Genomic DNA, 72089 nt, shown 5'->3' with positions numbered 1-72089 from the left:
AGAGAACTCAAAGAAGATGTCCCGCTGCTGGAAAACTACGGAGAAGAGAATGGAGCTTGTCCTGCTGCTGGAAGAAGACGATGAAGCTGTCGCCTACCGAAAGAAAATGACGAAGCTGCTGGAGCCGGAAGAAGACGACAAAGCTGTCGAAGCCAGGAAGAAGACGACGAAGCTGCCGTGACGGGTGACGTTGGAGAGTTTTGAGAACTGAGACTGAGAAGGGATATCGGGAATTTGGGTTGGGATTTTAGGTTGAGTGAATTTAGGGATTTATTTTAGATTATTATTTTTTTATTATATATATATATATAACTGGTTCAAAAAACTGGTTTCAATTAACTGTTTTTAATTTTTTTTCCCGAATTGGTAACCAAACCAAAAATCCGATTTTTTGAATTTTTTAAACCGTAACCGAACAATTTTTTCGGTTCGGTTTTTGTATTTTTTTTAACACCCCTAGATGAGATGGTGAGGCAATCTCATGAGAACACAAGATGTATAAAGTGGAAAGTCAGTCACATCCTGTTTCACTTCTAAATGAACCTAAAATTCAAATTGTAAGGCTTAGTTCCATAACTAACTTGATGGTCGCAGACAATACATACTTGATTTGGACCAAAATGTAATTTATATTGATTATCCTTATTATTAGATGAACTCCTTAAACATTAAAACACAAAAAGTTAAAGGATGGTTTGGATTTAAATATGAAAGCTATGACAACGTTTGTTTCCCTATTCTCTTTCTATCATATTCCTATTCTACTCAAAATACATATTCGTTTCCTTTCCATTTCTCATCCCACCCATTTTTCGCTCAAATCCTCTATAAAAAGTCTTTGAATATTACTAACGAGATAGATTTTATTATCTCCAACCTTCAATAATGTGCACCAAATAGAAATAAATATCTTTGAAAGCTGTGTATATATATCTGTACTGAATTGCAGGAGCCTATCTGCCATTCCCTTCAAATTAAAAAGTAGATTCATGGAACGAAAGGTCTGAAATCAATGTCGTTTCTTTCTTCTTTGACGCAGCAAATCTTATGGCCTTTATTTCACAAGTCAAACAAATCTTTTTCTAATTATGAGGGTGTGAAGTCAGTTTCAGTGAGACCTTTCCATAATATTCTCTTTAGTTACAAAACACACACACACACACACACACACAAAGTTAGCTAAATCTCATTAATTTCTTATTATATATATTTTTAAATTAGTTTTTCTTTCTATATTTTAGAAAAATTTAATGCATATTTTCCTGTACTCAGAAATTGCAGTGAGACACGTATGGAAAACCCTAATTCTTGAACAAATAAATTACTATTTATTTCTTAAAGAAAACCCTAATTGACTAATTGTTGAACAAATCAGAGTCTTATTGAATGAAAAATACAGAAAATTCAATTCACTCGTACATCAATTGTCAATCTTGGCTTTCTATTTGTGATTCAATGGTAGTCTGACTGTCACCTAAGAGCCCAAGAGCCACCTGAAAAAGATCAAATAAATGTAAAAAAATCAAAATAAGAATTATAAGTTGGTGACAAAGAAAGAAGAGTAGCTAGCAAAGAATTTATGAAAAAGAATTATAAGTGATTTTGATTTTTAACTCTCGAAATTTGGACCATTTTTGTGAGTATTTGGTGTAATATTTGACACCTTATGAACTTTGACTATCGGTTGCTAATTGTTTTTAACTTACGAATAAAGACGTTAGAGAGAGAGAGGGAGAGAGAGAGAGAATGAAAATTGAAGCTTTAAGTAATGTCAATGTGGACAATTAGATAGCTGCGACGTATTAAGATTTGGTAGTTTTCACAGTAAAGGTAGAAGGAGAGAGACGATAAATTATTTTCTCAGATTCTCTTACGTTTATTTATATATAGGGCATAAACTATATATACATACAGCCTTATTCCTAAACCAATAAGAATATATTTATGGATATAAATATTTGTTGAGCTAGGATGAGAAATAACTCTTTTGAATATATATATATATATATATATATATATATGAACAATGCTAGTTTTATAAAGATACATACAAATGGGGTATACAAAGTCAATCCACACTCTTGATTTTCATGATTTCTCTGTCTTTCTCTTTCTCTTTTTCCGTTTTTTCTTTGTTTTTTTCTTCTTGATGATGTCACTTTGTAGTCCTCTTTGTATGGGTCTTTGTAAGGATAGCATTTTTCTATATATATATATATTTATATATAGGGTCTCACAGGTTGAATAGTATTGACGGCGTCAGAATGCGATGATTTTAGACAGAGCACACCGAAATGAATAAACGAACAAAATTCATGCCATGAGGGTCGTTATTTTTTAGCCTTCTGGGGTCGTTTTGAGGGGTTTTGGACATTTTTATAATTTTTAGGGTTGTTTATATGAGTTTCTGGATGTTTTGGTATTGTTTTCGATAGCTGTTTAATTTTCATTTTCTTTGTTTTCTCATATTAAGATTTTAAGGGAGAACTATTAAAAGATTGTTTCATACCTAAGAACAACAGTTTTTTATTATTATATGATAATAAAGTATTGAGAAACCTATAGATTTTCAAATAATCCAGTATTTGAATCTTGATACAATTCGATGGTGGTTTTTTATATCACTTGCTGTCTTCAATTTCAGTTATCTCTTAATTGGTTTGACATCAGTATATATGACTCAAAGTATTAAAAGATGCACCAGTTTAGTAGTTTATAATCCAAAAATATATAAATAGAATCTCACAATAAGTAGAAACCTAATTCTCAAGTTAACACTATGATGTTCGAATTAGTGATACATCAGAGGAAAATAAATTTTCCCCGACGCATTTTTATCTGAAGAAATCAAAACTCATCACAAGATATTATGTTATGCGACTCAAATTCAGCGTCGCGGAGCATATTAGAGTTCCCGACGCATTATCATATATTTATGATCATATATATAGAGAAATCTCTCAGTAAAATCTTTTAGGAATCAGTGAAGAGTTTAAGTATATTAGAATAAAATAACTCTTCTCAATCGTCACAAGTATGAAGCTGTGATAGAACTCTAATATGAAGCTAGGTCAATGTATAATAAAATTAATATGCAATAGCATCAAAATTTCCATCTTCGACTTTAATTATTAGCCTTTCATTAGACGATGATGGAAGTGCAGTTAGTGAGCAAAAAAATGACACGACCATTTCCGTTTGAAGAATATTTTCTTTGTTGACATGTAATAATTAAGTAAAATATTTTTACGATTCAAATCATCAGGTTGGTCTGTATAATATCCGGCATTTTCGCTATTGTTAAGAGTCATAAGGCTATAACAAATTGTTGCTGCGATTTTCCACACCAACGAGAAGTATGCAAGCCTTTTGAGGGAGTTTGCGCAAATGATTTGTAGAGACCAAGAAATATGATACTGAACCAATGTGCAATAATAGTAATGCGTANTTTTAGGGTTGTTTATATGAGTTTCTAGATGTTTTGGTATTGTTTTACAATAGTTGTTTAATTTTCATTTTCTTTGTTTTCTCGGATTAAGATTTTAAGGGAGAACTATTTAAAGATTGTTTCATACCTAAGAACAACAGTTTTTTTATTATTATATGTTAATGAAGTATTGAGAAACCTAAAGGTTTTCAAATAATCCAGTATTTGAATCTTGATACAATTCGATGATAGTTTTTCATATCACTTGCTGTCTTCAATTTCAGTTATCTCTTGATTGTTTTGACATCAGTATATATGACTCAAAGTATTAAAAGATGCACCAGTTTAGTAGTTTATAATCCAAAAATATATAAATAGAATCTCACAATAAGTAGAAACCTAATTCTCAAGTTAACACTATGATGTTCGAATTAGTGATACATCAGAGGAAAATAAATTTTCCCCGACGCATTTTTATCTGAAGAAATCAAAACTCATCACAAGATATTATGTTATGCGACTCAAATTCAGCGTCGCGGAGCATATTAGAGTTCCCGACGCATTATCATATATTTATGATCATATATATAGAGAAATCTCTCAGTAAAATCTTTTAGGAATCAGTGAAGAGTTTAAGTATATTAGAATAAAATAACTCTTCTCAATCGTCACAAGTATGAAGCTGTGATAGAACTCTAATATGAAGCTAGGTCAATGTATAATAAAATTAATATGCAATAGCATCAAAATTTCCATCTTCGACTTTAATTATTAGCCTTTCATTAGACGATGATGGAAGTGCAGTTAGTGAGCAAAAAAATGACACGACCATTTCCGTTTGAAGAATATTTTCTTTGTTGACATGTAATAATTAAGTAAAATATTTTTACGATTCAAATCATCAGGTTGGTCTTTATAATATCCGGCATTTTCGCTATTGTTAAGAGTCATAAGGCTATAACAAATTGTTGCTGCGATTTTCCACGCCAACAAGAAGTACGCAAGCCTTTTGAGGGAGTTTGCGCAAATGATTTGCTGAGACCAAGAAATATGATACTGAACCAATGTGCAATAATAGTAATGCGTAAGAATAAATAACAAGAATAGACAAAAACAGTTTTTAAAGTGGTTTGGATGCAAAATGTAATCTTACGTTCATTGTTATCTTGTTAACATATTTACAAAAGATATTTACTCTCAAGAGAGATAATCACTTTTTTTTCTATTGAAAATATCAAATTCTCAAGGCCCTTCATTTGGGGTGAGAGACCCCTATTTATATTGTTGGATGGGTGCTTTTATATATTTATGAAGTAACTCTCTTATTACATGACATGTAGCCTAACAAATCGGCCTTTTTGGAGACTTAATAGTGAAGTAGTACTTTCGTAAGATGCCACGCCACTTAGATGACATCTCAGTCTTAAATCTTACTGTTGAAACAGCTCTTAACAACCTTACAAGTGAAGTAACTCCTTTTGACACGTTACCTGGACAGATGAATAATCACAAGATACATGGAGAGAGTATATGCTCCAGCTTTTATAGTCACAGAATAGGTGTCAAGAATTCATAACTTATGATTTTACAATATAACACAAATAAAATCTGACTTTGAATGCTATATATATATATATATATATATTAAATGTAAATTTCAACTTAAAGAATGTAGGACGTATAATCAACTTAAAAGTTAGGATTAATTCAATGGGCTCTCAAAAATATATTAACATATTTAAAGTAGTTACTCACCGATTGTATGATTTTATTTTTCTAAATGAGATGACACATCTCTTGGAATGAAAAAGAAAAACATTAGAGGGAAAGCCGAAGAAAAATAGACAGAAAGAGTTTCTGATATTGGAATTTCAAGGTGTGAGATCATGTTTGAATATTTACATTGAAGTTAAACAAGTTAATCCTGTAAATAATTCTTAAATTCACCTAAAGACGTTCGAAATGAATAAGCGAGAGATTGACGGCATAAATTAATTTGCCAAAGGTTTTCAAGGTTTCTTCAAAATACATCATCAGATTAAATTAAAATGGTCTGAAAATATCAGATGATTGCACCGACCCTCCCTTCCCTCTCTCACCAACACCAAGCCCTTAACCGCAGTTTTCTGTTTCTCATTTCCAAACTACATACTTCCTAATTAAGAGCCTGATATTAAGTCATTTTATACTTTCTTTCCCTTATCTAAGAACTCCGTTCTTCTCTTTTTTTTCTTTTTTCTTTTTTTTAAAAAAAGAAAAACGTTTATCAAGATTCAAAACATGATTTAATCAGACCATTTGCTTGAATGTGAAATTTTAATATAAAATTCCTTTTATTTCCTACTGTCGTCGACTTTAATATTGAGAGTTTCTGCAATTATTTAGAGAGTCAAATGACAAGCAATATAAGTGTATTCATGGAAGCATTATAACTCGTGTTTCGTCATCAACTGATTGGATTTGTGAAGAGCCAACTACTTCCTCCAGAATGAAGTATACATATTGACAAAACATTCTCTTTGACTCATAAATTAACACGTATAGTGCTTATAATGATTTTGTAGACCCATTTTGAGGACAATTCTGACTACCCAACGGGGACTGTTTTGTTCTTCTAATTGATTATTATTCTTATGATATTTGGTAAAATTTATAAAGAAGAAAACCCAAGTATAAGATAATACAAAAAATAATTCTTAAATACACCTAAACGTTCAAAATGAATAAACGAGAGATTGACGGCACAAATTAATTTGCCAAAAGTTTTTAAGGTTTCTTTAAAATATTCAATCAGATTAAATTAAACATTCACGTAGTACGGACATCTATTCGAAAGTAAAGCCTTCTTTAATTTTAAGATATATCAATGTATAATTACAAAGTACTTAATTTTAATCATGGATACTGTCACCCCATTTCTAATTTGAGTGGGACAGAATTGTAATATGTATCAATCCGTGAGTCTCAAGCAGATTCTTGTGTAATTCATCTAAATCCTGCGTTTTTCTAGTTGGTACGAAAAACTGCATCGACATAATCTAATGCTGCACAAACAAATTTCCAAATTTACAACTTAGTTTAGTAGCTGGGGACTAGATGGGGCCGATTTATTACTAAAAATTATTACAATCTTACAGTGATGCGTACATGGGCACCTGCAAATACCACTAACTGGCAAAAGAGTAAGTGAAAAAAAATAAAAAAAAGGAGATTATAATTTATAAGAGATAGATATTTCATCTTCATTTTTACCTTTCAAGTGAAATTCTTCACTTTGGCTGATACAACATTTCAAAGAATAGAATTAGGGTGTTGAGTTCCATGCAAACCCTCGTCAAAAGAACAGTCCCTTGCTTTATACCTCACTTTCGTCGTCTGTTCGACCTTGAATTAATTTTACTATATGAAATATATTAAAACTATATCTACATTATTCTTTTATGGGAAATTAAAATTACAAGCATTGGTCATATTGAAAGGGTTGAATGCAGTAAAAGAAACCTTTTCATCTGCTTGCCTGTAATCATCAGAATTCAGAAATGGAAAAAATCCAACAAAGTACTAGAGTTTTGGTGAAATTTTACAAGGTGTACATTGGCTCATACATGCAGTTAATTAGGTGCAACAACCAGATTGATATATTTTGTTTAGAATTTTAGGAAAAAATTCACAAACAAATGCACGGATAAATGTAAGCCACAAAATTAAGTTTCCGAACCTAGGCTGCTAGAGACCCCATGAAGCTGAAAGATCCAAGAGAGAGAGACCTCCAAAAAACACAATGATTTGAACAACTCGTGAACCAAAAAGTGTCGTGACATCACCGACTCATATGTTAATTAAATGGGAAATTTCAGCCTTCGTTGATTCTTTTATATTACAGAGTGAGATTCAGATCAGACTACATGGGATGTACGTATTTATTTTAAAGATCATTTATAATATATTTAGTTCAAGCCTCAAGGCATAACACTTAAACCCATTAGTATTTTTTAACTAGGAAATTTTCTTGAAGTGGAAGAAATATTATTAACTTAAACAAGCATTCTAATTGTAGTATAGAGTACAGACCTAATTAATCTAGGTAGTTTAACCCCAACGGTTAACTTTCTTAAGTCTTTTGACCTAATTTTTAGGCAATTGTTGTTCCCCCGGCTTTATTATAATCCTATAACATTCCAATCAACGAGTACTTTACTATTTTTCACCTTAAGTTTAAAATATGTGGGTAAAATCTAATGTAGATTTTTTCAAATATGTAACTCCTAAAAGGCCCCACTTTCATTATCTGTCAAAAGTTGTATAGTAGTTAATAAGTAGTCAAAAGACATGTTGTTGCAGTACAGGAGAGAGAGAGAGAGAGAGAGAGAGAGAGATTGGTAAATAAAGCATATATTATCAAAATGGGCTCTTAAATTCCTTCTAGGAAAACTAATTATAAGATGTTCTTCATTTCAATCACACCCTTATGGACTCGCTTATGAAAAAATCAGAGACTAATTAGAAAAGAATATGGATGTATTTGTTGATCATGAACATGTCAGCTTTTGGAAAGCTTTATGATTAAATTATGAATCACACGAGGCGCCAAGCTAGCTATTTGATGCGAACAAATTGGAATCTTCAAACTATATAGGTCAAAATATTCACCACATCTAACTCAACAAATGAAAGTTTTCAATCATGTAATTTCTAAATAATTAAAATCTTAATTCATGCATGGATTCAATGAAGGCTAGCTTACTCTAAACTGATCCTTATAGCAAAGAACTGAAACTAATATGAATCTTGACTGACTTCATGCATGGATTCAACGAAGGCTAGCTTATATATAAACAGAAGTTAATTAGATCCTGAAGGTGTACAAGTGCAATAAAAGTTTTAGTCTATAGTCTCATCAAACGTATGTTCTCTTTTTTCATTTTCTCCCAAATATTTGAGTGCACCAGAAAGTCATACGCAGAAAGCACAAGTTTTTTCTTCCCACCTAACTAAACTTAAACTACAACACATACATGGAACCATGGAAGCACTTTTTCGAAGAGAAGAAGAAGAAGGATCATGATGGGGTAATTAGTAGATGAGATCGATAAATTTGAAGATGATTCCTTATATGTAAAGAAATTGAATCATCAAAAAAAAAGATGTATGTTAAGAAGATTATTAAGTTTAGTTAGATCATATTACATATATAAAATTATCAATAATAATTTTATTAACTAGGGTTTGTTCGAAGAAGTCTTATTAATGTTCAAGGTCGAACAGACAACGAAGCAAAGGTTAACCTGCAAAAGACTACTCACTTGACAAGTATAGCATGGAAGCCACTCACCCGAGCGAGCAAGAAGAAAAATATTCCCATCCGATTTTCAATATTCTTTCGGCTATGTATATAGGATCTCTCGTACATAATTCAATCATATATGGTTGAAGTCTTACGACACAAACCCACCTGAAAAAAAATCAAAGTAAAGTCAAACCAGCTTCCAAATCAATCTGAATCGGATCAAAATGATGCAAAAAGCAAAAGATGGAGGAAGAAGAAGAAGAAGCACAAGCACGTACCAGTTTTTTTTTTTTTTTTTCTAATTCTTCCCTTTGGCCATGAAGAAGTAGTGTGTCTTGTGGTTAAGTGGAATCCCCGTTTTATAGAGATAAGATAATAAAAAGATCTTAAGATTGATTTGAGTTGAATGTGTCGTATTGTGTGAATCTGTTACGTGCCATTTGGCTCGTGGGAAGGTTTGACTCACGGGTGAAACAATTCATACGTTGTTAACGAATTGTGGTGCATGTGCTTTCTTCTTCCTTAACAACCTTCTCCTTGGTAAAAAATAAAAAAATAAAATCAATTTGAAGTGTCTAAAGAGAGAAAGTAGATGGAGACTATAATTAATTAAATTAAATTAAGTTGGGAATTGCGTTGAAGAAGAGTTAGATGTGCTCGTGTGATTCTGAAATGTTGATGGAAAAGAAATTTTGTATGGAGCATTTGTGTCCAAGTCTCACATGATCCCACACTCTGCATCTACTTTCTCCCCCATTTCCAAGTCTTTGTTTACATCATTATTATCAGTAATTTTTTTATTTTGTTCTTTGTTTTTCATGTTTTTGGCAACATCGATCCACAAGCAGAAGACTTACCAACAACAATCCTTTTCGAAGCTACATTACATGCATTTAATATTCCCCACTCTACTCTGTATAGTTACTGTCACCAGTGGATGTAAAGCTAAAGCACAATAAATTTTACAGGTGAAAAGATCCAGAGAATTTGGGAAAGTAATTTGTAATTCTAAGTCAAATAGAATTGATGTGTGTGTTGAAAATCGAAGGGTTAGTATGAGAGTTGGTTTGATAAAGCTGATTTCAGTATAACTTAACTAATGTTGAAATTAACATCAATGAGTTTTTTTGAAAATATTGTTATTTGTTCGGCGCCATTAAAAATATAAAAAGAATTTTGAAGTTTTAAATTACGAAAAAAACAAAATTAAAGATGAACAATAATGATGATTTTTAGTCATCCTTAATTCACTAATTGTAATTAATAATGACGTCATTAAAGAATGAGAGATTGTCCAAAAGTAATTTGTAATCCTAATTAAATGTGTTAAAAATAAAAGTATTAGTCAACCAGTTTGTGTGGTTTTGTTTTTGGTAACTGAGGGTGTCCGGATCAGCTTATGCGTATCTCAGTTAATACCTTAGGTCTATGAAGTTAACGACCAAGTAAACCATCCAATGTTCACCTTCATTACTTGGGTCATCTTTATTAGCAACCGAGAGGAATCAAACTCAATATGAGCTTCAATGGTCGCACCTATTATTAATTGTGGGGACTCAAACTCGAGAAACCATGTTAGATTTTCCTCCTGCTCTTTTACCTTCAAGGGAACTCGAACTTAGGAGACTATGTTAAATTCTCCTCTTGCTCTTTACCCATTAAGGAAACTTGAACTTAAAAGACCATGTTAGATCTTTATTTGCTCTTTTACCATCAAACCACCCAATAGTGGTCAATCTTGATTAATTATTATAATTATCTTTCTAATTAGAATAATTTAATTTAGCGTCTCCATTATATATATGCTTTTTATACATGCACGCATAAAATTGTTCTTATTATTATCATTATTGTGTTTTTTTTTTAAAGATAATTATTTAAATTGTCAATTATTATTATTATTATTATTATTATTATTATTGTCCTCGTCGTGGTTGTTGTTGTTGTTTTGCTCTTTTACTATTTCTTTTAGGTGTTTTAATGATTATATATGGGTCGTGCTTGTCAAACTTAAATGATCTATAATTATTTTGTCTGTTGAAAGGATATTAATTAGGCAATCAATTATTTTGCTTTAAAATATTTTATTTATATTATATAGTTTAATTATTTTTCTACCTACTACTTAACTAATTTCCTATTTCTATTTGAAAGTTGTTGATTCTATTTTGAATAAACCATATTCCCACCCAAGCTTTCCCGAAATGATAAGTTCTTACACCTGGTTTCATAAATTCTAGATTCCTAACCATAAAATAATATTATTAGTGATTTTTAGATTATAGAGGATATTATTACCATACTGCCCTTAAAAAATAAATTAATAAATTACTTTTTAATCCCCAAATTCTAATAACCATCTTACTTTTAAATTTATTTCAATAACACCATCTTCTTCAACCTTCAAATCATCCTCGTCTCCAACCAGAGGCGAACCCAGGAATAAAACTTAGGGGGGTCAAAGGATAAAGTAACAATTAACATAAATAAAAATAAAAATAAACACAAATATTTGTATTAATAAAATTCTCATTAACTAATACATTTATAATTGCTCTCGACGAGATTTCATCTTTTGAAAATATTGTATAATGATTTTATTATCAATACTATCAAATACATTCTTCTCTATATACACAACTAGACTATCATTCAACCATTAATCACTCATTCTATTTCGCAAACGATTCTTCAAAACATTTATTGCTGAAAATGCTCTCTCTACACTAGCAGCGGCAATCAGTAAAATCAATGCTAATTTTATCAACATATAAACTAATGGAAACACTATATCCTTCTTAGTCTCAACCACCACTCTTGCAAGATCTCTAATCCCATTCAATTCCATAAATTTGATATTAGAGTGTACATCCAAAATATAAATATCAAATTGAGAATCAAACGCCATGAGTTCTAAGTTAGAAAAATCTTCTAGATAAAGTTAAGCAAGGCGCATCAATTTTTCTTATCAAAAGCAACAAAATTTTCATTTGGACATAAGCATGCCAGACGAATAAGCAATTCAATATTTACCTCATTGAAACGATTATTCAACTCTTGAAACTACATATCTAGAACACTAAAATACTTCAATACGATAATGATGCACGTTTGTAATACCTTTAGTCTTCTGTTGTGATCGCCTTTGAATAAAAAATTTGTCATCCATGTTTAGAATATCAACATCATTTTTGACACAAAAAGAACAAACTTTGCTAAGTAAATTCTCTCATCCACTATCTCGCATCAATTGTAAAGCTTGCTTACACGCTTCAACCTCATAGCATTTATGTGCATGTTTGGTTTAATATTTTTATCCCTATTCTGGATCCTATTCTCCAAATAGCGTTTGGTACAATATTCTAAAAATATTACCCTATTTTTTTTAATTACATTTTAACCCCATAAGGTTATTAATTTCACTAAATACCCCCTGAAAAAAAGTTTAAAAATTAACAAAAATACCCCCATCAACCCAACTTGTCAGATTCCGACAACCACCGTCGGTGATAGCTGGAATCTGTACAACGGCCTAACTTCCGACCAGAAATGGCCGGAAGTTCACCGCTGTGGCCTTTTCCGGCCAGATCCACCACGGATCTGGCCGGAAAAGGCCAGATCTGGCCGTCAGCGACGGCCAAAGAAATGGCCGTCGTTGACCGAAAACGACGGCCACATCTTTGGCCGTCGCTGACGGCCAAAGATGGCCCTCGTTTGGCCTTTTCCGGCCGTCGAAGGCCATAACAGACCGTAGATATGGCCTTTTCCGGCCAGATCCACCATGGATCTGGCCGAAAAAGGCCATAACGACGTGTTACGGCACAGATCCGACAAGTCTGTGCCATAACGAAATTTTCCGGCCAGATTCCGCCGGTGGTGGCCGGAATCTGACACTGCAGGTGGTGGGGGTGTTTTTGTCATTTTATATGTTAGGGTCTTTAGTTAAATTAGTAAACCTAAGGGCTTTTTTACAAATTTTTAAAATTTACCTCGTAATACTCCCATATCCAATAACCCAATACTATCCCTAAAATTCTATCCAAAATACTAAACCAAACGCACCCTATAATATCTTGATCTTTTTTTTGTAGTGCTTGAGAAAGTTCATTTGTAAAGCTAAGTAAATCTTTCATCATAAATAGATTAAACACAAAATTCAATGATTGAATTAATTTTAATATATTATTAGAGAAAAATAGGGATCGGAGAGATGGAGCAAGAGACATTGGAGAAGAGAAAAAGTTGGGATTGGGGTATTAGAGAAAGTCAAATTTTTTAATTAATTTAATTTACCGTAATTTTGTAATTTAGTTTTTTATGAGACAAAATTGAAAAAAATAAAACCTAAGTGGGGCCACGTGACCCCATGTGGGTCCGCCCTTGTTTTCAACCTATTTATCAAAACCTTTTATGATTAAATTTAGGGGAAACAATTACAGCTACCCAAGGTTTGACGAAACGACAACGTGGTACCCAAAAGGATTCAAAAAGACAAACAGGTACCTTCTGTTAGTGAAAAGACTAGAATGCCCTTTGAGAAATATTAGTCTATTTTTTTAATTACTTTTAGACCCCTTAAGTTTATTAATTCCATCAAATACCCCCAAAAAAAGTTTAAAAATTAACAAAAACACCCCTACCCACCCATATTTGCCAGATTCTGGCGGCCACCGCCGGTGGTAGCCGGAATCTATCACAACGGTCTACGCCACCACCAGAAATGGCCATCACTGATGGCCAAAGATGGAGTGTTGCGACCTTCGACAGTCAGATCTGGCATTTTCACGTCAGATCTACAGTAGATCTGGCCGAAAAAGGCCAGATCGGTGAATTACTAGTCATTTACGATGGTGACCGCTGGAATCTGGCAAGTATGGGTGGGTGGGGGTGTTTTTGTTCATTTTTAAACTATTTTTGTGGGGGTATTTGATGGAATTAATAAACTCCAGGAGTCTAAAATAATTAAAAAAATAGACTAATATTTCTCAAAGGGCATTATAGTCTTTTCACTAACGAAAGGTACATGTTTGTCATTTTGAAACCTTTTGGGTACCAATCGTCGTTTCGCCAAATCTTGGGTAGGTGTAAGTCGCTCGGCCTTAAGTTTAATTAGATCCGAAAGCATCACAATCTTGATGGTTGTTAATTGCAATTAATTAATTTAGTTATGATGTTTCAGTTCTTAATTTTCACATGATTAATTAATCCCTTGATTTATGGAGATTAATTAGTTAATTAGTGTAGGGTTATTCTAGCAAAGTCTACAAAGTTCTAAATTAATGGTAATTAAAATTTTGTTCCTTAATTTTAAAATAATAAGTAAACTTTTATATCAAAAAATTTAAAGTCCATTTCTTTTTAAACAGATAATAATAATAATAAATTGAGAATTTGATATATTAATTTGTCCATAATTTTTATATAATTTTATTAATTATTCTTCTGGTTAGATACGCCATTGACTTAATCACTTTCCAAAACCAGAATATCAAGAGATAATGATATGAGTAAGTATTTAATTATTTGGTCCGAAAATAAGGGATACAACAATTAAAAACGTGTCTCATTGAAATAAATTGGAATTATTATCGAAAATTTATTTACATTGCATTAATTTTTTTCAATAAATTAAAATTAATTAGCAACCAACTACTGGTAAAAGTCGGTTCTCTATTGAGTAGATTGTTGGTTAATGGTTATTCGCCGAGGTACAACAAACTAAATAATTACACCAAGAGTTAATGCCTTTATATTGTATGTAACTCTTGCCCACGTTTGCATTATCATAAGAAAAATACTACACATACATCATTCTCATACAATATTTCTCATACAACATTATGTGGTAAGATATGATTGGATGAAAGTTTAATTTTAACTTTAAATTAGCCAATCATATCTTGCCATATAATATTGTATGAGAAATGTTGTATGAAAATGATGTATGTGTAATATTACTCTTATCGTAAAATGATGATCTCGTTAGATTATATCGGTAAATAGGTTTAATAACATAACCTAAAAGCAATATTAGTTTTACAAAGACACATGTAAATGGAGCATACAAAGACAATCTCTACCATTGATTTTCATGATTTCTCTTTCTCTCTTCCTCTCTCTGTTTTTCTTTGTTTTTTTCTTCTGGATGATGTCACTTTGTAACCCTCTTTGTATAGGTCTTTGTAAGGATAACATTTTTCATAACTTAATACTTAGAACATACTCACATACTCATGAGTGGGGGCTAGTGACCCCAATCAGAATTTTTTTTTTCATTAATTTGGTTGGATATTTTATTTTGATGTATATTTGTATTCATGTTTCTAGATTTGACTCTACTGATTTACTTTTTAATTTATTTTATATTATATTGTTTTGAACTTTCCCTCGCTAATACTGAAAGACAAAAGTTTAATATAATTTTTTCTGGAATTGTCTTTTACTATTTATCGATATTATCGAACAATTGTACATTATTTTTATCAAAAAAGATTTTGTTAATCCTTTAAAGTCCTCCAGTTTAAAATATCATACATATGCTCTTGGAAGATTGGTCATATAAGATTTACACAAGATACATGTAACACTTACATTTGACTAATGGAAAAGAGACATTTATCTACTACAAATTATTTGATGTAGATGTTATTATTTTTTATTTTTTTTAAAGCGCGAACCAAAAACAAATTATTTTCATTGGTTAATTAAATTTAAGTAAATTTCTATATCATTTATGATAAAAAAAAATTTAGATTATGATTTGATAAACTTTGATTTTGTTTCACGATGGTCGGTCCACTAATTTACCATTCATATGAAAAACAATGTGATGACAAAAAGGTCCAAATAAAGTGGTATTTTCTGTCTTTTCTTTATGACTTCCTGTTGGGCTTTTCTTAATTCTTAATCCACTTTATTTGGACCGATCTCTAATAATTCTCTTTATGAATAATATTATCATATACAAAGTTTAGATCCTAAATTTATGTTTTAAATTGGTATTTTATTCACTTATTACTAAACCAAATATCAAATAATTGAGATATTAATTTTGTAATTATAGTATATTTTTTTTAATCTAATTCTAAAAAAATAAAAAGAGGGATGTGGACATGTGTTAAAAAAGAAACTTAAAATAATAAGTTAGCATTAATTTATTACTATTTTTAAAAAAGTCAAATAAACTTATAAATAAAAGAAAAAAATTCCCTCTATTGTAGGCAATAATACTAACCTACCATTTTAAATTTAATTTCTTAACCTATTACCCAATGAGATGTAAACAATCATAAGAAACTAGATTGTCAAAATTAAAAAAATAATAATAATATATATACACCCAAAAAAAAGAAAGTAGAAACTTAAAATACGGGTCTTACTTCTCGTTAATAAGAATTTACTTATAGTAGTAGTGATATGTGTTCTAAAACCCGACTCGGCTTGGCCGATTTAACTAGGAGGATTAAGAGTCGAAGCCTTATCTGGGCCACATTACCAATTTCTACTGTTCAAGCAAACCCTAGATTTATGGACGGTGATCGGCGAGCAGACGGTAGCAAGGCTATTGGGGGTTTTGGAGAGGAGTGCCAATGAGTTGAAAGGTGGCAACAGAAGTGATTTCCTATAAGTGAAACGACCGAAAAATGCAAAAGTCACACGGCCACGACAACAAGCTATTGCCAGCGATTGGCAGAGTGAATAGGGGAGAGGGTTTTGGTTAGGAGGCTAAGGAGAGTGTTTTGGTAGTGATAGGGGTGGTTGTCGATGCCAAAAAATAGGCCTATTTGGCCAAGGTTGGCAGTCGCGCGACGGAGGTGTTTTTGGGGGAAAATTATTAGATTTCAGCCATAGGTTGAGGAGATTTTTCAGGGAATGACTCTAAAGACAAGTGGGATTTAATTTTACGTTGCCACTGCCAACCAGTCAACCTCTGATTGGCATTTGGTTAGATCACATATGTGTGTTTACTAGATTTTAAACTTGTCTAGTGGTAAACTCTCTCTCTCTCTCTCTCTCTCTCTCTCTCTCTCTCTCTCTCTATATATATATATATATATATATAATTCACCACTAAAAATTGTAAATATTAAAAAAAAAAAAATTGAAGAAATATTAAGCATGTCATCTGTAGTTGGAGAAGGAACAGTTGATGTTATGGTGTTCACCAACCACATCAACTACCATACTCATTCCTCTAACCATAAGACTGTTTGTTTGTTCCCATTGTAGAAATAACCCCCACAAACTTCAGTAAACTCAATTATTTAATCAATAATCAAATCAAATTAACTAGAATCAAGGATTTAGGTTTCCCTAATCTTAATTTATTAATTAAAAAACCTATGATTATTAATTCAAAGAGTAAGACTAATCGTATACATTTTATTTATAAGTTGACATGTTTGTACTATATCCCTTTGTATCCGGGATATTTCCTTTATTTAGAAGTATATAAAGACGGCCCAATTTAATATAATTTACAATTTTATGGTGAATTAATTATATGCTAAGTTTTTATATTCTTTCGTCATGCATGTTGGAAAAAAATAATATAAAATTGATACCTTTTCTGCCATCCCTTTTCGACCTGTTAATTCCTATAGAACTATCACTTTAATAGGAAATGATCCAATTTCTTTTATTATAAAATAGAAAACCTTTTGCTGTCGGTGAAAACATCTCAAAGAAAGAAAAAAGTAATTAAATACGTTTTCAAAATAGAGTATCCCATTTGAAAGGTCTTCTATTTTTAAATAGGGTGATAAAAAACTCGATATTATATATTAAAACTTGAGATATATACATATGTTATTTATTAGTTAATTCATTGATATTGTTGGCTAGGCTGGATTTTACTTTTACAAGTTCAAAGAAAATTAATTAATTATTAACTATGTAGAAAATTAATACGCAGGTTTACTTTGAATATGTTCATTAAAATCGTCCTTAATTTTGCAACCATATGAACCGTGCACCTACCAAATAAACACATGTAATTACCTACCTACTTAACTATTAATAAATAATAATTCGGAGTGTGTTTGTTTATGATTAATATAATATATTTTTTATGGCCAATGAATAATAATTAATAAGCTGTCATAATCGCCAATTCATGCATATAAGCATATTCAAGCAAAAGAATTTCAACTAATTTTAGGGTTTAGTGTCTCCGTAAACTTGTATTCGAATAATAAATAATTGGATGAAATCTTTTAACTTAAATTTATGAATTAATTGATTTTTTTTATTATAAAATATGTTGGATGTAAGTTGGTACGGTTGAAAATTTGCATATGGACAAACGATGGGATCCGCAAATTATATGTTATATTTTATCAATAATTTTTAGAACTTCTCCGTAGTCGTAATATTAGAATCAACTAAATTTATTATTATTAAGAGGTTATAATTTAATAGAAGTTGAGCTACAAAAATTATTATTTTGATTAAAAAAATATTTTTTTTATTTATTATTTTACATTTCATATTTTAGTAGTAGTAGAATTTCAATTCATTATTTTAATAACATTAAGATAGTATGAAAATGGATATCAAAGAGTCATTATAAAATTGTGTGATCAAATTCAATAACTTCATTATACTAATCAAATGAATATTAATGTCTTTCTCATTTATCCAAATAAGTAACAAGTCGTGTATGTTTTAATTACTTAAGAAAAAATCATTACTAGAATTAGATAAGAAGATGAAGGAGATAATCATGAGGATAATAGTACGAAAATATCAAAAATTTCATTTCAATAAGCTCTAAACATGTTTGAGGCTTAGAAATATTTTGGCTTCAACAAGAAGGTGTCCATGCTGGTGACTTATTACGTACTCGTAAGATAAAAGATGTGATAACGACTCTAAAGCATAAATTATTGTCCCAAACAATTTTAGATAAATAATTTATTTCATCTTAAACCTTTAATATAACATAGCACATATTTTTTGTAATATACATATAATTATTACTATATAGAGACAAGTTTCTTATGAAGAAACCTAAAAAAATTATAATTTATTACAATGTAAAATTTATTATTATTTATAACTGGTCAAAGTTGGGACTAAATTTTTTTATAATTATATAAAAATTGTTCTTATATAAAGTATTATTATTGAGAGGTTCTATTGTATTATATATTTAATTATTTGGATTCCTTTGAAATTTCAATACAAATTAAAATAAAATTTGTCGGATCTTGGCAGACATTGACACAAAGTAAAATTAAGTAATTTAATATGATAATGATAAAATCAAATTAAAGACTTATCTCTTTAAATTAGTTAGCAGGATAAGATCCACAAGAATGTCAAGCCAAAACTGCATAAAATAATACAAATTGGCAGACAATTTCCCAATTCCCAATCAACAATAAATTATTATTATTGTTTTTTTTCAAAATTGGGGTTTTGGTCTTGGCCAACCCTAGGAAGAATAATGTTATATTCACAATCTTTTTTTATAAATTTTCTCTCACAACATCAACGTGACAGTTCGTAATTGATTAATCGTAATTTATCAGATAAAGCTCATTATGAACTATGACGTCAAAGTTATAAGATAAAATTTATAATAAGAGATTGTGAGTGTAATATTTTATAAGGAAGCATCATAGTCCTTGATCTAAACTGTTGTCATCAAAACAAGTTGATCTAGTACTGTGTTTGTGTCTGAATTTAAGTGGCTATTTTTGTCTATTATATACCATAACATTGGAGCGAGGGGGGGCAAGTTACATCAAATGATGTCGAGATGAACGAAGCTCAGTTAGGTGAAATTCAATTGAAATTGGAACTAGATACATTCAATTATCAATCGTATATGTGTCCAAAATTAGCCTTATTTTCTGGGAAGAAGGAAGGCTGCTTCAATCATTTGGGTTGCTTTCAGAATTATAAATTCTTCATATAATTTTTCTATATAATCCGAGTTTTTGGGCTATTGCATTGGTCAACGTCTTTTAAAAATACCCATTACTTAGATTTTGGTTTTGCTATTATTGTATGTCCAAGATGTAATGGAAATTCTTATCCAAAAAATTCAAGTACTAAATAATATATACAAATTATTTAATATATAATATGTTAGTGTTCAAAACACATTTCTACATTACTAGATTTATAACCTCTCTGTTTTCAAAGAAAGAAATAAAATTTACTTACAACGTATGTACGTATAACTAATCAATTAGAATATATAATCGCATCCTGTTATTATTAGTTGATTGTATCATACATGAAAGATTATTTCGTTTCGACATGACATGAATTTTGGAAGAAATTATCCATAAGAGCACACATGTCAGGGTAAATTAAAGTAGGATGGGCCGGATTTGGGCTCACGGGGACATCCAATCCAACAAGTAATTTAATGGGCTAGATTATTGGATTGCTTTTAGGCCCAAATTGTAGGCCCAATTTCTATTTTTCTTGATGGAAACTGTTGCCAACTTGCCATTCAATAAAATTGAGTTGAAATACCTTAACATAAATTGACGGTCAAAATTTTTTTGCTAGAAAACGAATTTTGTTCAAAATGAACCATCATTACCTCAATTATCACAAGTCTCCCACTAAAAAAAGCATAGAGCTCAAAGTATAAGCTCATAAAAATCGGGTCAAAAAAGGGATGAAGAAACAGGTTTTATCCCATTTATCTTTTTTTTATAGATTATCCACTTATGCTATAAAGGTTGACTCATTGTATCAAAAAGTATTAAATGATAATTATATATCATATCATCTATATATTTATGAAATAAATTCTGGTTCGGTAATAAAGATTACGTAAATTATCTAAAAGAATACTTTTGCATATTATAAAAATAATACTAGTTGAGACTTTAAATCGATAGAAATGATTAGGCAGTACTCCTCAGAATTCTGATCCAAAGTATGCTCTTATCCACCAATTAAAGAAATGACTATGGAAAACGAAATTATCTTTTATCTTTTTTTAAGTCTCTTTTTTCTCATAACGTAGTAGAGACAAAAAATTCAATGGTGAGATTAATTAAATAGGAGTAATTTCATGTACTTTATCACTTATAAAAGTTTGCACTACAGGAGCACATTCGAATTACTCTTAAAAAAAAAAAAAAAAAAAAAAAATTTTGAATTCTACGCTGTGTTTTAAAACTCAGGTTGGTCCTATCGGTTTAACCGATCGAACAGTCAACTGGTGGCCAAGCAAGGTCGGTTAGGGTCGAAAACTGGAATTGTAATTAACCCGTTTTGACCCATGTTTGGACTGGTTTTACTGTAGCGAACCACCAATCCAACCAGTTTTTTGTCGAAACCAGATTAACTTAAATTCCCAAATTTCCATGGCTAGAGTTTCAGTCGGTGGGGAGGTGTCATCGACCAAGAAAACACAACAAAATACAACCAAAACAAGCACAAGGCAACCTAGAAGTCAAAACCAATAAAAAATCAATCGAAAATCTGACCAATCCCACACCAAAACAATTGGAATTGTAGCGGCTGGATGTGGCTCTCAACTGGTGTTCGATGGGCACACAGGAATCGAGGTTATGGGTGTTTTGAAAGGTGGATCACGGTGAGTTGGGAGGTGGTGTCGGATTGAGTTTTGGTCGCTAGAATTGCCAGAATTTGGCCAAGAAACGGCGAAACTCTAGCTTGTCATTGTTGACAATCAGTGGGTGGAATGATTTGGAAATTTTGGGGGTTTTGTAGGGGAGTAGCTAGTGAGTCTAAGGGTGGTGGTGGTTGGGGTTGTCGCTCAAAAAGGTCGAAAACTGACAAAGGACAATCGTTTGATGTAGTTGTCGTGGCCAGCAATTAGCAGGTGATGAGATAGGATAAAGGGTATGGTTTTGAAGGGAGACGGTGGGGGTTCCAATGTGGTGACGAGAGTATTTTGGGTGAGAAAACAACCAAAAAAAAGGGAAAAAGGTCGGTGCCCCAATCTGGCCAAACGAAGAGGAGATGAAGAGAAAGAGGGGAATAAAAAGAAAAGAGGAAGGAAAAAGAGAAAAAAAAAAAGTATAGATGCTGCAAGGGTGTGTTTACTTTATTTCAAACCTATAGGGACTGATGTGTAATTTGCAGGGGTGTGTTTGCTAGATTTCAAATTGGCAAGGACTGATGAAATATTTCAAGGATGTGTTTGATTAGAATCTAATTGTCATTAATAGTCCGTTTAATCCTATATTAATTTGAATAGTTGAAAATCAATCAAGGGAGCCATAAATTATACAAGAACAAATTAATTACTTAAATTGACATTTAAAATGGTTGTAAAATAAATTTATCAATTAATTTGAAGAAGGAAGCGGAACTATATGTTATATTCAAAGAATTCATTCATTGTATTATAAAGATGAAGAGACACAATAAATTGTATCATATAACAAGAATGTAAAAGAAAAACACATTTGTCTAGAAATTACTACTTTAATAATTAATTATTTCACATTATTAATTGATCAAATTCAAATGTGATTATAATAATATAATTGTGGAAACATTCAGTGAAACCCATACATAAATGAGTAATAATAGAGAAATTGTCTATATTAAATATAATAAGCTAAATATGCATATATAAATTACTTAATATATATGTAAATGACTATATATATATATATATGATAATAACATATTTTTTATTCAAATAACTTGTAAATATTAATAACATAAATACATAATATATATGCATTAAGTCATTTAAATTAATTAATAATAAATTATGGTAATGACGTAACGAATAGAACTATAGTTATTTATTTAGAATTTATCTTAAATTCTATTTAATAATTTGATAAGAGATTTAAAAAAATTATATCTTAAATAGAAATAATTTATTATTTATCAAATAGATATAATGTATCATTTCCTAAGAGACATATTTTTTTATAAGACCTAAAATAATTATGGATATAAAGTCTCTTAACAATATTAATATAGTACAAGTATGATACTATAATAGTATTAGTATATGTATCACTTGATATATATATATATTTTTTTTTTTTTTTTATTTGGGCATTCCCTGAAATCCCCGTGGGTTGGATTTGAGGATTCCTCGAAATCCCCAATTCGAGAACGGGTCGAATTCGACTAATCCCCTTGGGCTTCCCAATTGAGCCCTCGGAGACAAGGGTCCCCGACCCCGACCCAACCCATGCCCATCCAGAGAAAACACAACAACACACGACCAAAACAAGCACAAGGCAACCAGGAAGCCAAAACCAATAAAATCAATTGAAAATCTAATCAATCCTACACTAAAACAATTCAAATCGCGGCTCTCGGCTGACGTTCAGTGACCAAACAGGAATCGAGGTTAAGGAGACTTTGAAGGATGGATCACGATGAGTCGAGAGGTGGTGTCAGATTGAGTTTTGGTCGCCAGAATCACCGAAATTTGGCCAAGAAACGGCGAAAACCTAGCTTGTGATTGCTGATGATTGGTGGGTGGAATGGCTTGGGAATTTTGGGGGCTTTTGTAGGGGAGTAGTTGGCAAGTCTAAGGGTGGTGGTGGTTGCGGTTGTTGTCACTTAAAACGGTTGAAAATCAGCTAAGGGTAGTCCCTCAATGCGGTTGTTGTGGCCGACGATCGAAAATTGATGAGAGGGGATAAAAGGTATGGTTTTGAAGTGGGAAGGGTGGGTGTTCTAATGGTGGTGACGGGGGGTGATTTTGGATGAGAAAACAGCTAAAAAAAGGGGAAAAAGCTAGCATCGTAATCTGGTGAAATGAAGAGGAGACAAAGAGAAAGAGGGGGAGAAAAAGAAAAGAGGAAGGAAAAAGAGAAAAAAAAAAAAAGTATAGACGCTGCAGGGGTGTGTTTACTTTATTTCAAACCTACAGGGACTGGTGTAATTTGCAGGGGTGTGTTTGCTGGATTTCAAACTGGTAGGGACTGATGTGTAATTTTCCAGATGTGTTTGATGCACATTAAAACATTGATTCTACATAACATTTTACATTGATACAACATGATTTTGCCGAAATATCATAGATATATCTTATGACACCAAATGGAGTCACAAGATTGTTAACAATTTATCAAAATTGTTGGCGTCGATGATCAGAAAAATATTACAACTCAAACTATCTCGTCGGTGCAAGCTATAAATGTCAGGTTCACGTTTGCATAACCAATAAAATCTTTATATAAGTATACAGACAACATAATACATTCGGCTTATGAACAAAGAAATTAGCACGGAAGAAGAAGAAGAATGCTATCTCCTAATAATGGTTCAGAAATTTCATGGGCATGGACAGCCTGTACACAAATAAATAAATCAATGGTAACAACTCAACTCAACTCAATCTCAGAAGTGAGTTAATTTGTTTTTTTCTAAATGTTATCAAGGGCAAGTGAAATCATCATCAGAACTGTTATGATAATTAGAGCAAGGAGAAGGTGCTATGGGAGGCACTGGTCCCTTCGGTAGCCTCTCTGAAATCATGCTGCCAAACCGTGTTATCTTCTTCACTTGCTTCATCCTGCTGCTGCACCCTCTACCTGAAAACAGAAACAAAAACACAAGAAAAACAACCGCAACAACTCTCAAACCCTTGACGCGTTTCCGTAAACAGTATGACATGTTTTAACACTTTCTATTATATCTCCTTCTGCCACAAAGATATTTATAACAAAGATTGAGTGCAGAGAACTTGAGGGTGGTGGTGGTGGGGTTATCATTGATGTTATTGAATAACTTGAAGAAGTGAAGTGGAAGTCCTTGTATTGAAAAATTAATGGAAGAGCAGCCAATCTGGAAAAAAACAAGTGGAAATTAATAATTCGTCCCTTATGCAGCCTTTTAAGCATGCCGACCTTTTTATTAATAAATTTCATTTTTTTCCTTTCACATTGTCGTGTTTTCTGCTCAACTCTGGGAGTAGGCTCTCGAGAAGGTTCAACAATCTCTAAAATGCCGTAATCGTGTATCCAACAATCACCTCGGGTCAGTTTATAAATCGGTTCAATCCCTTGACTAAGTAGACACATTTTTTTTTTTTTTTTTATGAGGGGGTGTTTGTGTCAGTTTATACATACTTTAACTAATTCTTCGGAACTTTAAAACTATTGATTAGGTACGTAAGAGCTCCACATTTTAAATGAAAGAAGTTTAAAAGCAAACTTATACGGGTTAAGTGGCCCAAAATAAACAGTAACAAATGACAATCTAGGTTAATTTATAAATTGAAGTGATCCCTCAACTAAGTAGACACATTTTGAATGAAAGAAATCCAAAAATAAACTCGTGGTAGCTAGATTGTACAAAACGGACAATATCTAAGGCTGTTAGAAGTGTTCCCTTATTTAGAAAAATTTGGTATATCTATCACTTTCCAAAGTAAATGGGTTCAAATGATAGTTCTCAAACCTTTTGGGTTAAAAAGTTTTTACACTACGTGGGCGCGACGAAACGTTACCTTTGCGAGAAGACGACGTCGTTGTACAACGTACGAAGTCCGGACGACATGTCACACATTTAAATTTCCAAAAACGACATATCGTGGTTACAAATAACTGTCGCCTTGAAAAGTCCAGTTTAATTTGTTTAATTTGTTTAAGATAAAGCCCGCAGACTGCAGAGTTCACTCCAGTCTTCTTCTCCGGCAAACTCGCCACAACTCTCCTATCAGGTTAAATCTTATTCATTTATTTATCTATTTTTTCTTTTTATTAATGAGTTTTATTCGAATTTTTCGTTCTTTTTATTTTTTATTTTTATTTGGTTATTGTTTCATGGCGCGCAGCTCACAGTTGAAGCTCTCTTGTTTTTAAAGCTACTGAATTCAAAAGCAATTAATGCCTAGGGTTTTATTTTTTCCTCCATTAATTTTGCCTCGCTTTTGTATAAGTTCAAGGTTTGTCTCTCATTTTCTTTTTCAAAACGGAAAAAAACATTAAGAATTGCTTGATATTGAACCTAATGTAAGTAAATTTATCTATTTATTGTAGGCCAATTGTTAGAATGTCTGCAATTGAAAGCAAAACTCTTAGTATATCTGTTGAATCCATGGCAATAAAGCCTCCTTCACATCCAACTTATGATTTGAATGGTGTCATTAAACTCGCCCTTGCTGAAGATGCTGGTGATCGAGGTTTGTTTTGATTATCTTTGTGTAAGCTTTCAGTGGGACAGGCGCCGATCATAGAGTGATTACAAGCCACTCGCACTGATGTGGCACGCCGTGTGTGCTTATCCTAGTGTAGAGTTTTTGTGTTTGGTGACATTTGTGGTTCAATTGCAGGGGATGTAACTTGTTTGGCAACTATTCCATTTGATATGGAAGTGGAAGCGCATTTCTTGGTGAAGGAGGATGGTATAGTTGCTGGAATTGCACTTGCGGAGATGGTATTTCATGAAGTTGATCCTTCTTTGAAGGTATAGAAGTACATGCTTTGGTGTTTGGTTTCCATGCTTGATAATCAGTATTAATGTATATTTTTTTATCAGGTGGAGTGGTCCCAAAAAGATGGTGATTACGTTCGTAAAGGATTGCAGTTTGGGAAAGTTTACGGTGAGTTAAGAAAAAGAAATTTGTTTTGAAGATAATCATTGATATGCTATGTTTTAACTATTTGTTTTGTTTGTATGCAGGACGGGCGCACAGCATTGTTGTTGCTGAAAGAGTGGTGCTAAATTTTATGCAGCGGATGAGTGGGATAGCGACTCTGACTAAGGTCTTTTTTACTCTTGAACTTTTTTTTTTTTTAAATTGAAATCAAGCAATTAGTCTCAGAAACTTATGTGTGGCTATCATAATGATTCTTATTTACAGTATTGTTTGTTGTTGTGGTTGGGACATGTAAGTGGACAAGTTGATGGGTTTGAGGATGAGAGTGGTGTGTGAGTGTGTATTCTCACTATGTGAAAAACGAAAATATATTTAAATAAAGAGGGGCTCAATTCTCTCTATATCCTTTGTAGTAGTTTGCAAGTTTTAGTCGCAGCTTTTTGTAGTATTTGCAAGTTTTAGTCACTGCTTTACCTTTCGATGTCTTATACTTGGCTATTGTTGTCGCTAAGAGAATAAGCCCTATGCACCTGTTTAAAAGATTAGAACATTAGATAAAGTACAATCAAGAACTAATAATGGAAGATAATAGCATGACTTTCATCGAAAAAATGCGAATAGATTTCAGGGTTGCAGTGAATTGAATGAAGTCATGGACCTAGCAATTGTTGGCTGCTATTATATCTTTGTTAGACGTGCAGGACATGAAAAATATTTTTTATGCTTTCTGCAGGCAATGGCCGATGCTGCACGCCCTGCATATATTTTAGAGACACGAAAAACTGCTCCAGGTCTACGTTTGGTGGATAAATGGGCGGTGAAGACCTTTCCTTGATCTCTGACTAGGTGTAAAATCTTTTTGAGTTTGATATAATATTTGGTTATTGTGGTGGAAATTCTCTTTTTATAGGTACTAATTGGTGGAGGACGGAATCACAGAATGGGTTTATTTGATATGGTGATGATAAAAGATAATCATATATCAGCAGCTGGAGGGATAAAGAATGCCATCAGATCTGTTGATGAGTTTCTAGAGAAAAGGAATCTCCAAATGGAGGTTGAGGTAATTTCATTATCTACCTTGCATCTTGATTTTGCTTGTCTTTTGAATTTGAATTTTGTTATAAAATTTATAAACTAATTTCCCCTTTTAATCCTCAAAGTTTTCTAGAATACTTTGGTGGAGTGTGTGTGTAGATTTGTATGATTATGTGAATTATATTTTCTTTCCACAAATTGTTTTAGGTTGAGACCAGGACGTTTGAGGAGGTAAAGGAGGTATTACATTATGCATCAGAAACAAAGACTTCTCTCACCAGGATAATGTTGGACAATATGGTTGTCCCACTACCAAATGGAGATGTTGATGTATCGATGCTGAAAGAAGCCGTGGAATTGATTAATGGCAGATTTGAGACTGAGGTACCTCTTAGTTGCAGTTGTGCATTTATTTTCTTGTGTTTTATTTGTTGCAGTGTTGTTGTTAGTTATCCATATAGATAAACAATCACTACTGATGTCTACTTTGTTCGTAGACTATCCTCCTGCTAGACAGCCTGCTAATGTTTAATTTATTACACCACCTTGTAAGAAAGGTGCTTTGTCTGTTTGGTGTTGTGATCTTTGAATAGGAGAAAAATTTAATCTAAATCATGGAAGATCTCAATCAAAATTTAAGCTTCTTTAGTATGGGCTTTTTACCCTATGTACATGCCGAGAGATTTCTGGTTATAATATTTATAGGGGTTCTTGGTTATCAGCATGAATCATGTTTGCAGTAATGATTGTTTTTCAAGGCTTCATTATCTAAAAATTCCTATACAAGCCGTCTTGTTCTTTTGGGGCATCAAGTTTCGTCCCACCAGATATCATGAATGTATAATTGGCTTTTGACATTGGACAACTGCTTGTTGCTTTTGATACTATTTTGCATGCTTTATGAGGTGAAACTGATTTATCTGTTTTATGGTCAAAGGCATCGGGAAATGTTGCTATTGAAACGGTTCATAAAATTGGACAAACTGGGGTGACCTACATCTCCAGGTAAAATTTTCAACTCTTGTAGAGGCTTTGATTGATGCTATTCTGCATGCACAATGTAAATTTTTGTCCTAAACGGGGAATTTAAGGCCTGCAAAAGTTATTGAGTTAATATTACTCATAACAAAAAGTAGCTAGTTACTACCCATTGAGCATGGTGTTCTGCTCCTTCAGTTAGAAATATTGATCATTACTTTCTGGAACATTGATATGCAACTTGAGTGTGCACAATCAAGCAGGAATGATATCTGCTTGTGGGTAGTATTGCTGTTTTGTTTTAGCCAAAGAGAGCACTATGTCGCACTTCATGCACAAAGGTTATATATCCTAAATTAATGGGTTACTTATAAAACACTCACGGAGAAATTGGGGATCACTGACTTTGTTATTTTCTGCTTGTTATCGTAATCTATTAAAGTTTGAGAAGATTGGTGGTCTCCTTCCTCATACAACTTCTTGTATGGAATCTCATGCATTTGTCTTTTAAGCAAGTTATTATATAATTCCTTTCTATGGTTTTCATTTTACTATGTCCTGAACTTTGCAGTGGTGCGCTAACACATTCTGTTAAAGCGCTTGATATCTCCCTCAAAATCGACACAGAATTAGCACTTCAAGTCGGAAGGCGTACAAAACGAGCATAAAACTCTTTTTACATCTTATATACTCCTTTTTACAGGAAAATTCTACAGTCAACACCTTCATTCTCCTTTCGTCCACAATAAGGAAAGAAGAGCAAGAACCTAGTCTTTTTCGCCCCAGGGAAAACTGACACTTTTGTTGACATTTTTGTACCATTCAACCTCTTTCGCATCGAATACATCCGCAAATATGTAAGTATTCAACCCAATAATTCAAATATATATTGTGGTGGCATTTTACTTTAACGTTTCCCAAAAGCTGAAGCAAATTGTGTTTGAAAAGGTTTACATTGTAGCAGGCTTACAAGTTACACTTTTCTCGTACTTTGTTATTACTGCTCATCGAAGACACTTTCTGATGGCGATTTATAGCTAAAACTTAGAATTAGCTTTTAACTGAGGTTATTTATAGTTTAAAATCTTGACTTTGAACAAAATGTGAGGTTGAAAAAAAGGCAGAATAATGATAATAAAGTCTGCTGTGGAATTGCTTGGTATCAAAGTTAGGCAACATTTTCAGAAAACAATGAAAGCACTTTTATTCAGCATTTTGAAACCTTAAGGCAACTTCAAGAATTCTTCTTTTATTCTGCCCCCCAATCCCATGTTACAGTTGGCGTATGAAGGTCACCAAACTATGCAAAAAGCTTTACTGGTCAAACACAAAAAGGTTAAATTCATATTCTGGAAAATGACCTATCCATCTTTCTTTCTTTCTTTTTCATTTTAATCATATTTCTTTTTCAGTTCGGTAAAATGTTTAATACAAACGTAACGTTTGATATGAAATTTAAATACAGCTTTTTTATTTATGAAAAGAGTAAAATACAATTTCGTTCGATTGATATATCAATTAAAATGTTTTCGAAAACAATCTTTTGGTAGAATTTAAATTCAATTTTTTATTTTTTATTTTTTGTTTTTGTGAAGGGAGTAAAATATGTTTTGTTTTATTGAATCAGTTAAAATATTTTCATAAACATTTTTTGGAGATTTTTGAATTGTATTTGTAATTTTTGGATAAAAAAAACTAAATGGGATTTGTCTATCTGATTTTTTTTTTTTTACAGTACAAGAAATCAATTATCAAATTTGTTTGTTATTATCAAGAAAATGACTCAGATTTTTTGGAATTTTCTGCAGCTTTATATGACCTTTCACATGAAGGTCGTCATACTTTTAATTTTACAATTTAATATTATATATAATTATTTATTAAAATCAGAAGTTAAGTGTTAAGACAAAGAATTTCCAATTTCAAGGGTTAGTCAAGAGTCTCAACACAACACGCGAAAAATAAGAATAAATAAATAAATAAGGTCTGACAAGATTCCAAATTGCTTTGGTGATTATTTATTTTATTTTATTTAATTAAATGTATAATTATTTTTTCAGTTGCAATTAAGATAAAACATGTGATGGGAAATGTGAGATATTATTATTTTTTAATTATGAATTAAGCATTAGATTAGACAAAGAGAATCAAATTACGGTATTTAATGCACAATCTAGGGCTTGAATAAGACATAAAAACTGTCAAATATTCTACGGAGTAGGTAAAATTGTTATATAAAACAAAAAATAATAATTATTAAAATATTTGTTGTTTAATATTTTTGTCACGCACTCATTTCATACGCTAAATTTTCTTTTACAAATTTAGAAGAATAATTGAATTAACATGCTGATTCTATTTAATTTTTCATATTTCTTTTATAATTTGTTTGGTTCAGCTTCTTTCAATAAAGTTTAATAAATTATTAAAATCGAGTTTATTGGAGTAAATCTAAAATAGAATTTGTTAGTTATTTGATTAGATGAATTTAAAAGAGTTTTTCAGTCTTAAATTAATAAAAGGGTTTTAAAAAACTTACCGTAATGAACTAATTCATAATTTTTATTTTTTTTTAAGTTGCAACCAAACAAAAAAAAAAAAAATTTCTTTATTTGTTGTGATCAAATCATAAACCGAAGGCGAAACATCACGAACTTTTGATATAAGAAAATTACTTTAATTATTTATTTGAAAGGGCAATTATGTTTTAAGATAAACTTGAAACATTCACAAGCACGTGGTGTTTTATTAAAAATATTTGATTATTTATATTGATGTAAAATAATAATCATGGATAAAGTATAAATAAAAGAATTGTATATATATATTTTTTTAAAAGGTAATGGATTAGAACTCCCAACTAAGAAAGACAGAAAGAGGAGACAAAAGGTTAAGTAGTTGTGCAACATGACTTGGCCCTTTAGAAAAATATATGGCCACTTTTGTCTACTTGATGCCTTCGTAGTAAAGAAAAGAGTTCTGTAAAACTAGCACGTTTATATATACATTGTCGGATTAAAATATTTTAGATGGTCGAAGATTTAATACAATTTATATAATTATGATATAATAGAAATGACATCATTTAAATGTAATAGTTTGTTTTTTTTTTTTGGGTTAAACTTGATCTGAAACATTTGAAACTTGAACGATTTATCAAATAGTACAATTTTTGATAAACTAGAAACAACGATCTTTGATCATGAAAGTTTTCCTTCAAACGATACACTGCCCATTTGCCCAACAACCTAACTTATATATGTAGTTAGGTGCGGACACTTTTATCGTTTTAAAATTATTTTCATGTTTTATCGCACTATAAAACGAAAATCATGTTTTATTTAACCCTATCTATGTTAAAAAATAAAACCTCATTTTTTTTATACAATTATTTTTTAAATAAAATCATAAATTTCGAAGGCAATTGTCTTAAAACAAGCACATTTTAAAGTTTTCAAAAGTTTCTAAAAAATGCACATATTGGATCAACTAATTAATTGTCATAAATGATTATTGACCAATATTCATATTAAAAATTTGTGGGCTAAATTAATTAATTGTCATAAATAATTGATTATGGTTTTAATTATTTTAGAAAATATAAATTGATTCTGGTGGGCTAAATTAATTAAATTATATGGGGAAGGCTACATATTGGCATGCCAAAACTTGCAAAAATAAATATTAATTAATTAATTAATTAAAAGCTGACCTAACTTATAATTTATAATTTTATTATAATAAAATAAAATAGTGAAGTCCCCATCACTTTCGATAATGCCTCTTAATCAAAGGACGCTTGAAGGGTCAAAATCAAGAGGCTCATTGGTAGAATTTTGGTCTCATTCCTTTTAGAATTTAATGTTTGATTTTTTTTTTTTTTAATTTCTTTCTAATTAAGTTTTAGATTGATCTCAACTAATTAAGCATTTTAATTTAATTACTATGGGAGCTCATGGTTTTAATTAACTGCATTTTAGACCTCCCATTTTGGGTATTATAATTAAATAGTAGTAGTTGGTTTGGTGTAAAGTATAATATAAGGTAATAATTTAACTCAATCTAACATTTATTATTTGGTTTGATGATTTTACAGGTTGGGAAGTTTTGATATAAATTCATCAAGACCATATATAAACTAGGGGTGTTCGGTTCCGGGTACCCTGCACTTTTGGAAGGAACCGGAACCGGAACCGGAACCGACGGTTCCTTGAATTTTGGAACCAGAACCGGAACCGACGGTTCCGGTTCCTAGATACCCAGAACCAGAACCTGTAACAACGGTTCCGGTTCTGGTTCTGGGTACCCTGTAAAATTTATTTTCTGTCCCCCAAGTGTTTAAAATAACAAAAAAAACTCTTAAAAACTTACAAATACCCCCCACTTGGCACTTGTATAACAAAATAATTATAAATTTCAAATTTCAAACTCCAAAATTAAAATAATACAATACTCCGTTGAAAATCACAAATTCAAATATAAACTCCAAAACTAAAACGATGAATTACAAAACAGATTTCACTCCTCAGCTCACCAAAATGTCTTTAAGGAAACTGCATTTCCTTTGCTGCCCCTGTCCAGTGAATTTCCCAGGCTGCCCTTTTCTTCTCTTTGTATAATTTGGTTGTAGGAGGCTATTCACAATGACATTGTTCCTGCAAAAAATTTGCCAATTCAACTTCAAAGAATTTAACATACATATAATGTTTAATAAACATAGTGACCAAAGGCAACTTCCTTATGCCATGGGCTGTTTCTCTTGTGTTCTATAAAAAAAAATCAAAATCTGACCCAATTGATTAAGACATTCCAAAAAATTCCTAAAAGACAGCAACAAGCAAAGAACCCCAATACAGAATCATTGCCATCTCCCAATTGTGAGATGAATAAAGAAAAAGTGCACATCTTTAATTCCCAGGAATGGAAGCCCGAGGAAGCCCAATACTTGGCCAAGCTCATAAATACTAGACTTCTCCCCATTATATGTTTAAAACTCTACTGACTCCACTTTCAATTTTACTTTTCTATTTCAGTATACTGGACGGGAGAATTTAAAAGACATGTATACTCTCTTGAATATTGGCTTACACCACTTGGCCTTTCTTTTAAAGGAATCAATCATCAAAGAAAATTAAATGCATACAAATCCAGCCCATAGCTCAATATGAAATACTAGAAATTACGCATAATATTGTGGAATGGAAATGGGAAAGAATAAAAGAATGCAAATAATATACATCAGCAATGCAGAGAATAGAGGGGATAGAAAGAAAGAATATACCAGGTAATTCTGCCACTGATTTACTGCAAGCAAACTTTTTTTGCAGCTCTGATGCTAATGCTTCAGCATCCAGCAAGAACGATTCCAGACCTGAAACTTTTGTCACCTTCTTGTTCTTGTCGCGTTCCGTTAATATCTGAATTGTTTTCAGAGCACCTTTACGAACAACAGACTGTTTCCTCGGGTCACAACATGGTGGGGCTGCATCCGGCTAAAATAAATTCAAACACGCATACACATTTCTTAAAATAAAAGTCCTGTCCGGGCTTTGACACAATACTCAAAGATCACAATACCCAGCACCAGCACAGATATATAAAATCAAATCCTCACAAATAAACCTAGAGCTAACTTGTAACCACTTTTACACAATAATTAATCAGTATCACATTAGAGAGTATAAGGAGATAGTGTTCATTTATGGTTAAATAAAATCAGAAATAAAATTAAAAGAAAGAAATGGAAATTACCTTAAGAAATTAGAGTGCTTTAGTGTCTTCTTCTAGATTCAAGGATCACGCTTCACCAACAAAATTAAAGAAAAAAAAGGCTGAAGTTTTTGCCTGATCTGAAGTGAGTGGACAGAGAGCAAGGCAGAGGAAGACGTGAGAAGGGAAGAAAGAAAATGAAATTTTTTGCCCTAATCTGAGTTTTATATGTGGCAGGTAAATTACAAAAACCCCCCCACTCTTTAATAATATTTATTTCAGTCCCGGTTCTCGGTTCCGGTTCCGGTTCTTGACTGTAGGAACGGAACGGAACCGTACGTGTCGGTTCCAGATTTTTGGAACCAGAACCTAACCGTTGACGATCGGTTTTGGGTAGGAACCAGAACCAAACCCGGGTACCCAACGGTTCCGGTTCCGAACGGTTCTTTTGAACACCCCTAATATAAACACTATGGATATGGGTGTAATACTATTTAATCCAATATAAGAATCCAACTATGAATATATATGGTTTGATAAAATTTATATTTAGTATCCTGATTAGAAAATAACCATATTTATTTGGTTATAAATTTTATGGATTAGTATATATATATATATGATTTTTTATAAACCATTATCTTAAACAAATAATGTTTATAAATAAAAAGTTTTTATTTTTTTTATACATTATTTGACATGTGATTTGATAAAATTTATATCTTGAGCGCTTAACTGAAAAATCTAATATATTATTTGGTTTGATAATTTATGGGATTGGTATTATATATGATACAATTCATTTTAAACACGTTTTTTTTTTTTTTTGTATTTGACATGCGATCTCAAACCAAATTAATCGTTATAAACTAAAAAAAGTTTTTATTTTGTTTTGTCAACCTACATTAATATTTGACATGTGATTTTAAACCAAATTAATCGTTAAAAACTATAAAAATTAATTTCATTTTGCTTTGTCAATCCACTTTAATATTTGACTTTCACCTATGTTTTCTAAATCGCTCAAGAATTAAAATTCTCGCGTAATCTATTCTCTTGACTTTTTAAGCATTTTATTATACATATACATTACTATTTGAAGAAAAATCATTGACTATCCTTATATTTTTGAAAACAGATATAAGAGTGGTGTTACATAGACAAATTAGATGTGTGAAAACTGGGCTTCGTTTGGTTCAAAATTGGGAATACTAAAAGGTTCAAAATTGGGAATACTACTTTTAGTATTCCCAAAAAAGTTAAACAGTAAAATACCCAAAAACTCTCGGCTTCGTTTGTTTCAATTTTCAGAATACTACTTTTAGTATTCCCAAAAAAGTTAAACAGTAAAACGCCCAAAAACTTTGATTTTTGAGAATATTACTCTCAATATTATTCAACTTTTTTTAAACCCCTTAAATTTGATAATTTAATTAAATACCCCTAAATATTTTTTTTTAAATTACAAAAACACCCCAATAATTTATATTTACCAGATTCCGGCCACCACTGCCTGAAAATGGCCGGAATCTATTAGAATGGCGCACTATCAGCTGAATTTGGCCGATAGTGCGCCGATCTAGCCTTTTCCGGTCAGATCCACGGTGGATCTGGCCGGAAAAGGCCAGATCTAAGGCCAAAGATCTGGCCGTTGACGGCCAGATCTTTGGCCGTAACAGTTTATAACGACGGCCAACAAACGGTCGTCGTTGACAAGCAAATACGGCCAGATCTGGCCGTAGATCTGGTCTTTGTCGGCCAGATCCACAGTGGATCTGGCCGGCAAAGGCCATATCGGCGCACGACCGGCAAGATCCAGTGGTCATGCGTCAATACGGTGAACCCGGCCACCCTCCGGCTGTGGTGGCCGGCTGTCCGTATTTGACATTGGTTTTTGTTAACTTTTAAGATTTTATTATAGGGGGTGTTTTGTAAATAAACAAATATAGGGGGTACTTTATTAATTTATAAATCCTACATCGTAATACCCGCCCAATTCAACTTTTTTTTAACTTTTTTCAGAAAACTTTTCCCAAAAACACCCAATTGTGAACCAAACGAAGCCCTCATTTTTGGGAATACTACTTTCAATATTATTCATTTTTTTTTTAAACCTTCTAAATTTGTTAATTTAATTAAATACCCCTAAACATTTTTTTAAAAATTACAAAAACACCTCAACAATCCACATTTACCAGATTCCGGTAACCACCGCCGGAAAATGGCCGGAATCTGGTAGGATGGCGCACTACCGGCTGAATCTGGCCGGTAGTGCGCCGATCTAGCCTTTTCCGGCCAAATCCACGGTGGATCTGGCCGGAAAATGCCAGATCTAAGGCCAAAGATCTAGCCGTTGACGGCCAGATCTTTGGCCGTAGCAGTCGGTCACGACGGCCAACAAACAGTCGTCGTTGACCATCAACGACGACCGTTTGTTGGCCATCGTTGAGAGCAAATACGGCCAGATCTGGCCGTTGATGGCCAGATCTGGCCGTAGATCTGGCCTTTGCCGGCTAGATCCACCGTGGATCTGGTCAGAAAAGGCCATATCGGTGCATGACCGGCAAGATCCAGCCGGTCATACGCCGATAAGGCGACTCCGACCACCTCTGGTGGCGGTGGCCAGCTGGGGGTATTTGAGGGTGGATTGGGGGTGTTTTTATTAACTTTTAATGTTTTATTATAGGGGGTATTTTGTAAAAAAAATAAACATAGGGGATATTTTATTAATTTATAAATCCTACATCGTAATACCCGTCCAATTCAACTTTTTTTTAATTTTTTTCAAAAAAATTTCCCAAAACCCCCAAATTTTGAACCAAACGAAGCCCAGATTCTTAAAACTTTCTGAGAAAGCATAATCGAGAAAAAAAGAATAGGTGAACGAAACTAGAAAGTAGTATAAAAGTGAAATAATCAAACTTTTTAAAGAATGGTAGTTAATTTAAGAACTTTAAAAAAAAAAAAAAAAGAAGAAAGGGTACTAGTAGTAGTCAAAGATTAACACATCAGTTCTTTCTTTTTATCTCATCAAAATCTCCTTAAGTGTCATTAGACCTTAATGATTTGTGATAATTAAGCAACAAAAAATATCAAAGAAATTAGTAATAAAAATGGAATCCTACTGGGCAATTAGCCTTCTCAAAATTTCTAATCTTGATTAGACATCAAATATGGTAGTGGGGTGAATTTAATTCATGTCCCACTCACAAAATTTGGAGTATATAGCCGACCTATTTGGGAAATTAATGGAGTATTTCTTGGAAGAAAATTTTGAAATGAAAGCACAAGTATTTTTTAAATAATTTCTTGGCGGTAATTATTGAAATGAATATACAAACCTTTCAAACAAATAGTTGAGAGATACCTTATCCCATAGTGCTTAATTAATTAATTAAACATGGGAGATGATAGCATCATTACATCATGCCTAAGTATTTCTACTCTCGATTTTTTTTCCATTAAGAAATGGGAATTCTTTTTAAAAAGTTTTTATTTTGTTTTGTCAACCTACATTAATATTTGACATGTGATTTTAAACCAAATTAATCGTTAAAAACTATAAAAATTAATTTCATTTTGTTTTGTCAATCTACTTTAATAGTTGACTTTCACCTATGTTTTCTAAATCGCTAAAGAATTAAAATTCTCTCGTAATCTAAGGGTCCGTTTGTTTCGTTTTTGGGAATACTATTATTAGTATTTCCAAAAAAGTTAAACAGTAAAATTGTAAAAATTCATAATATTATCCAATATTATTCAACTTTTTTTAAACCCCTTAAATTTATTAATTTAATTAAATACCCCTAAATATTTTTTTAAAAATTGCAAAAACACCCCTAAACCCACATTATACCAGATTCCGGCCACCACTGCCGGAAGATGGCCGGAATCTGGTATAATGGCGCACTACCAGCTGAATCTGACCGGTAGTGCACCGATCTAGCATTTTCCGGCCAGATTCATGGTGGATCTGGCCGGCAAAGGCCAGATCTTTGGCAGTAGCCAATCGTCAACGACGGCCAACATATGGTCGTCATTGACCATCAACGACGACCGTATGTTGGCCGTCGTTGACAAGCAAATGCGGCCAGATCTGGCCATCAATGGCTAGATCTAGCCGTAGATCTGGCCTTTGCCAGCCATATCGGCGCACGACCGGCAAGATTCAGCCAGTCATGTGCAGATACGGCGACTCCGGCCACCCTCCGGCGGTAGTGGCCGGCTATGATTATTCAATGGGTGGGTTGGGAGTGTTTTTATTAACTTTTAAAGTTTTATTATAGGGGTGTTTAGTAAATAAGCAAACATATGGGGTATTTTTATTAATTTTCAAATTCTATTTGGTAATACCCGTCCAATTCAACTTTTTTTAACTTTTTTCAAAAAACTTTTCTAAAAAATGCAAAAAAGTGAACCAAACGGAACCTAAATTCTCTTGACTTTTTAAGCATTTTATTATACATATGCATTACTATTTGAAGAAAAATCATTGACTGTCCTTAATTCCTTATATTTTCGAAAACCTTCAAGCAAATAAAAATCATAACAAGATGTTTAAATCTTATTCTATTTACAGAATCAGACATATATAAAAGTAGTGTTACATAGACAAATTAAATGTGTGAAAACCAAGTTCTTAAAACTTTCTGAGAAAGCATAATCGAGAAAAAAAGAATAGGTGAACGAAACTAGAAAGTAGTATAAAAGTGAAATAATCAAACTTTTTAAAGAATGGTAGTTAATTTAAGAACTTTTTTAAAAAAAAAGAAAAAAAAAAAGAAAAGAAGAAAGGGTACTAGTAGTAGTCAAAGATTAACACATCAGTTCTTTCTTTTTGTCTCATCAAAATCTCCTTAAGTGTCATTAGACCTTAATGATTTGTGATAATTAAGCAACAAAAAATATCAAAGAAATTAGTAATAAAAATGGAATCCTACTGGGCAATTAGCCTTCTCAAAATTTCTAATCTTGATTAGACATCAAATATGGTAGTGGGGTGAATTTAATTCATGTCCCAGTCACAAAATTTGGAGTATATAGCCGACCTATTTGGGAAATTAATGGATTATTTCTTGGAAGAAAATTTTGAAATGAAAGCACAAGTATTTTTTAAATAATTTCTTGGAGGTAATTATTGAAATGAATATACAAACCTTTCAAACAAATAGTTGAGAGATACCTTATCCCATAGTGCTTAATTAATTAATTAAACATGGGAGATGATAGCATCATTACATCATGCCTAAGTATTTCTACACTTGATTTTTTTTCCATTAAGAAATGGGAATTCTCTTAGTCTAAATAAGGGTTATTATCTCGTGGATCATGCACTTTTAAGTGTTTTTTTTTCTTTTAATTAATCGTCTTAATGACCAAAATACAATAGGTATTACCAAGATCCATTAGAAACATTTTTGGGTTGTTGGTGCCAAAGTCCCATATTGATTAGAGGACGAGGGTCTTAATTGCTTATATAGTACACACAAACCCTCATCATCTAGAAACGTCTTTTCAAGACAAAAACTATCCAAGTCTTAGGGTTAAAAAAAGACAATACTTCTGAGAATCTACCCATCATGTGTCGGATCCGTATACATCAATAGGAGAACCCAATTCCAATTTACATTCATGGGTTTCTTTAAACAAAAGTACTTCCTCGCCTTAGAGTATAAATTCTATAAAGCGAAAAAACAAGCAAGCTAAGGTGTAGGTTTTCAATAGAGTTTTGATTAGGGTGACGGAAGGGAAGAAGTGGAATACACAAGTGGGGTCATAAAATTGTAGCCCTAGTTTGACAAGGCAATATGAATTTATTTATTTAATAAAAGGCAACAAAGTGGTATGGTGAAGGGAGAGAATATGAATGATTCTCCAAACACCAACCAAAAGTTAATTCAACAAAATAACAAAACCACATGGAGGACTCATAGATGATGATGATGAAGAGAAGAAGAAGATGAAAAAGAAGAAGAGAAGAATTTTTGTCTAGGGGCGGCCTTCCCTCACTCTTAAACACTTTGTCTAAGTAAGACTAAAAAAAAGCAACAATTTTTTTTTTTTTTTTATATATATATAACATCAAGTTATTTTCGTAAACCGTGATGATCGTTTATTTTATCATATCTAATGTTTTTCAAAAGTAGAAAGTCCAATATCTAATGTTTTCAAAAGTATTGAAAAGTACCATCGAAACTTAAAGAAACAAAGTATGGACGGAATTAAATTCAAACCATGAAATTAAGGAGACATTAATTGAAGAAAATTTAGTATAATAATAATTGAAAATGACAAGAAGAAAAAGTATAGAAGAAATAAAAAAAAAAAAAAAAAAAAAAAAGGTAGTATCTTTCGGCATTCCTTTGAGATGTTGTCTTCTCACAAACCATAGTGCAAACTAATGCTAACAAACGCTTCTTACCTGTAATTTGTATGAGACATGCCATCTCACTCCACTTTTTCTTTCTTTTTTTTTTTTTTTTTATAAAATTATTCAAAAATATATGGATAGTACTTAGAATCTAACACAATCCAATCAGTGTGTTTTAACCAACCCATCTTCGGAAAAGTCTAAAATATAAAAGGTAATCTATTTCTGTATATATTCTCAACGAACAACATGATTGTGATTATTAAAATATTCTTTTAACTTGAATGATCTATAATAAATATGGTTTTTTATTTTATTAATAACATAAAATAAAAAAAAGGGAGCCTTAGAAAATGTCATATACAAAATAAAATTAATTAATGCATAAAAAAATTGCATAATGCTCAAGATGAGCTTATTTTTAAGATTTCAAGTAGCCTTTAAATTAATATTAAAATTGATTTTTAATTTTCTACCTTACCCAATCTAGAATTTATTATTCTTTTCTCCATATTTATAATATCATTTATTTATACCACCAATGACATGAATGACATTAAATGCCATTATCTAAAAACAATTAAAATAAAAAATATCATTCTTTTATTTATGGAAAAATAATAATAATTAGATTAGGAAGGGAACAAAAGATTTTGTACCCATATTTTTATGAAGTCAATCTGGTTGACCCGTTTAGCCTGACCCACCAACAATTCAAATCCTAGATGCTTTCAGTGGAGCGTGTTCATCACGCCCGTCAAAAGATGCGTCCTCACTAATGTTTGATTATTATTAATTAGACTAATCCTCTATATATATATATATATATATATATAAACCGAATATATATTTTATTTTTTCTCACCTTATTTAAACTTTATTAATATAAACTACCCTATATAGATAAATATTTTTATTTCGTAATAATTTGAAAAAAAATTGGAGCTCTAACTCAGACAACAATTTTTTTTTTTTTTTATAATGAAATAATAAAAAATTATTTTATTAATAATCTTAAAAGATACCTTAAGATTACGATAAGATCACTTATTTGTAATATGATTCAATAATCTAAGAAATATAAACAAATGTATATTATCTAAAGGTATATTATATAGTTTTGGTATTTATGAGGTATATAGAGTGAATATTAAGTTTTTATTATATTTCAGTTGAAATTTTCTGATAATTTTAAAGGAAATTTATGATGATTTTAAAATCTAAAGGATATACTTTAGACAACAGATGTTTTGAAAGTTTTTAATGTACGGATCAAAGATAAGCGTTCAAATACAAACCTTCCATACCTTATAATAAAAAGCAAATATTTAGATACAGATACGAAACATGTCATTGTTTAATTTCATAAATAATTCAATAATATTATTAGAAAAGAAACGCTTTCAATCATATAAATAGATAAATAAGATGATAATATTTAATATATCAAGTAGCTTTATAAGAGAGATTATGATATTTATTTATTTATTAAAAATTAAAATTTTATAATAAACATGATGAAATAAAAAATAAAATAAAAAACTCTTAAAAAATCGACTCCTCAAACTACAAACAAAATCTAGGCACCGAAAAACACTATAGCTGATTAAATACTCATTAATTTTATAAAAAATTAAAATATAATAATAAAAACAAAGATAAAATTCTGTTTATATACTGACGCTGACACCCATTCTTACCCAATTCAATAAATCCAAATAAAAAAAATACAAAAAATTGCAATTAAATTAAAGGCATCAACCCAAACACATGCATCATGCTGACCAATCACAATGAAGAAAGAATCAAACTCCTAAATAAAAATATTATCATTTCTATAAATGGGATAATTTTAGAAATCCCTCGGATTTTCAAAAATTATCAGATAGATGGTAAGTTTGAGAAAACTTAGCAAAAATGCCCTTTAGGTTTTGAGAACGAGTGAAAGACTTTATGATACAATTTGTATGAAATGACTCTTTTGCCGTCGGTTTTTCACACACAGTGAGAAGATGCTAGAAACTAAAGTTAACAGACTTATAAGAATATTATGTTATTAACGACAATTACAAACTAATAGTGGAAAATAAAAAGCGTCAACTAACTAGGCCTTTTTAAATTTCTGAAAACATGAGGGATGGTTTAAAAATTATTCCTCTGGGCTTGATAATACTCTACTTCACTGTTACATTACTAGTAGATAAAAAGAATCTAATCTACTTTCATAATTAATTAATTAAGAAAATTAATAAACTAATACAGTAATAATTATAATTATAATTAAGAAGGAAAAGTAAGAGAGATGATGGAGAAAAAGAGATTTAATGTATAAAGAAAGAGAGAGTTGAGGGTTTTAATATTCAAATCAAATGAAAATTTTATTAGTATCAAGGAAGAAGAAGAGCAGAAGAAGAAGAAGAAATATTAATAAATAAGATATTAATAATAATATGGTGGTTTTGTTCGAGATGCGAGCTGATTCCGGTAGAAAGGGAACCTTCTCCGTACTTCTTCTTTTTCTTCTTTTAATCCTCATTTTGCCTCGCATTTAATTCATCTACCACTCTTTGTTAACCTTTTTTCTTTTTTTCTTTTTTATTTTTTTTTTGGGTTTACAATTTTTTGTTACTGGGTGACTTGGCCTTCAATTCTTGAAACTTATTTAAGTTTGTAGTTAGTTTTGCGTTTCTTGATTTGGGATTGGTGGGTTTATTTAAACTTGAAGTGGGCTGATTCTTCTTGATTTGGGATTGGTGGGCAATTTGATAAAAGGGAGAAAAAAATTAGGGTTTGGTGGATGCTATTGTGATTGTGTGATGATTGAATCTTTATTTGGATGCATTATTCATGAATCGGGGATTGGTTAAGCATTTAATGTTTGGATTTGAGGGGATTAATTAGGGTTAATTGTTTTGTTTGTTGCTGTTTGACAAATCTTTGTTATGTTGTTGTACGATTTTGGTGTAAATACTTTGAGATTTGTGAATCTTTTTTTAGTTAATAAATTGATGTGTTGATTTGTTCCTCCTTTGATAAATTTTGTGATTCCTGGGAGGAATTTGATTTCATTTTTTACCCATTTTTAGTTTAAGAAAAAGAAAGGAAAAAAAAAGAGTCAAAATAATCAGTTGTAAAACACCCAAATCACCCACTATTTTTGTTGTGGGATTTATTATATCAAATTTGAGTCAGGAAAAAGCTTTAGATTTTTTGTTTCTTTTTTTAAAAGAAAGTGAAATACTCAATTTAGAAGAAGAAGAAGCCGCAGCAGAAGGAGAAGTGGAGTTTACACGATACTTTGTTGGGTTTTTGTTGTTCTATGGGAATATCTGATAGTTCAATATTAGATCTGATACAGAAGGTTAGGTCTTTGATTTCTTGGGGCGGTAGTGATCTATCAAGTTTGTCTGGGAAATTTGAGATGCCTGATAGTCGCCGCAAAATGTGTTCTGAGTGTGATACAAAGTTGAATGAATCTTGCAATGGATATCATTGCCAAAGTTGTGGCCGTTGGTTGTGTAGGAGGTGTAATCAGAGTACTGAGTCTGGGGAGAGTATCAAGACTTGCAAGTTTTGTAATGGGATAAGTGTGAGGCATGGATGTGGGAGGAAGAACAGTGAGAAAGTTCATCCTTCTGTTTCACCTCGAGAAAGCCCTGAGCCACCTTCACCTAGTTTTTGTTCTGAGAAAAATGATTGCTCTGTGAATAGTGAATCGGTTCAGATTGATCGTCTTGCTCACTATCTTGAATTCCGGGATTGTGGGTACTCTCCCCATGCAATGACCAGCCGGAGCCAAAGTATGACATCATTTAGTGCTCAGCCTTCTCCAGTATCTGTTCGGCGTTCGCCCAGCAGGTAAATCACTATCAGATGGCTGTAAGCCTGTAACAGTTAATTGGCATGGCGAAACAATTAGTTTAATGCATGTGTATTCAAGACAACTGTATTTTTTTTTTTTTTTTAATTTTTTTTTATAGTTGAATGTTTATTCTTTCTTTTTTTTGATAGTGATTGTGTTTTAATGTGTCTATTTATTAATCCAGGAGTGATGGAGAAGAGGCAGAGGAATCCGGGAATCACTTTTTCAGCCCATCTAGTGAGTATTATCACGATATTTCAGATATAGATACAAGTAGTATTAGTGCTAGACATGAGTTTTACAATTTTAAGTCATTGGGATCAAGTCCCTCTGACAGCCCCTCTAGGAATAATTTTACCCCTTATAGAGGCAGGCATAGTGTACAGCAGGCGCAAGAGGGAAGCCCATTGTCTCATAATGATAGTCCCTTCCATCAAGAAAGTGTGGCTGTTTTAAAAAGGCCTTATAGAGGGACTGAGGATCCGGAAAATACTGATGATTACTCTGATGACCTATCAATTTTTCGTGACCAAGATGGTAGATCTCAGAAGCCATTGGATTTTGAAACTAATGGTCTTATCTGGTATCCCCCACCACCTGATGATGAAAATGATGAGGCGGAAAGTAATTTCTTCTCATATGACGACGACGACGACGATATCGGGGAATCAAGTGCGATGTTCTCATCCAGTAGCAGCCTTTCTGGTATGTTTCCAGCCAAGGAGAAGCAGAATGAGGGTAACAAAGAACCTCTTAGGGCTGTGGTACAAGGGCATTTTAGGGCTCTTGTTGCAGAGCTATTACGGGCTGAGGGTATCACAGTGGGGAAAGATGACACTACTGAGGACTGGCTTGGCATAGTCACAATGCTAGCATGGCAGGCTGCAAATTTTGTGAAACCAGATACTAGCAGAGGAGGCAGTATGGATCCTGTTGATTATGTAAAGGTTAAATGTATAGCATCAGGAAACCCAACTGAGAGGTATATATGTTTCTATTTTTCCGATATTGCAGTTCTTGGTTTTGCAGACTCTTTGCTTGTATGGATTAATGTTACCTTCCATTAAGTGTAATTCTTTTTCGTGTATGCAGCACCCTTATTAAGGGGGTAGTTTGTACAAAAAATATAAAGCACAAGCGCATGACATCACAGTACAGAAGTCCTAGATTACTTATTTTAGGAGGAGCACTTGAATATCAGAGAGTTGCAAATCAGTTGGCTTCTTTTAATACGTTATTGCAACAGGTTCTTTCTAGCATATGTTCTATTATACAAATAGATGAAAGTGTAACCAACTGAAGTTCTGAACCTTTATGTTTCATTTTTTTAATAGGAGAATGATCATCTCAAGATGGTAATTTCAAAGATAGAGGCTCTTCGCCCAAATGTTTTGCTGGTGGAAAAAAGCGTGTCATCATATGCCCAAGAACTACTTCTGACAAAGGAAATTTCATTAGTGCTCAATGTGAAAAAGCCATTACTGGAGCGGATAGCCCGGTGCACTGGTGCTCTAATTAGTCCATCGATTGATAATGTTTCAGCAGCACGACTTGGACACTGTGAACTCTTCCGGTTAGAAAAAGTTTCTGAAGAACATGAGCCCACCAGCCAGTTCAACAAAAAGCCGTCTAAAACATTGATGTATTTTGAAGGGTGTCCTAGGCGTTTAGGTTGCACGGTAGTGTTTTCTGCCCAAACCTATCATTACTGTTGTTTGGATTTGAATCTTTGAAGTTATGTGGTTCAATATTAGAATCCCTTTTGCAGCATATGGCATCACTGCACAAGTGTCCATTGTCTTTGATGCTTTGGGAAATAGCTTGGTTTACTGGACTTCTTGTTCTACTCTCTTTCAATATTACTTGTGTAGTATGTGTTCAATTTTTCTTTTTATAACCCTCGTTAAGGAAGTTATGATCCCAACCTCTATATTTATTATGCATTTGATTTTTCTATTTTATGTGAGTGTAAGATCTAATTGTTCAATTTAGAAATATTTCAATATTTGGTTTTCTAAGATCAGATTGTTGTGGTTCACTTTGTAGGTTCTGCTGAGGGGTGCTTCTCGGGAAGAGCTAAAGAAAGTTAAACATGTTGTTCAATATGCAGTATTTGCAGCCTATCACTTATCCCTTGAGACTTCTTTCCTCGCTGATGAGGGTGCTACTCTGCCTAAAATCAGACTAAACCACTCAATTACTATACCAGAGAGGATAATGGCTGATAATTCCATTTCTGTTATCCGTAATTCTCAAGTTGCCACTAATTGTCAAGCAGTAGCTGATGCCTGTGCCGAGGATGATGGATCTGTTAATCTCAATCTGGAGCATGGAGGATTTGAATCATTGTCTGAGCGTTATGATCCCAAGTATATTTGTTGTTCTCCTGTTTCCATGGATCATAGGTTTGATGATGCTACCTCTGATGCACGCAACGATGATTTAAATTTGCAATCTCTGAATCAATGCAATGATTTGAAGGAGCCCAGTGTCTGTTCTTTTGATGCTAGTAATCTTACACAACCAGAATTGCAAGATATCATCGGTCAAGAGGAGAGGGAGCTTGGGAAGATTCTTGAATTGACAAAATTTGATAGGGTTAATGAAGATGAACTATCCAGTGAATACTTCTCAGCTGCTGACACTCACCAGAGTATATTGGTGTCATTTTCAAGCCGTTGCGTGCTGAAAGGAACTGTATGTGAACGCTCCCGGCTCCTGCGCATAAAGTTCTATGGCTCTTTTGATAAGCCACTTGGAAGATACCTTCATGATGACCTATTCGATGAGGTAGTTTATTTAAGGGTTTTTTTCTTTTATTTTCTGATGTGTTATTCTGAATGAATGAATTAACAAGATTCTTTTGTTGCCAGACAGCTTGTTGTCGAACTTGTAATGAGTCAGCAGAAGCCCATGTTCTATGTTATACTCACCAGCAGGGAAATCTAACGATCAATGTTAAACGTCTTTCCTCTGTAAAGCTACCTGGTGAACGGGATGGCAAGATATGGATGTGGCATCGATGCCTAAGGTGTGCTCATACAGATGGAGTCCCTCCAGCAACTCGTCGAGTGGTTATGTCAGACGCTGCCTGGGGACTTTCTTTTGGAAAGTTTTTGGAACTTAGCTTTTCAAATCATGCTACTGCTAATCGTGTTGCAAGCTGTGGCCATTCCTTGCAAAGAGACTGCCTCCGTTACTATGGGTAAATGCTGCAATGTTTAAATATTTTTTTAATTATTGATTTCCATGTTGGTGATCACTGAAATCTGTTATTTGACAGGTTTGGGAGCATGATTGCATTCTTCCGCTATTCCCCTATTGATATTCTCTCTGTCCATTTACCCCCATCAGTTCTCGAATTCTATGGCCATGGTCAACAGGAGTGGATAAGGAAAGAGGCAGAAGAGGTGATTTTATGAATAAGGATTTTGCATGCTTGCACTGAACTGATGCCAAACTTAATTCATTAGAGAACTATCGGTAAATTTTGCATGTTTTTGGTGTTTAGGCTTACTAGTTTATTAATCTTTTGTCTTTTTTAACAGCTTATGGTTAAGATGGAAACCGTGTATGCTGAGATATCTGATGTACTTGAAGGCATGGAACAGAAAAGTAGTTCCATTGGATGTGAAACTTCAGATATAACCGATTTAAAGAACCACATTGTGGAACTGAAGGATCAGATTAAAAAGGAAAGGAATGATTACATGGTAAGCTTTCTTTGAAGTCTGAGTGTAGTTCTGCCATTAGAATGTCATAGCTATTTGGTCCAAAGAATCTTGGCAAGTGCATGCCGGGAATCAATTTTTCATTAATGCTTTATATATTCAAGTGATGAGTTTATTGTTTTTAATTGCTCTCCATGTGAATAGGGTCTCCTACGACCAGTTGTTATGGAGACTTCAGAACCATGTCAGGCGTCTGTAGACATTCTTGAACTGAACCGTTTGAGACGTGCCCTTCTCATTGGTTCACATGCTTGGGATCGTCAACTTTATTCATTGAGCTCTCTTCTTAAGAAAGGTTCTTTTGCCAAGGCTACTCTCAGGGATGCATCTTATGCCCAACTGAAAGAGTTTAAAAGTGATTCGTTGTGCAAGGGTGGTAAAGTTGATTATGGGCATGAGGAAAATATGTCTGGATCTTTAGAAGTACAGGAGTTTCCTGCAAATGATTCACAGTCAGAACAGAAGGAAGAGCCTAGTTTACCAACCTTAGAACCTTTTGGTTCTGACATTTCCTTATTAGGCTCATCTCATCATAACAGAGAGGAGGATGCGCATTCAGATGGCGAAATTGCATCCACTCTGTCTGAGAGAATAGATTCTGCATGGACAGGGACTGATCAATTAGTTCAGCCTCTACAAGCATCTCAGACAGATGGCCTCCAAGCTGGTTTGGTTCCGCAGATAAGAAAAGTCGATAATCTTCCTTTTAAAAGGCTAACTGCTCCGGTGAGAGTTCATTCTTTTGATTCTGCTTTGAGAATCCAGGAAAGAATCTTGAAAGGATTGCCTCCTTCTTCATTGCATTTGTCGACAATTAGATCTTTCCACGCTTCTGGAGAATATAGGAGCATGGTCAGAGATCCGGTATCTAATATAATGAGGACTTATTCCCAAATGTTGCCAGTGGAGGCACAGAAGCTAAATTTGGTTCTTGGTTCAACACCCTCATTTATCTCCTCTGCTTCTCGTGTGGCTGAAGGGGCTCTGTTGCTGCTTCCCCACAGTGGCAATAATGATTTAGTTGTTTCTGTTTATGATAATGATCCTACCAGCATAATATCATATGCTCTTAGTTCCAAGGAGTATGAGGACTGTGTTGCTGATAAGATGAATGAGCATGAAGGAGTGTGGAGTGCCAATGAGATCAATAGAGATGGTTCTGGGGTTTCCACCTTTTCAGCCTGGCAGTCATTTGGCTCTATGGATTTGGATTATATCCACTATGGAAGTTATGGATCTGAAGATGCTTCTTCAATGAGTAACTTGTTCACAGATCCCAAAAAGTCACCACACCTAACAATTTCTTTTGGGGACAAGTCTTCGATTGCTGGTGGTAAAGTGAAGTTCTCTGTCACTTGTTACTTTGCGAAGCAGTTTGACTCTCTTAGAAAGAAATGTTGTCCTAGTGAAGTGGATTTTGTGTGCTCCTTGAGCCGCAGTCAGAGATGGTCTGCACAAGGTGGAAAAAGCAACGTATTTTTCGCCAAGTCATTGGATGAGAGATTCATTATAAAACAAGTCAAAAAGACGGAGTTGGATTCCTTTGTGGAATTTGCACCAGAATACTTCAAATATCTGACAGAATCTCTTAGTTCAGGAAGCCCAACTTGTCTTGCTAAAATTCTTGGCATTTATCAGGTTAGTTTTCACGCTTTGCTTTTCCATGTGCGTGTAGATGCATGGGTTATTGTGGGCACTGGGATGAAACATAAAAGAATTCCTATGGATTATGATTCTAATGTAAATGGTTTGATTGCAGGTCTCTGTAAAACACCTGAAAGGTGGCAAGGAAATAAAAATGGACTTGATGGTAATGGAGAATCTCTTTTTCAGGAGAAGCATCTCAAAGGTCTATGACCTTAAGGGCTCTGCAAGATCTCGTTACAATCCAGATACAACAGGTGCAAACAAGGTACTTCTAGATATGAATCTCTTAGAAAACCTGCGTACAGAACCAATATTTCTTGGAAGCAAGGCAAAGAGAAGCTTAGAGAGAGCCATTTGGAATGATACATCATTTTTGGCGGTAAGTTTTTCATTTTGCATCATCCTTATATAACCATGAGTATGAACGCTTCGCCTTCTATCTTACCATCCATGATGTTGTGCTTCTGCAGTCCGTTGACGTAATGGACTACTCGTTGCTGGTTGGGGTGGACGAAGAGGGCAAGGAGCTGGTTTTAGGGATCATCGATTTCATGAGACAGTATACATGGGACAAGCATTTGGAGACATGGGTTAAAGCTAGCGGGATTCTGGGCGGACCAAAGAATGCTTCCCCGACGATTATATCTCCCAAGCAATACAAGAAAAGGTTCCGAAAAGCGATGACAAGCTATTTTCTCACAGTACCTGATCAATGGTCTTCATGAAACTGCTGCATTCTTTTCTTGCACAAAAGCCATTTGTTCATTATTAACATTATAATTGCAGATAAAATAGAGGCAAATCCCTCTGCTTACCTTGTTTAAAATTTTCTTTTTCTTTTTCCTTTTGCTTATGTGCAGAACTGGCCCTAAAGAAAAGGCTTATACAATTGAGGGAATAATAGAAATTCCTTGCGAAGAGAGCTCTTTGTACATCTTTTTATCCTAGTGCAAAAAGGTTCCTTCACACCACTCCAGTTTGTAATGTAAATCCCTTTTGTTTTAACACCTTGAAAAAGATCAAGATTTGTGCTCATAACTTGCATTCAATAAAGCAAACCTTTTACTTAAAAATCAATCTTTTATTTATAAGGGGAATTATTATATTACTTACCCATCTCTTTATTTGTAAATCATTAGATTGGTCTTTTATTTTAGACTTATTATCTCTTACCTCCTCTGAGGTTTAATGAAAATACAAGTAAAATCTCTAATCATGATAATGGAAAAAAGACATAAATTGTAAAATAGCCAAAAAAAAAAAATGACAAAACTTAAAAGACATAAATACCCATATACTAATATCTATATATATAAAAAAAAATGTTTCAAAATAAGATTACTAAAAAAATAAAAATATTTTTTTTGTCAAGTAAATAAATTTATTAAAAAAAAAAAAAGAGGAAAAAGAATACACATAGGCCTAATAAAAGGCGGCCAATCTATATCAGGATATGCCCCGAGACGGGGATCAAAAGAAAGCAAGCGGATTCAGTAAACATAAAAAAAGATAAATTAAAAAAATAAGAAAACAAAAGTTAAAATCCTTCAAAAAAGAAAAGGGAAACTAAACATAATTAAAATATAAAACCAAAACTAAAAATAATTGAAAAATTAAAAAAGGAAACATGTCGGCTGGCAGGGCCCTTCAATTCTTTTTTATTTTTTGCCTTTTAAAAATAATAATACAATTTTTAATTATTATCATTTTGTTAAGAATATAATTTTTAACTAAAGATATTTTAAAATTATAAGAAATTATAGAAATATACGTCTTTATCAACTACCATTTGTAGCCTTCCAACAATTTCTAACAAAAATTTATAATTGCACTAGATTTCTCTTTGATTCATGTTCTGTTCAATATTTTCTACTCTTAAAAAGGAGGAAAAATTACAAAGAAATAGCAAAGTAAAATAAAAATATATAATATCATAACAAAATCTTGAGGTAGGTTACATCTCCAAGTCTCAGCTCTTACAAAATTTCCTCAAACATTACATTACAAATTAAGCTAGCTATAGAGCTTCATTTAACTTGTTCTATGTACATTAATTATGAAAATAAGAAGACACAACATTAAATTTTTCTGCAGGCTGAAATTGAGATTAGAGAAGAACCCACAAACATAATTTTTCTGCTATATTTCTTTTAATTTATTTAGAATTTTTTATTTTAATTTCAGCTTGTCAAGAAGCAACTGCTATTTGGTTTCCCCCTTCATTGACTGGCATGAAGCTCACACGTTTCTGCATTAAAAATTAGAAGATAAATAAATAATGAAATTAAAATCAATGTAAACAAGCTTTTTACTTTTACCTTATTTTTTCTTTTTATTCTGACTTCTGTTTATATTTTTATAGCTTTAATTGCCATGTACGTCTAAATTAATTCAACAATACAACATCAATTAAAAATTTAATGGAAGAAACATGTAATTAAGATAATTATCTTGATTTGATTCCTTAATTTATTATTCCTAAAGAGGTGGATTAGATCACTGAATTTGCTTAATTAAGTAATCAAAAGTCATTAAAGCTCTGTTAAGTGTTGAAATTTTTTTTTTTTAATTATACAAAAATTAATAAAATATTGATCTTATCTCTATCTTTCACATGCATGTAAAAGACAATGAAGAAGAAGTCTCACTAAGGCAGGTGGTAGTTGAGATTAAGATTTCAAATTTGACTAAGATTAATTGCTTCGGATTCTGTGCTTTATTTGCTCCTAAATTTCTCCTCACACAATATTAAGCTGGAATAGTAATTTTTTAAGAAGAAATTATTTATTATTTTAATTCACTCAATTTTCTTACCCTATAAATACATCTCAAATTGAGTAAACTATAGCTAAGGAAACCATTTGCCTAAAATATATGAGACTTATTTTGTCACCCTCAAAACTAAACCAAAACCGCCCATTAAGAAGAAGAAGAAGAAGAAGAAACCAAAAGTCAAGATTGGGTCCTAATCAAATTAATACTTGATTGAATTTTAGGTCGACCTACTTAGCTAAAAATGTCTACCCAATTTCTCTTCGATTTTTAATTCCTAACTCAATCACCCAATTAAACCAAATATACTCTTTTGGTCGTATTCTTTCAGGGACATCCTATTTATTTATTTTTTTTTAAATATATTTGAAAGGAAAAAAAAAAGTCACCCATGATGTGAAATAATTAGTTGAAATTTTGTCTAGGGACCTCGATCTCTCGCCCATCCTTGAAAAGATGTCGTATCCTCTGACCTTAGCCCCAATCCTAGGATGATACACCTTAACCATTTGAGCTACCCAAAGCTGAGTTTTTAGAGTAGGGTTGGGTGAGAGAATTGCACCCCCAGGCCCCAGCATGTACCGGTAATTCACTAATTTTTTTTTTAAAAAATGAAATATTAATTTTAATTAATTATATAGTTTTATCAGGATGGGACTTGATTGGGTCCTACTCCCACCCCAAACCTCGGACTTTAACTGGTGGAAGTGGAACTGCTTTTTTCAAATATCCAATCCTGTCGAGTTTTTCTACCATCTCTAATGTTTGGATATGTAAAATATCAAAACGTTCACACACACATGAAAATTTTCAAAAAATTTCGTATATTTTATAATGAATAAAACATGAGACAATAACCTAAAAAATGAGCAAGAACATGGCATGAAATAAGGATCTTGTCACAGAGACAGAGAAAACTAACCTCACGTGCCTTGAATCCTTCTCGAACTCGTCCATGTCCATGGCTGTTCTTCCAAAGCATTTGTCCCTGCAACACCCCATCATTCTCATTCTTCTTCCCGGCAATTTTACCCGAATCATCATCACCATCACTATTCCTTGTACCATTATTCGCCATGCAAAGTTCCATAATTTTCTCCGCCACCTCGCTCTCATTCCTGCTTTCTTTCATCAATTTCTCCACTTCAGCTTTAGGAAGTTTCATTTTCACCCTCATTCCATTATTACTTCCACCATTTTTCTCCGAACTCTCCTCGCCCAAACCGCTCACTTTCTTCATGATGGTGAGATCCGACACCGATCTCCTCGACAACATCAAGCTCTCGAGCCTGTCTTTCGCGCTCATTTGAATCCCCGACCGGACCCTCCTCGGAACTTTCTCCGCTGGAGCATTCGGTAGCTCCACCAAAAAATAAAGCCGTTTCGGCTCCAAATCCTGCTGCGGCTGCAACGGCTTCGCCCGAATTCCGAAGTGCTTCACAGCTTCCGATTCCAACAACACGAATCCAGGATATTTCTTCACCACCTCTTCGGCTTTTACAGGCGTCTTCAACTTGAACGTTTCGCCGCTTATTTTCATCACCTTTGTTGTCTTCTTCCCCCCCAAACTGTTTCCCATTATTTCTGAAGTTTAATGTGCTGTAACCACAGGAAGCACTTTTCTCCCAGAAGTGCTTTTAAAATCAACTAGAGGTGACAAAATTACAAAATGATGGTGGGTGTAAAGTGAGGAGATGGATATGTTTATTTATAAAATAAACTTCTATGGTAGTTGATGATGTTATGAAGGGAGTCAGTGGTCAACAAAGAAGGCAATAAAATTTTGAAATGGGCAAAATGTTTGACAAAAAGTACGTAAGCTTTCGCTTTCAATATAAACTTTTTAGTTCCATTTAACGGGATTACTGTAAGTTACTGAGAACCAGCTCTTTCAATTGCCATGTTCACATTCAGGAACATAGTTCATTGATAATTGGAGGCCCGTGATGTGAGGGGATAAGATTGAGATATTTTGTTTCGTTATCTGAGAGCATTTAATGATATCTTTTGTGTAAAAAAAGAACATCTCCCTTAATCTCTAAATATAAAAAATAAAATTTTATTTAAATCTAATGAATTCCTCAATTTAATGAAATACTTTTATTTTCAAGAAAAATGCTTAATAGAATAGACATTGATAAATAAAATATATAAAAAAAAATATGTCATTATTAAAATTAGATAAAAAGTAAAATTTAACCCTCAAATATAGAGAGTCAAATTATTCTTTAATTTAATTTAAAAAATGAAGAGTCAAATCTTTATATAAATCAATTGTAAAACGTCGACAAGATATTAATATATGACTAATTTTTTTTTTTATTTTGTGTTGATTTATTCATTCATATTATGTGACTTGATGTGTATGAATTAGAATTTATGTAAATCATATTATTTTCGTTAAAAAGAAAAGAAAATTCCACCTAATTTATAATAACAAGAATTCCTATTCTCAGTTTCAAAAGAATCAAAATAAATCATATATCATGGTGTGTTAGAGAAATAAAATTAAATGAGGATGTGTTCATATAATGTATTACTTTAAGAAACATAATTGGGTTACAACTAAGCAAATCTATATCCTTATCATTTTCAATCAATCAATTATAATTGACCCATTTGTAATTTGTTTCAATTTTAAAAACCATATTTCATTTCTCATAGACTAAATAGCATAAGCCGTGATGATTACAAATCATATTTTTTATAGTGTATTATTATTTAATCATATACAACGGTAATCACGGGGAAAATTCTGGATCCCTGTTGGGATTCCTTTGAAAAATTAAGCATGTGAGATTTGACTTAAACGTTACACAATTACAAATTTCACTCAAATTTCCAAATGTTGCTGTGCACTACATTTAAAATATCTATTGGATTTCAAATTCTAAGTACCAACTTTTCCAAGTTCAATCTGGTGGCATGCAGTATTAGCTATAGGGCATAGGGTATAGCTAGCCTGGTGATAATAATAAAAAATAAATAAATAATATATATATATGGTTTATACTGTCACCCCCTGAGGTGTGGGTAAATACTTTCCTCCACTTTGTTTTGGAAAAATAACTCAGCCACTCCTAGTTCTAGACGATTTTTTGTCAATTAAATAAAAAGGTTAAGGGTAAAAGAATATATTTGAATAAACGGCTAATAACTTTGACTATCTTAATAGAAGTTTTGACCAAATGGCTGATAGTTTAGACACAAACGATTAACTATTTAGTATTATTGCATTTCTTGAATGCAAAATCAATCAGTTGTTTGACAAATCTTTTATGATACCAAACAATAATAGAAATTATTGAAACTCAAAAATCAACAAGTGTTACGATAAATCACCAGCAATTATATTAAGATTCGATACTATAATAAAAAAAATACACGAGGTTTTTAAATTCATTTAATAATAATAATAATAATAAAAAAAAAAAACTTATTGCTTAAAGATTACAAAGACTTTATTTATTATAATTAACTTTACTAGTTAAGAAAACAATAAACCTAATAATTAAAACAAATCTATTAGTATGAAAAGCGTCTAAACAAGAAATCTAATTTAATTAGAACTAATAAAATAAAAAAGAATTTAAGAATAGAAAAGTCTAAATATAAGGAAATATTATAATCTTTTTCCTAAATATTTTAATAATATATTTTCTGCATAACTTTATTTATAATATCTTTTTTGCTCTTTATTTATTATTTTTGCTCTTAATTGACAGATCCAACCAATTGGGATGTATAATTTAGTTCTCCAAAATTGGAGGGGACAAAAATTTCACCAAACCTTAAGGGTGGCCAGTAATTAACTTTTCTATCTTTATCCTTGTCAAAATAATTTTTTTTAAGTCTAAATTGATCCTGGACATCAAATTTTATAACTTGAAAGTGTTGAATTTCTTCAAAATCTGGTCATCAGGAAGCACATAGGCAGTACAAGTTACAAACTAATCTTTAAAAAATAAAAAAAAAAAAATACATTCCAATAAGAAATTTTGATTGTTTCAACTAGATTATTCAAGAGTCAAGAATGTAGAGAAATATTTTAAAAACTTTGTAATTTAAGATTTTTACAGAGAGGGATAGCGAGCGCAGTAATACTAATATTATTTAAAAATAAATAATAGTTTTTTGAAGAATCGATTTGTACATTTTCAAAATCCTGATTAAAAAACAACATTATGTGGAAATTCTATATTTTTTAAGTTTTCAAATTAAAGAAATCAATAGTTCTTGAAATCGTCAACTTCACTTAAAATTCATCAATGCATGGCGTAATAATTTTGATATAAAAAATTTGTTTTAATCAATTATACAAAATTTAGTAAATAATTTCAAAAAAACATTACTCTAAGCATAAGTAACATGATAATACCAATAGAATAACATAATATAGTATAAATTTGATTATCACAACCTGAAACGTGTAAAATTAATGTTCTAGATTTCTCCCGTTCCCTCTTTCTATTCTGTATTTTCCCAGAAGTAACATCAATTCATAAGAACATTCATAAAATCCAACTAGCTAGGCAACTTGGGCATTACTCCAATTTAAAAATGATTCCATGTTTAATTAATTGTAAAATTTAAAAATAATGATTATAGGTCACAATTTCTTCAAAATTCAACTACTAAATTCAAATTAATACAAAAATTCAAGTCCCTATTTCATTACTAAATGATAGGACTATTACAGCTTGAACATGTAGAAAAATTATAAGATAGCAACACATTTCATATTACGTCAGATGTGAACAAATTGAAAACTGGGAGAAATCTTGAAGACTAAATTTAAAACGACAAATGAAGAAGTCGTTTTTCTCTTGGGATGATGATAAATATACAGTTGTGCTAAAAAACATAGAAAATGCAAATCAAATAAGACTTCAAATTCAAAGCTATCTCTACAGTCAATACAAAACATTTGGTCAAAATATGAATGAACTTTTGGCTTTTGTTTTGTTGTTTTTAGGGTTTTCTGTTTCTTTGTGATAATCACTGCAGATGTCTATGCAATAATAAATTAATTACCATAATTTCCCTTCTACATTCTTGTTTGAAGGTCGGGTTCAATTCAATTCAATAGTTTAACCATCAATTTGATAAATTTTATTAATGTACCAAAATTGACTGAATAATCGAGAAAATAGGATTTTAACACCTACCTTTGTTGAAAAACAAAAATAAGTATTTTTTTTTTTGCATGTAACAGTATATGATATTTTCGTATAATAAATTAAAATGTATGTTATTCATATTTGGATGTTGCGTGCATATTATCTTTTTATTTAGAGACAATTCAAATAGGTTGTTCTAGAACGATTCAAACTAAGGTAGATGGTGAAATTCATTGTATTGAATAAAAAAAATTTTCTTGAAAAACAAATTTTCTGTGATGTTTTGCATGTAACACGTATATACATATCAAATTTCTTGTGATAAACTAAAAATCCTACATACTATTCATGTTTTACATGTAACGGCGTATATCTATCTTGAAATTTTTATGATTAAAATCTTACATACGTTCCTTTAGTAAGATAACGTGAAATATTATTATGCGAAAGACTCGAAATGCCAAAATAGTTTAAAATGAAGAAAGAACAAGAAAAACTAAAAAGGGGTGACTTTATAGTTTATAAAACAACTCATTCCACTTAACTTTTGTAGTTTTTTATTCAGTAAACGACTTTTTCCACCCCAAGGTTTGCCTTCATGACCCTTTCTAAGAAAAAAATTTTAAAATATCACTTTCTACCAAAGTTATATTTTGTTTACTATTTAGAATACACTTTCCGATTTGCATCACAGAGATAAAACTTGACCCAGCTGTTTTGGGCTTTTAAGAGGAGATGTTGGTGAGTCTTTTGATGGTGTAGATTGAATTTTGATGGTAGGATTGATCAAAATCTGATTGGGAAAGACAGTGCGTGTACACAAATCGCTCGATTGTCGACATGGCGAGGTTGCAGAGCAAGGTTTGAAGGGTTTTATGAGTGATGATTGGGGAAGAGAATGGTGATGGCGTGGGTCGCAAAGGATCAAATTGGCTGTGATTGGTCGGAAATATAAATTTTGGGTGAAAAGTGTCATTAAGACAAATCTTGGGTGGGAAAATGGTTTACTCTTTTTATTACAAGAATAATTAGAGTTGTGACTTTATATATGATTTATACAAAAGTGGTGATAATAAAAAGCGTATTTGGTGGGGTTTATCTATAAATCAAAGAGTTTATAAAGGTATAAACACTTTAAAAAAAAAAAAAAAATTCATTGTATTATAAAAGTGTATATAAATTTTAAATAAAAATTTTACGGTTTATATGAGTTTTCTTATAAGCTCCTTTTAAACTTATTTAAAGTATTGAAATTCAAAAATATTCTATTAATTAACTATATTCTTATATTAAAGCCTTTTTTTAGGAAATTAATTCTAAAAAACCTTTTACATTTTCTTAACCAAATAACTAACAAATTTTTTTTTTCATAAAAATTATATGTTCATAAACTCTCTTCTATTAACTTTTTTTTTTTTTTTTTTTTTTTTTTTTTGTGTCCAGGGATATCCGGCCAACTTCAAATAAACCATACTAAACTGAACATAAACATTCTATGTAATTCTACTGAACGTGTACAATGACTTCATATAAAGATTAAAGAGCCACTAAGCCCATCACATCACAACTCTTCAAACATCCCATGCTTGAATAAAGCTTTGAAAAACCCAAGAAACATAATAAATTATACTACAAAAAGGGCTTCAATTGCATTTTCATTATGATCAACATGTACTTGCTTTTAGCTTTTTTTCATCCATGGGCGAGTTTATTTTTTCTTTTCAATCATAGCAAGAGATCAAAAGGGGAAAAATCTTGAGTACTTAATTTTTTAACAAACATGTCAAATGGGATTTTTACACAGTCAAATGCTGGAATAAAACACAAAGGCACCGAGAATAGGTTTTTCTTTTACCTCTCATATGCTCATTTCCTCAGTTTCATGAATAAAAGGAATGGTGTGGCAGCAGCGATTGTCAAAATAATTGGAATCAAAATAAAGAGAACAAAAAAAAAAAAAAGGAATAAAAATCTATGCGACAAACTACTCCTGTTGGAGTTGCTGTAATTTGCGCAGATGCTCCAACAGTGAAGTAGCCTTTCGCTTCGCCCTCTCCGTGCCACTCTTAGCAAGTTCGGTCAGGGGTATGAGAGCACCAAGCCTACTTATGCACGCGAGATTCTCGGAATCTCTCTTGCACAAGGAGAGTAAAATGGCAGCTGCATTTTCTTTATTGCGCGGAAGACCTGTCCTCAGAAGGTCTATCAAAACAGGTATCGTGCTCGCCTTCACTATAGCGACCTTTGCCTCTTGGTTACTAGCTAGAACTGAGAGTATTGTCAGAGCCTCATCAACCATACAATTTCTTGAGTCTGTAAGCATTTTCAGTAAAGCAGAGATAATTCCGGCCCTTACAGCCCTTCCCTTGTTCCCCAGATAAATGCAAAGATTGAACAATGCAGTTGCAGCATCTTTCTTTCCTCTCATACTCCCGTTTTGGAGCAAATCTACCAAAGCTGGTATTGCGCCTGATGCCCCAATTATTATTTTGTTCTCATCCAGAAGTGATAGGCTAAAAAGGGTTGCTGCGGCATTCTCTCGAGCTTCCATGCTTCCAGCTCTCAGGATTTGAACTATGGAAGGAATGGCACCGGCAAGCATTATGAGTCCTTTGTTATTTTCATATATAGACAGGTTAAGGATGGAAGTCACAGCGTGTTCTAGCATTACAGCGTCATCTGTTGTTAAAAGGTTAACTAGAATAGGAATCGCTCCTGCTTCTGCAATTAGTATCCTGTTATCAGTACTTCTTTTGGATAGCGATCTTATTTCAGCCACAGCAGCTCTACACTCCTCAACTGACAGGCTTGAGAGTTTGCGGACCAGAGCCTCAATGGCAGCCACATCCCCACTAACGTCACGAAAAGAGCCATCACTCTTCCTTAACTTCCCATTTGCTACTCCTGTAGGCTGTTCGATATTGTGATTTGTACACCACTGAGTAATTAGACTTCTCAGAACATAGTTTGGGGTAAGCATTAAATGTTGGAGCTTCTGCTGAGTTTTTGGACATGTTACATTGCCACAATCTATCCATCTCTGTATGTACGACCTCTCATACGTCTGCAATTTTATGAGAATACTAATTCAGAAGTCCAGCATTACAAATACATTTTAGATGAGAATCGGATTGTGTTGATGTATTACCTGTCCTGTGGCCACAATAACAGGATCCCTCATTAGTTCTAAAGATATAGGGCATAGAAAATCAACAGGAATGGCAAGCGCATCAGGCTGCTTAATTTCATCCATACTCTTGCCGGCTGAATTCTCTTGCCCTTCAGCGTTAACATTGTTTGACTGGCAGACTCCAGATGATAAAGGAAAGCTCCTTGATCGTTCCAAGTTGATCGTCTGCTCTGCACCATCGCCTTTCAAGTCAATACTTTCCGGGACATGATCTTGCTTCACTACAACAAATTGGTCACTAGTATTACTACCTTCTTTGTCCATCGGCTGGGACAATGCATGAAAAAACTTTCTTGAATTCAAGGATCCATATCTCTCCGTGGCTCTCTTTAACTGAGCTTTCACCAATGCGACCTGAGAAAGAAGAAGATAAATTAAGAGAACATTCAATCAAGACAAAAGCACAAATCTCTCATAAATTTTATCTGGTTATACCTGTTCTTGAACTTCCTCAGAGATGTCAAAACGATCATACGGTATATTCCCCAAAGCTTTCTCCAGTTTCCATGTCACACATTGAAACTGAAAAGAGATTTTCTTCGCGGCAACATCCTTAAATCAAAATATAACAAATTTCAGAGAGACACCAACACAATACTCCGCAACGGTAAGACTCGACGTCCTAAAAAGCAAAATGAATGTGAAAGCAATGTCTCCTCCAATCTTCACTCATCCCCAACATTTAAATCAAACCACCAATAATTGAATTTCATCACCTAGTGAACACTAATATATCACTAACATTTCACAATCAAGAAGTGAAAAATAAAGCATCAATAGCACCAACCTGAAGTCAATTTATTGCTCAAGTTCAAGTGGATCTATCCGAAAATTGTCCCAAAAACATTTCAACCAAACGCGTTTTTCATCAATTTCAAAAGCACTTGTTTCCAAAAACAAGAATTTGCATCCACATTACAAATCAAATATCTGAACTAAAACAAATTCACTTCAATCTACGATAAGCGACTGCAAATAAAAAAAACTAAACAACATGTAAAAGCTTACAGAAGGGTCATTGGATGTGAAACTTGAAGAAACAGAAAGGAGTCGCTTAGCAGCCTGCAGAGCCAGCACCAGATCATTCCACCAACTCCCTTTAGACGAAGAAGAAGACTCAGAATTAGTCAACTCATCCAACAGCCCACAATCTCTAATCTCCTCCAACAAATGTTTCAACAAAGCAATCCTCCGCACCAGATCCATACAATCCTTCCTAAACAACCCACCACTCCCATTTCCCCCCAACATCCCCACAATCTCCCCCACCACCTCAAGCACTCCCCCCACCGTCCTCTCCCCTGCCACCGCCACGGCGGCTCCGCCGGCCATCTCCCTCCTCACCTTGCTAGCTGAACTCAACGAGAAGAAGAAGAAGAAGAAGAAGAGAAAAAGAGAAAGCGCATTTGGGTTTGAGGGGTTTTAAGTATATAGTTTAATGGGGTGGGTTAATAAGCCAGTGAGTGAGTGAAAACGGAGCGAGATTCGCGGAGGAGAGAGAGAGAGAAGAGAACAAAAACAAGAGGATACAGTTGGCTTTGGAGTATGATGAATTGTAAACACAACAACTAAATTTTCTTACAGAAACATCTTAACACTTTTAACACTCTTGTTCTGTCTTCTATTTCTTCTTCTTATGGTTATTGACTTTACTTTTACAATGTATAAACACCAACTGGTTCTGGTTGTGTTTTGTGAAATGTGATAGGGAAACCGCACTGAAACTTGCTGCCAGCCTGTAAATGGCCGTTATTATTGTTATCGTCCCCATGTTCTATCTCTTTTTTTTTTTTTATATATTTGCCTATTTCGGAATATTATTAGAATTATTTCTATAAATATTTATGTATTTTAGTAAAGAAGAGAAATTTCGGCCACGAGAAATGCTCCTAACGCTCTTTTTTTTTTAACGTTTTTTATTTTTATTTTTGATATTTCTTCATCTTACCTGATTAAGAAAAAAATTGAAATATTCACTTCCAAAAATGATAATATATTCCTTTTTTCAACATCATTATATTGTCTTACGCTATTTTTATAATCGACATTATTTATGGGAAAGGTCTTTTTTTTTTTTTAATATTATAAAGTGAAAGGCCTTTGATCGTTTGATTTTAGAATTTCATTTTTTACAGATTTTGAAATTTATGGTAACTGTTTGCATTTTAACTATTTTGTTAAAAAAAAAAAAAAAAAAAAAAAATCAGTGGGATTGAGGGGTTTATAAATTTTTTGTTTTAAGGAAACTCTTTTTTATGTTTTTTTTTATTTATGGATAAGTAATGGTTGGGATAAGACAAGCTAAGCTCTAAAAATGGTGATGCTGGAAGGATAATGTACAGCTTGGTTTTTGTTGTAGAACGTGTTGTTGGGACATATGATGCTGGAAGTGCTTTTGTAAAAAGCACTTTTACTTGTTACATTTTTATTGTAAAGAAATTTAATTATCTTTTATGTTGAACGATCTTGAAGTTAGATGAGACTCCAATTTTTTTCTTTTTTTTTTTATGATTGGGGTGATTAGGATTTGTTCAGAGTGATTCATTGAACACCTTACAAACTCAATGAATCACATAAATCATAAATATGATAGGTGATCAACGTAGAGACCGGAGTAAAAGACCTCTAAGTAACCCACACATCTGATCATAAGTCGGTTGACGAGGCTTTAGTTTCCAATTTGGATTTATAAAAAATGGAAAAAAAAAAAAAAATTTGGAAAGGCTTTAAGAGAAGTTTAAAATGTTTAAACAAGTGTAAATGCTTTAATCACTTTCCTCAGTTTTAAAGTTTTGTTCTGATTTATTTTCAGAAAATAATATTAAAAATTAAACAAATATAAAATATAATATTTGAAAGGAAAGCAGCCAGAGGTCAATAATTCTGCTGTCAAACACTTCCCCATAAAGTGAGGTGGGTTATATACTTGAAAGATTCATGCACTATAGTTGGCACTTTGACAAATTTTCTCTTCTATTTTCTTTCCGAATCAAAAACAATATATTTTTTTTCCTTTTCTTTAAGTTAAAGATAAAGAAAAAAAAATGGTTAAATTTTTATTTAAAGATAAGATTGGTTTGATTTTAAATGAAAATATAATTTGTCTTTCCTATAAATCCAAATATTTTTGAATCGATAACTTGATTTTGTGTATCTTAATATTATTATAGTTACAATTATCGCTCATTGAGATTTCATCGTCGGCTACTTTATTATCAAGTTATTAATGTCTTTGATTTTTGATATTAGACAAACATTGACCGCATACGTGGTCTTACGATTTTGTAAAGACTTATGTTTTTAGTAAACAGTTGCTTGAATCTAGTCATTACAACTGACGTATATACATATCAAATTTCTTGTGTAAACTAAAAATCCTACATACTATTCATGTTACATGTAACGGCGTATATCTATCTTGAAATTTTATGATTAAAAATCTTACATACTCATTTAGTATAAGATACCTGAAATATATTATGCGAAAGACTCGAAATGCCAAAATAGTTAAAATGAAGAAACAAGAAAAACAAAAAGGGGTGTTACTAAGTTATATAAACAACTCATTCACTTAACTTTTGTAGTTTTTATTCAGTAAACGACTTTTTCCCACCCAAGGTTTGCTTCAGACCCTTTCCAGAAAATTTTAAATATCACTTTCCTACCAAAGTTATATTTTGTTTACATTTAGAAACACTTTCCGATTTGATGCAACGAGATAAAACTTGACCCAGGCTGTTTGGGCTTTTAAAGAGGATGTTGGTGAGTCTTTTGATGGTGTAGATTGAATTTTGATGGTTAGGATTGGTCAAAATCTGATTGGGAAGGCAGTTCGTGTTACACAAATGCTCGATTGTTGACATTGACGAGGTTGCAGAGCAAGGTTTGAAGGGTTTTGAGTGATGTGATTGGGGAAGAGAATGGTGATGGGGTGGGTCGCAAAAGTATCAAATTGGCTTGGATTGGTCGGAATATAAATTTTGGGTGAAAAGTGTCATTAAGAAAATCTTGGGTGGGTAAAATGGTTACTCTTTTTTATCAAGAATAATTAGAGTTGTGACTATATATGATTTTATACAAAAGTGGTGATAATAAAAAGCGTATTTGGTGGGTTTATCTATAAATCAAAGAGTTATTTAAGTATAATCACTTAAAAAAAAAAAAAAATTATTGTTTATAAAAGTGTATATAAATTTTAAATAAATCATTTTACGGTTTATTATTTGAGTTTCTCTATAAGCTCCTTTTAAACTTATTTAAAGTATTGAAATTCAAAAATATCCTTCTTATATAATTAAGTCTTTTTTTTTAGGAAATTAATTCTAAAAAACTTTTACATTTTCTAACCAAATAACTAACAATTTTTTTTTTCATAAAAATATATGTTCATAAACTCTTCTTCTTACTTTTTTTTTTTTTTTTTTTTTTTTTTTTTTGGTGTCCAGGGATATCCGGCCAACTTCTCAAATAAACATACTAAACTGAACAAAACTTTATGTATTCTACTGAACGTGTACAATGACTTCATAAAGATTAAAGAGCCACTAAGCCCATCACATCCACAAATCTTCAAACATGCATGCTTGAATAAAGCTTTGAAACCACCAAGAAACTAATAAATTATATACAAAAGGGCTTCAATTGCTTTTCATTATGATCAACATGTACTTGCTTTTAGCTTTTTTCATCCACTGGTCACTATTTTTTTTCTTTGTTTTTTTATCGTACTTTACGAACAATTTAGATCAACTATAGATTTATCAGTCAATTATCTCGACAGAGTAATATATCGATCAATTATAGTAAATCGTTAACACCCATTTTTAGTCTTACTTCTTGACCATGCCGAGTTTTTTTCTTTTCAATCATAGCAAGAGATCAAAAGGGGAAAAATCTTCAGTACTTAATTTTTTAAAAAATGCAAAGGGATTTTTACACAGTCAAATGTGGAATAAATACACAAAGAGCAGAGAATGGTTTTTCTTTACCTCTCATATGCTCATTTCTCAGTTCATGAATAAAAGGAATGGTGTGGCAGCAGCGATTGTCAAAATAATTGGAATCAAAATAAAGAGAACAAAAAAAAAAAAAAGGAATAAAAATCTATGCGACAAACTACTCCTGTTGGGTTGCTGTAATTGCGCAGATGTCCACAGTGAAGTAGCCTTTCGCTTCGCCTCTCCGTGCCACTCTTAGCAAGTTCGTCAGGGGTATGAGAGCACCAGCCTACTTATGCAGCGAGATTCTCGGAATCTCTCTTGCACAAGGAGGTAAAATGGCAGCGCATTCTTTATTGCGCGGAAGACCTGTCCTCAGAAGGTCTATCAAAACAGGTATCGTGCTCGCGCTTACTATAGCGACCTTGCCTCTTGGTTACTAGCTAGAACTGAGAGTATTGTCAGAGCCTCATCAACCATACAATTCTTGAGTCTGTAAGCATTTTCAGTAAAGCAGAGAAATTCCGGCCCTTACAGCCTTCCCTTGTTCCCCAGATAAATGAAAGATTGAAAAATGCAGTTGCAGCGTCTTTTTTCCTCTCTACTCCCGTTTTGGAGCAAATCACCAAAGCTGGTATTGCGCCTGATGCCCCAATTATTATTTTGTTCTCATCCAGAAGTGATAGGCTAAAAAGGGTTGCTGCGGCATTCTCTCGGGCTTCCATGCTTCCAGCTCTCAGGATTTGAACTAGGAAGGAATGGCACCGGCAAGCATATGAGCCTTTGTTATTTCATATATAGACAGGTTAAGGATGGAGTCACAGCGGTGTTGCATTACAGCGTCATCTGTTGTTAAAAGGTTACTAGAATAGGAACGCTCCTGCTTCTGCAATTAGATCCTGTTATCAGTACTTCTTTTGGATAGCGATCATTAGCCACAGCAGCTCTACACTCCAACTGACCGCTTGAGAGTTTGGGACCAGAGCCTCAATGGCAGCCACATCCCCACTAACGTCACGAAAAGAGCCATCACTCTTCTTAACTTCCCATTTGCTACTCCTGTAGGCTGTTCGATATTGTGATGTACACCACGAGTAATTAGACTTCTCAGAACATAGTTTGGGGTAGCTAAATGTTGGAGCTTCTGCTGAGTTTTTGGACATGTTACATTGCCACAATCTATCCATCTCTGTATGGACGACCTCTCATATGTCTGCAATTTATGAGAATACTAATTCAGAAGTCCAGCATTACAAATACATTTTAGATGAAAATCGGATTGTGTTGATGTATACCTGCTGTGGCCACAATAACAGGATCCTCATTAGTTCTAAAGATATAGGGCATAGAAATCAACAGGAATGGCAAGGCATCAGGCTGCTTAATTTCATCCATAATCTTGCCGGTTGAATTCTCTTGCCCTTCAGCGTTAACATTGTTTGACTGGCAGACTCCAGATGATAAAGAAAGCTCCTTGATCGTTCCAAGTTGATCGTTGTCTGCACCACGCCTTTCAAGTCATACTTCCGGGACATGATCTGCTTCACTACAACAAATTGGTCACTAGTATACTACCTTCTTTGCCATCGGCTGGGACAATGCATGAAAAAACTTTCTTGAATTCAAGGATCCATATCTCTCCGTGGCTCTCCTTAACTGAGCTTTCACCAATGCGACCTGAGAAAGAAGAAGATAAATTAAGAGAACATTCAATCAAGACAAAAGCACAAATCTCTCATAAATTTTATCTGGTTAACCTGTTCTTGAACTTCCTCAGAGATGTCAAAACGATCATACGGTATATTCCCCAAAGCTTTCTCCAGTTCATGTCACAATTGAAACTGAAAAGAGATTTTTTCTTCGCGCAACATCCTTAAATCAAATATAACAAATTTCAGAGAGACACCAACACAATAATCGCAACGGTAAGACTCGACGTCCTAAAAAGCAAAATGAATGTGAAAGCAATGTCTCCTCCAATCTTCACTCATCCCAACACATTTAATCACACCACAATATTGAATTTCATCACCTAGTGAACACTAATATATCACTAACATTCACAATCAAGAAGTGAAAAATAGCATCAATAGCACCAACCTGAAGTCAATTTATTGCTCAAGTTCAAGTGGATCTATCCGAAATTGTCCTTCCTCCACTTTGTTTTTGGAAAAATAACTCAGTCACTCCTAGTTCTAGATGACTTTTTTGTCAATTAAATAAAAAGGTTCAAGGGGTAAAAGAATATACAATTTTGAATAAACGGCTAATATCTTTGGCTATCTGAATAGAAGTTTTGACCAAATGGCTGATAGTTTTAGACACAAACGATTAACTATTTTAGTATTATTGCATTTCTTGAATGCAAAATCAATTATTTGTTTGACCAAATCTTTTATGATACTGAAACAATAATAGAGATTATTGAAACTCGAAAATCAATAAGTGATACGATGAATCAACACCGAATTATATTAAGATTCGGATACTATAATAAAAAAAATACATGAGGTTTTTAATATTTCATTTAATAATAATAATAAAAAAAAAAACTTATTACCTTAAAGATTACGAAGACCTTTATTTACATTAGAATTAACTTTAACTAGTTAAGAAAACAATAAACCTAATAATTAAAACAAATCTTATTATAGTATGAAAAGCTTCTAAAACAAGAAATCTAATTTAATTAGAACTAATAAAATAAAAAAAGAATTTAAGAATAGGAAAGTCTAAATATAAGGAAATATTATAATCTTTTTTCCTAAATAATTTTAATAATATATTTTCTGCATAACTTTATTTATAATATCTTTTCTGCTTAACTTTATTTATAATATCTTTTTTGCTCCTTATGCTATTACATTTAATTGATAGATCCAACCAAATTTGGGATGTAATATTAGTTTCTCAAAATTGGAGGGGACAAAAATTTCACACCAAACCTTAAGGGTGGCAAAGTAATTAACTCTTTCTATCTTTTATCCTTGTCAAAATAATTTTTTAAAAGTCTAAATTGATCGCCTGGACATCAAATTTTATAACTTGAAAGTGTTGAATTTCTTCCAAACTCTGGTCATCAGGAAGCACATAGGCAGTACAAGTTACAACATAATCTTTAAAAAATAAAAAATAAAAATACATTCCAAGTAAGAAATTTTGATTGTTTCAACTAGATTATTCAAGAGTCAAGTACTGTAGAGAATAATATTTTGAAAACTTTGTAATTTAAGATTTTATATAGAGAGCGGATAGCGAGGGCAGTATATACTAATATTATTTAAAACTAAATTAATACTTTTTTGAAGAATCGATTTGTACATTTTCAAAATCCTGATTCAAAAAACAACATTATTGTGAGAAATTCTATTTATTTTTTAAGTTTTCAAATTAAAGAAATCAATAGGTTCTTGAAATCGTCAACTTCACTTAAAATTCATCAATGCATGGCGTAATATATTTTGATATAAAAAATATTGTTTTAATCAATTATACAAAATTTAGTAAATACATTTCGAAAAAACATTACTCCTAAGCAAGTAACATGATAATACCGAATAGAATAACATAATATAGTATAAATTTGATTATCACAACCTGAAACGTGTAAAATTACTTGTTCTAGATTTCTCCCGTTCCCTCTTTCTATCTCTGTATTTTCCCTAGAAGTAACACTCAATTTCATAAGAACATTCATAAAAATTCCAACTAGCTAGGCAACTTGGGCATTACCTCCATATTTAAAAATGAATTCCATGTTTAATTAATTGTAAATATTTAAAAATAATGATTATAGGTCACAATTTTCTTCAAAATTCAACTACTAAATTCAAATTAATACAAAAATTCAAGTCCCTATTTCATTTACTAAATGATAGGACTATTTACAGCTTGAACATGTAGAAAAATTATAAGATAGCAACACATTTCATATTCACGTCAGATGTGAACAAATTGAAAACTGGGAGAAACTTTGAAGACTAAATTTAAAACGACAAATTGAAGAAGTCGTTTTTCTCTTGGGATGATGAATGAATATACAGTTGTGCTAAAAAACATAGAAAATGCAAATCAAATTAAGCACTTCAAAATTCAAAGCTTATCCTCTACAGTCAATACAAACACATTTGGTCAAAAATATGAATTGAACTTTTGGCTTTTTGTTTTTGTTTTTTTAGGGTTTTCTGTTTCTTTGTGATAATTCACTGCCAGATGTCTATAGCATTTAATAAATTAATTACCATTAATTTCCCTTCTACATTCTTGTTTGAAGGTCGGGTTTCAATTCAATTCAATATGTTTAACCATCAATTTTGATAAATTTTATTAATGTACCAAAATTGACTGAATTAATCGAGAAAATAGGCATTTTAACACCTACTCCTCTTGTTGAAAAACAAAATATAAGTATTTTTTTTTTTGCATGTAACATGTATATTGATATCTATTTTCGTATAATAAATTTAAAATGTTATGTGTTATTCATATTTTGGATGTTGCGTGCATATTTATCTTTTATTTTATGAGACAGTTCAAATAGGTTGTTCTAGAACGATTACAAACTAAGGTAGATGGTGAAATTCATTGTATTGAATAAAAAAAATTTTCTTGAAAAACAAATTTTCTGTGATGTTTTGCATGTAACACGTATATACATATCAAATTTCTTGTGATAAACTAAAAATCCTACATACTATTCATGTTTTACATGTAACGGCGTATATCTATCTTGAAATTTTTATGATAAAAAATCTTACATACCGTTCATTTAGTATAGATAACGTGAAATATTATTATGCGAAAGACTCGAAATGCCAAAATAGTTTAAAATGAAGAAAGCAAGAAAAACTAAAAAGGGGTGTACTTTATAGTTTATATAAACAACTCATTCCACTGTAACTTTTGTAGTTTTTTATTCAGTAAACGACTTTTTCCCACCCAAGGTTTGCCTTCATGACCCTTTCCCACCGAAAAAGTTTTAACATATCACTTTCCTACCCAAAGTTCATATTTTGTTTACTATTTAGAATACACTTTCCGATTTGATGGCCAACAGAGATAAAACTTGACCCAAGCTGTTTTGGGCTTTTAAAGAAGGGATGTTGGTGAGTCTTTTGATGGTGATAGATTGAATTTTGATGGTTAGGATTGGTCAAAATCTGATTTGGGAAGGGCAGTTACGTGTTACACAAATCGCTCGATTGTTGACATTGACGAGGTTGGCGAGAGCAAGGTTTGAAGGGTTTTAGTGAGTGATGATTGGGGGAAGAGAATGGTGATGACGTGGGGTCGCAAAAGTATTAGAATTGGCTTGCGATTGGTCGGAATATAAATTTTGGGTGAAAAGTGTCATTAAGACAAATCTTGGGTGGGAAAATTGGTTTACTCTTTTTATCAAGAATAATTAGAGTTGTGACTTTATATATGATATTTATACAAAAGTGGTGATAATAAAAAGCGTATTTGGTGGAGTTTATCTATAAATCAAAAGAGTTTATTTAAAGTTATAATCACTTTAAAAAAAAAAAAAAAAATTCATTGTATTATAAAAGTGTATGTAAAATTTTAAATAAATCATTTTACGGTTTATTATTTGAGTTTCTCTTATAAGCTCCTTTTAAACTTATTTAAAGTATTGAAATTTCAAAAATATATTCTTATATATTAAAGCCTTTTTTTTAGGAAATTAATTCTAAAAAACCTTTTTACATTTTCTTAACCAAATAACTAACAATTTTTTTTTTCATAAAAATTATATGTTCATAAACTCTTCTTCTATTAACCTTTTTTTTTTTTTTTTTTTTTTTTTTGTGTCCAGGGATATCCGGCCAACTTCGCAAATAAACCATACTAAACTGAACATAAACATTCTATGTAATTCTACTGACGTGTACAATGACTTCATAAAGATTAAAGAGCCACTAAGCCCATCACATCCACAACTCTTCAAACATCCCATGCTTGAATAAAGCTTTGAAACCCACCAAGAAACATAATATTATACTACAAAAAGGGCTTCAATTGCATTTTCATTATGATCAACATGTATTTGCTTTTACTTTTTCATCCCATGGCCGAGTTTATTTTTTCTTTTCAATCATAGCAAGAGATCAAAAGGGGAAAAATCTTGATTACTTAATTTTTAACAAACATGTCAAATGGGATTTTTACACAGTCAAATGCTGGAATAAATACACAAGAGCAACGAGAATAGGTTTTTCTTTTACTCTCTATGCTCATTTCCTCAGTTTCATGAATAAAAGGAATGTGTGGCAGCAGCGATTGTCAAAATAATTGGAATCAAATAAAGAAACAAAAAAAAAAAGGGAATAAAAATCTATGCGACAAACTACTCCTGTTGGAGTTGCTGTAATTTGCGCAGATGCTCCAACAGTGAAGTAGCCTTTCGCTTCGCCCTCTCGTGCCACTCTTAGCAAGTTCAGTCAGGGGTATGAGAGCACCAAGCCTACTTATGCACCGAGATTCTCGGAATCTCTCTT

At 32.3% G+C, this 72089-nt stretch overlaps 4 protein-coding genes and 2 pseudogenes across 5 annotated transcripts; 2 read left to right on the top strand and 4 right to left on the bottom strand.

Moving 5' to 3' along the window:
- The first annotated feature begins 25283 nt into the window (after window positions 1-25283).
- Window positions 25284-29174, top strand: LOC116113782 (nicotinate-nucleotide pyrophosphorylase [carboxylating], chloroplastic-like). 2 transcript variants are annotated; one of them, XM_031399944.1, is made up of 11 exons: window positions 25284-25356; window positions 25471-25581; window positions 25676-25818; window positions 25969-26102; window positions 26175-26238; window positions 26319-26401; window positions 26969-27052; window positions 27146-27298; window positions 27481-27657; window positions 28211-28278; window positions 28823-29174. In XM_031399944.1, the coding sequence occupies exons 2-11, from the start codon at window positions 25523-25525 to the stop codon at window positions 28917-28919; spliced, it is 1062 nt and encodes a 353-aa protein (XP_031255804.1). In that variant the 5' UTR covers window positions 25284-25356; window positions 25471-25522; the 3' UTR covers window positions 28920-29174. The 2 variants fall into 2 exon arrangements, with proteins under 2 accessions (XP_031255804.1, XP_031255805.1); XM_031399945.1 differs by lacking the exon at window positions 25471-25581 and having other exon boundaries at window positions 25298-25356.
- A 13535-nt stretch (window positions 29175-42709) lies between these two features.
- Window positions 42710-50541, top strand: LOC116113780 (putative 1-phosphatidylinositol-3-phosphate 5-kinase FAB1C). Its single transcript, XM_031399942.1, has 11 exons — window positions 42710-44188; window positions 44377-45174; window positions 45285-45438; window positions 45527-45871; window positions 46239-46982; window positions 47066-47397; window positions 47476-47602; window positions 47741-47905; window positions 48068-49561; window positions 49683-49949; window positions 50041-50541. Exons 1-11 carry the CDS (start codon window positions 43650-43652, stop codon window positions 50293-50295), a joined length of 5220 nt encoding a protein of 1739 aa, XP_031255802.1. The 5' UTR covers window positions 42710-43649; the 3' UTR covers window positions 50296-50541.
- Window positions 50542-51473: 932 nt separating this feature from the next.
- On the bottom strand, window positions 51474-54048 carry LOC116113785 (uncharacterized protein At1g66480-like). The gene is made up of 2 exons (XM_031399947.1): window positions 53265-54048; window positions 51474-51818 (listed from the first exon to the last, which is right to left on the bottom strand). The coding sequence occupies exons 1-2, from the start codon at window positions 53919-53921 to the stop codon at window positions 51759-51761; spliced, it is 717 nt and encodes a 238-aa protein (XP_031255807.1). The 5' UTR covers window positions 53922-54048; the 3' UTR covers window positions 51474-51758.
- A 5169-nt stretch (window positions 54049-59217) lies between these two features.
- LOC116113789 (U-box domain-containing protein 11-like) lies at window positions 59218-62337 on the bottom strand. The gene is made up of 4 exons (XM_031399952.1): window positions 61661-62337; window positions 61088-61204; window positions 60611-61006; window positions 59218-60526 (listed from the first exon to the last, which is right to left on the bottom strand). Exons 1-4 carry the CDS (start codon window positions 61982-61984, stop codon window positions 59447-59449), a joined length of 1917 nt encoding a protein of 638 aa, XP_031255812.1. The 5' UTR covers window positions 61985-62337; the 3' UTR covers window positions 59218-59446.
- Window positions 62338-65658: 3321 nt separating this feature from the next.
- LOC116113777 lies at window positions 65659-67460 on the bottom strand (annotated as a pseudogene).
- Window positions 67461-71863: 4403 nt separating this feature from the next.
- LOC116113776 overlaps window positions 71864-72089 on the bottom strand; it is a 2535-nt pseudogene continuing 2309 nt past the window's right edge.

Source organism: Pistacia vera, unplaced genomic scaffold (genome assembly GCF_008641045.1).
Source record: "Pistacia vera cultivar Batoury unplaced genomic scaffold, PisVer_v2 Contig690, whole genome shotgun sequence".
Lineage (NCBI taxonomy): Eukaryota > Viridiplantae > Streptophyta > Magnoliopsida > Sapindales > Anacardiaceae > Pistacia > Pistacia vera.
Note: the sequence above shows the minus strand (reverse complement) of the source record. Positions and strands in the feature narration are given on the sequence as shown.

What these genes read in the sequence shown, in the direction of transcription:
- LOC116113782 (XM_031399944.1), top strand. Translation starts at nt 25,523, where the DNA reads ATGCCTAGGGTTTTATTTTTTCCTCCATTAATTTTGCCTCGCTTTTGT. An exon ending in CGCTTTTGTATAAGTTCAAG is followed by an intron (nt 25,582 to 25,675) that starts GTTTGTCTCTCA and finishes TATTTATTGTAG; the next exon opens with GCCAATTGTTAGAATGTCTG. An exon ending in ATGGCAGATTTGAGACTGAG is followed by an intron (nt 27,658 to 28,210) that starts GTACCTCTTAGT and finishes TTATGGTCAAAG; the next exon opens with GCATCGGGAAATGTTGCTAT.
- LOC116113780 (XM_031399942.1), top strand. Translation starts at nt 43,650, where the DNA reads ATGGGAATATCTGATAGTTCAATATTAGATCTGATACAGAAGGTTAGG. An exon ending in GACTGCCTCCGTTACTATGG is followed by an intron (nt 47,398 to 47,475) that starts GTAAATGCTGCA and finishes GTTATTTGACAG; the next exon opens with GTTTGGGAGCATGATTGCAT. An exon ending in AGGAAAGGAATGATTACATG is followed by an intron (nt 47,906 to 48,067) that starts GTAAGCTTTCTT and finishes CCATGTGAATAG; the next exon opens with GGTCTCCTACGACCAGTTGT.
- LOC116113785 (XM_031399947.1), bottom strand. Translation starts at nt 53,921, where the DNA reads ATGGGAAACAGTTTGGGGGGGAAGAAGACAACAAAGGTGATGAAAATA. An exon ending in AAGGATTCAAGGCACGTGAG is followed by an intron (nt 51,819 to 53,264) that starts GTTAGTTTTCTC and finishes TTTTTAATGCAG; the next exon opens with AAACGTGTGAGCTTCATGCC.
- LOC116113789 (XM_031399952.1), bottom strand. Translation starts at nt 61,984, where the DNA reads ATGGCCGGCGGAGCCGCCGTGGCGGTGGCAGGGGAGAGGACGGTGGGG. An exon ending in TCACATCCAATGACCCTTCT is followed by an intron (nt 61,205 to 61,660) that starts GTAAGCTTTTAC and finishes TTTTGATTTAAG; the next exon opens with GATGTTGCCGCGAAGAAAAT. An exon ending in CTGAGGAAGTTCAAGAACAG is followed by an intron (nt 61,007 to 61,087) that starts GTATAACCAGAT and finishes CTTCTTTCTCAG; the next exon opens with GTCGCATTGGTGAAAGCTCA.